This window comes from Eriocheir sinensis, unplaced genomic scaffold (assembly GCF_024679095.1).
Source record: "Eriocheir sinensis breed Jianghai 21 unplaced genomic scaffold, ASM2467909v1 Scaffold3, whole genome shotgun sequence".
In the NCBI taxonomy this organism is placed as follows: Eukaryota; Metazoa; Arthropoda; class Malacostraca; order Decapoda; family Varunidae; genus Eriocheir; species Eriocheir sinensis.
The window spans coordinates 2,044,457-2,116,545 of NW_026111609.1; positions in this window are offsets into that span (position 1 = coordinate 2,044,457).

The window sequence follows — 72,089 nt, forward strand, 5'->3', positions numbered from 1 at the left end:
ATAAAGATCGAGATACTTTTTTTGGAGAGTTCGAAAGTTCAGCTCAACACTTCGAGCTCCCTAGAGAAGACTGGACATGGCTGCTTAAACCTAAACTCACTCCAAAAGCCTTAACTATCTTGAACAGTCTCGAAAACAACACTGATTATTACCTCGTTAAAAAAGGAATTTTGGCAGCCTATTCCATAACAACCGAGGGCTACCGACAAGGCTTCCGCAAGATGTATAAATCTCCTCACCAGACCTATTTGGAGTTTGCATCTGAAAACATCGGGCTCTTCGCCGTTGGCTTAAATCAGCCGCTATAACAACTTTCGACGAGCTTGTTAATATTGTAGCACTGGAAGAGTTCAAAAGGAAGTTGATTATTCCATAATGCTCCACATCACCAACAATGAAGAAACTGACTTAATCAAAGCCGCCCAGTAAGCGGACGTTGTTGCTCTGATTAATCACCCTACTGCCACGGGAGAGAGAAAAGCCAAGGCTGCATCAACTGTAAAGTAAGGCGAAGGTGGTTCAGGGTCGGTTAAGCCCGTAGGTTGTGGTTCCCAGACAGCTCTTTTTTGCTCATTTTGCAAACAACCGGGCCACCTCATGAATAACTGTCCTAATCCCAAATGCAAAGCAGCTAAAGCCCATTTTCAAAACCAGTGGCTTCTCTTCAAGTTCCCCTCACATCCACTCCACCTAACGATCCCTTTAAGCCTTTTAGATCAACAGGGACTGTTCACCTTGACCCCAATAATGTTTATAAGGTCAAAATCGTAAGAGACACTGCCTCCACCCAATCACTCATACTGAAGTCAGTATTCCCGGATATAGAGTAGTGTTATACAGGTGACAAGGTGTACATCAAAGACTTTCTTCAACCCTTTTTCATTCCATTAGCCGAGTACACCTTGACAGTCCCCTCGTAAAAGAAGAAGTAATAGTGGGAGTAAGTGACGACTCATCCTTGCCACTTCCAAATTCTGAATTCCTGCTAGTCAGTGACTTAGCCGGAGGTTCATTCCTTCCACCTTTGATCAGCGAAACGTTGTTAACTCCAAACCCCACCGAGCACCTTGAGAAACAGCAACCTTATATATTTACTGCTTGTGTGACCACTCGTGCACAATCTAGAAGTTCTGATCAATTACCACCTTCACCCCCTAATGGCAGTCATTCCTCTGTTGAAGGCAATCAGCTATTCACAAATAAAGTACTTACAGAGGCTCAGCGGGAAGACTCCACCTTGGCAAAGTTTTACGATAGAGTCACTCCCAAAGACCAAATCACTCACTATCCCTCCTTCTACGAGCAGGATCAGATTCTTATGAGTGTTTCGACCCGCCAAAGTCTCGGATGAAGCTACTTGGACCAACCTAGCCTAACCTAACCTAACCTAGCCTACTGTTCTACGACAACCTGTTCTTGAGATCGCTCATGGAAGTTTTGCCGGCCACCTGGGGATCAAGAAAACAAGTGAGAAGATCCTGACAGACTTTTATTGGCCAGGACTTAGGGAGGATGTCAAAAATCATGTTAACTCGTGTCATACTTGCCAGGTTGCAGGCAAACCTAACCAAACTATTCCCCCCTATCCCCTTCATCCCATCGCTGTTCCCTCGGAACCCTTTCAAAAATAGTCATTGACATTGTTGGTCCCCTGCCGAAAACAAAAAAGGGTAATCAATATATATTAACAATTCTTGATCCCACAACTAGGTATCCTGAGGCCTTTCCCATCAAAAACATCACTTCTAAAACTATTGTCTCAAAGCTAAGTCAATTGTTTACCACGTTCGGGTTTCCTCAGGAGATCCAGAGTGACCGAGGCACTAATTTCACCAGCGATCTATTTAAAGCAGTCTTGAATGAGCTGGGCATCACACAAACGCTGTCCACTGCTTACCACCCGCAGTCACAGGGAGCTCTAGAGAGGTGCAATCAAACACTAAAAAATCTCCTACGTAAATTTTGTCACAAACAAGACCTCGGATGGGATGACGCCCTTCCTTATATGCTATTTGCCATCCGAGAAACACCTAATGTGTCTTTAGGAGTCTCCCATTTCGAGCTGTTGTTCGGAAGGAAAGTGAGGGTCACTAAGGAATGTTAAAGACAAGCTACTAGGCTCAACCTTTCATCGGCTTGTCTCTGTCACTAACTATCTAGATCACTTAAAAGCAATCCTATCTAAAGTTCAATCATTTGCCCGAAACAACATGAAATTAAATTTTGACAAGAAGGCTACAATCAGAACATTTAATGAGGGTGATCTAGTTCTTGCCTTCATTCCATCCCCTAAATCACCCTTGCAAATTAACTATCATGGTCCTTAAAACATCCTGCACAAAGTAGGAGACAACAATTATGTCAACAGCACCCCCGTCGCAAGTCAACTCAGTTAATTCATGTAAACCTCTTAAAACTATATCAAAGTAAGCATCCAGCCCCTGCATCCCAGCCAAGCACTGGTGCCGATTCACTCGCTTCAACTGAGTCATCTGAACCTGGCTCCAAACCAAATCATGCCCCTGACTACCGATCTGTTTGTTCATCTAGTATTCCGCGTGTATGTCATGAGAACACTGTTATCCCTTTGTGTATGTCAAATACCACCACAACACACCCTACAGACACACAACAAAACTCTCACATCCTTCAACACCTGGATGAACACTTTGCTCATATCTCCCCCTCACAAGCTCAGGACATTGCATCACTCATGAACCAATTCAACGCCATCTTTGGCGACAACCCAAAACTTTCCAATGTTTTCTCTCATGATGTGCAGCTATTTCCCGAAACGACACCTATTCGCCATGCTCTATACAGGCTCAACCCTCAGAGGTGAGAACAAACGAAGGAGGTGGACTATCTACTCGAACAGGGTTTGGCCGTCCCCAGAAATTATCCATGGGCGTCTCCCTGTCTTCTCGTTGCCAAGGAGGGAGGTCAGCTCCGCTTCTGCACAGACTACCACAGAGTGAACGTCGTAACCGTGCCAGACGCCTACCCTCTTCCCCGGGACCTTATCGATGAAGTGGGTAATGCTAACGACTCGCAACACCATCTACAGCAGATCAAAGAAGTGTTCCACAAGCTACAAGAGGCGAACTTCACGGTCAAGCTGGCAAAATCAACGTTTGGAGAAGCAACCGTATCCTATCTGGGCCTACAAGTAGACAGCGGCTGCGTGCATCCCAAAACCTTCAACGTAGCTGCCGTCCTTCAATACCCGGTTCCCGATACCCGAAAGGAGCTGCGTCGCTTCCTCGGCATGGCAGGGTTTTACCGCCGCTTCTGTCCCAACTTCGCAGAAGCCGCTGCCCCTCTGACCAAGCTCACAAGCGGAACCGTAGGGTACAAGTGGACCCCAGACTGCCAGCAAGCCTTCATCCAACTAAAGAATATGCTAGCTCAAGGACCGGTCTTGCAGGCTGCTGACTTATCCAAGCCCTTCGTCATGCATACCGACGCCATTGACATCGCCTCAGGTGCCGTCCTCCATGAAAAAGACGGCATCCTACACCCCATAGCCTACCATTCCACAAAGTTTAAAAATCATCAAAAGAACTACAGCACCGTGGAAAGAGAACTTCTGACCATCATAAACTCCATCCAGAAGTTTGAGTACTATTTCCAAGCCGGTAGCAAGCCTCTAAATGTATTCACAAAACCATAACCCCCTGACCTTCCTTCATCGCAACAAGTTCTCTAATCAACGCCTCCTCCGGTGGTCTCTTGTGCTACAGCCCTACGCCATCGAAATTCACCACATCAAGGGGCGTGCCAACTGCATCGCCGACGTCCTTTCTCGTCCACCTAATACCTGATGAAGAGGGTCCCACCATCCTTACGCCTCACTACTGCACTTCTTCCAATCGTTACGTCGTTCCTAAGCAGGGGGGTGTTATGGTACCCTCGTCCAACCGAGCCTAGAAGCGCGCCATCAAACAACATCACATCACCAATAACTAACTCACGCACGACTCCTCGAAGCTCCAGCCGCACCAGCTTCACCCATCATTTAATTCAATGTCACGAAGGCTCACACTTCACGGACCGTTTCGCCCGCCGAGGTTATAAATATGCCTCCACTAGCTCACCCTATCAGTCCCACCTGAGATAGCTCACTCTTCCGAAGACGCAAGGGCTCTTCACTTGTCCGAGCAACCAGGATTCACCAAGGGGTCTGACACACACACACACACACACACACACACACACACACACACACACACATCAATCCACATACCCATTCTCACGTTTAAATATATATATATATATATATATATATATATATATATATATATATATATATATATATATATATATATATATATATATATATATATATATATATATATATATATATATATATATATATATATATGGGTTCCTCATTGCAGTTCTAACTCTTAACTAAACACCTCAGTGAACCAATATTTCGTTCCTCAATTGTAATTCTCATATTTGGTTCCTCAATTGTAATTCTCATACTTGGTTCCTCATGTGTAATTCTAACTCTTAACTAAGCATTTCAGTGAACCAAACCACTTACTCTTGTCATTGTAGCATTGCCTATTTTGTCATATGTTCTCTTCTGATGTCAAGTAACTATTTGTCTTATTATATTAAGTATTAATAATAAGTAAAAATCACCATTTACTTTCACTTAACCTTATAATTATGTTATGTCACAGTTAGCTATCTTTTCAACACAAAACAACCCCTAGACGTCAGGTAACTGTATTCATAACAAAGATCGAATATAGGGATGATCTCCTTAACGCCCCGGCCCTCCCAGAGGGTTCTCACACCTTCTGGAGAGGGCTGTTTAGTCGCCGAGTCCAGAGGACCGCCGCCGTCCGGATCCCGTTAGACGGGTCAGCCCATCGGTGATGGACACCGTCTCGCAGGAGGACATCGCGGCGGCAATGAAGGCCACCCCCAAAGCGTCGGCCCCGGGTCCCAACAGTCGCACCATTAGCGACCTGACTGGGCTCGGGACGGCCAAGCTTGCCTGGGTGGTTAACGGGTGCCTCTGGCTTGGGGCTCTTCCCCCTAACTGGGTCAAGGGCAGGACCATTCTGCTGCCCAATTTGCCAAAACCATCGGCACCAGGGGATCTTCGCCCTATTACTATCACTCCACTGATAACAAGGCTAACTAACCGGATCCTAGCAAGGCGGCTGGACCAGGACGCCCCGCTGTCCGCGCAACAAAAGGGGTTCAAGAGGGGGGAAGGCTGTGATGCCAACATCGCTATGTTGAAGGCGGTGGTTAAGGCAGCTCAGAAGAAACCCTCTAACGTCTTTGTTTCGTGGGTAGACTTTAAGAAGGCGTTTGACTCGGTGAGCCACCCCTCCCTGCAGGCTGCCGACAGGAGATGGGGTCTAACATCCAGACTCATCGAGTACATAAGTCAGATGTACGAGTCGGCAGCTACCGAACTTGACGCAGGCGACCCCATCAACATCAAAAAGAGCGTCCTGCAGGGGGATCCCCTCTCCCCCTATATATTCAACATATGCCTAGACTGGGCCCTGGCTACTCCCCCCAAAGACATCGGGGCTAAGGTGGGTTATTGCAATATCAACTATCTCGCCTTTGCCGACGATGTGACGCTCCTAGCCTCGACTCGCCATGGACTCCAGGCCGCCCTTAACAGCCTAACAGAGGCTGCGGTGGTCTCGGGGCTCGAGGTGGGAATTGGCAAGTGCACCTCTCTCGGCATAGTAGCCGACAAAAATAGGAAAACATGGGCCAAAGATGCAACCCCCTTTAAGATCTCGGGGAGGCCTGTTCAAGCTCTGGCACCTGGGAAATTTTACAAGTACCTGGGAGTCAAGATGGTCGCCAGTGGAGGGGCTACGGCGTTTCCTGCGCACGAAGACCTTGTGTGCAAGCTTGCCAGGCTTAAGAAACCACCGGCAAAGCCCCAGGAAAAACTGTGGGACTTAACTAAGATCATTGTTCCCCAGCTGGCGAACATGGCTGCTACGGCCGGTCAACTAGGCTGGCTTGGCCGTCAGGCGGGTCGTCCGGACCTACCTACAACTGCCGATGGATACCCCCGTGGGGTACTTCCATACGGCGGAAGTGGACGGGGGACTGGGCATACTTTGTCTGGCCACACGGGTCTGTCGGCTCAAGGAGGACCTTCTCCAGCGATTGAGGGATTCCGAGGACCCGGAGGTTAAGCACGCCGTGGGAGACGGTGGGCAGGCGCCTCCTCAGGGCAGTACACCACGCTCGAGGAAGGTAGCTGTACGAGGCAGTTGATGGGTCCGGGCTAAGAGGTGCCTCGAAACACCTGCCTAAAGCGGCTGGATTCTAGACGGTACCCATCTCCTTAGAGGGGCGACTTCAGCCGAGCGGTAAAGCTTCGGAGCAATCTGCTCTGCATGCGAGGGGAGGCGGTGGATGACATCAACTGCGACCTCTGCCGCAGATATCCGGAGAGCCTGGGCCACATAATGCAGCGTTGTCCTGCGGTCCAGGTTACTCGTGCACGTCGACACGATCATATATGATACTTTGTAGCGGGTAGGCTTGAGGATGCGGGTTTCAACGTTCTCAAAGAACCGGCCATTCCAACCACGGCCGGAACCCGCATCCCCGACATCGTAGCCGCCCGCGAGGACTGGGGCTCGTTAGTGCTAGATGTTCAAGTGGTCGCTGACGCGGCTGCTGGGGATTTGAAAACTGCACACCACAGAAAAAACGCCTATTACGATGTCCCTGACATCAGGCGGTGGGCCATGGCCAAAACAGGATTCCCTCCAGCCTTCTCCTCCATCACCGCAAGCAGAAGGGGAATCCTAGCCAGCCCAACAGTTGTTACCTGGCAGGCGCTCAGGCTTCGAAAGTCGGAATTAAAAGTCCTAGCTGCCCGGGTGATCGGGGGCGAGCTGAACATCTATCGGGACATCAGTCGAACAAGTAGGGGGGTGGCCCACCACCCCGGCTAACTCAGGGTTTAGCAGTCCCCTTAAAGATTAATAAAGTTAAAATATCACCACCAGCGTTTCGGCGTTGCTAATAGATAGGAAATATATAAATGTTGGGAGCTGTGTCTTCCACACGCAGCGCCTTAGTCGAGATTATACTTCGTTGTTTCTCTCCAACTCCATTATGTACTATATTATATATTTAAATTAAATAAAAGAAAGTAAAGTAAAGTAAATATTAAAATATTAAATTAAAACTAAATTTATAACTACTATAATTACAAACTGCAAAGTGTAAAAAAAAAAAAAGCCTACGATTACTAAGAACCCCTCCACATGGGCCCGCTGGGCGTGATATGGCGGGGGGGCCCCGCCCCTCCCGTCCTCGTCTTGGCTGCAACTCCGTGTCACGGCAAAGTTTCTCCACCGCGATGGCCCGCATATGCTCGGCGCCAGCGTGGACCATCGGTTTTCTAACAAGAATTTCCTAGTGTCCGCTTGCTAATCGACGCATGCTGGAACCCGATGGAGATGGGCACCCCGACGACCACGGGTCAACCTGCCCTATCTGTGGGCGCGCGTTCGCCTCCCTCATCGATCGCCGCGTCCACCAACGACAAGCTCACCCTACCGAGTGCCATGCTGCGGAGGCTGAGAGGCCTGCTACACGCCCAACGGCAAGGTGGGATCAGGAGGAGATGGCCCTGATGGCTACCTCTGAAGCGTCCCACCCGAACATACGTCTGATAAATCAAGCCATCCAGAGAGAGGTGCTGCCCCACCGCACCCTGGTCGCCATCAAGGGGAAGAGGAGGCATGATGTCTACAGGGCAAAGGTATAAGCTGCAGTGGGGCGGCTCGAGACAGCACGTGTGCCTCCTCTTCAGCACCCCCTGGATGAGGGCTGGGTCCTGGAGGCCGGCCCTCGCTCAGCCCCAGCCCAGGACAGACTCCACCACCACCTGCGGAGGACCCTGGGGAACTGGGCTGGGGGGGGGCCAGGCTGCTCCCTCCCCGGACGCGAGCACAACACCTGCTCCGCCCGAAAGCAGCAACGCCACGACTGAGCAGGAGGTCACGTATATCTTTACATGTAATCATATGTGCTAATTATACAATTTTCTTCTTAGTGAGATACCGCAGGGACGAGGCTGTCGAAAGGGCTCAGGTGAAAAGAAAGAAAGAGGTAGAGAATGTTACCCTCGCTACAATTGAAGCCATTCATCGGTTTGATCATTTGAAGGACATTATTGAAAATGCCAAAGACTGTATAGACAACTCCGATGCAAGGCCTACGACCCTGAAGGACTTCACCAACCTGAGGGATGTCCTGATAACTCAACTGATGATAAAGTCCCTCCGGAGACCTATGGAATTTTCGGAATTCACCCTCTCCGAATACCTCGAGATGGAGGAGATTAGGTAACCCATGACTAATGCTGTGGAGTGTTATGTAGTCAGAATTGCAAGGCACAAAACGGACCAACAAGGTAATTATTGTTTAATTTTATGTCATATACTACCGAACGATCTTAAGCCCCCAAAACACTGCCGAATTTTGCAACACGAACTTGTCGCCGAATCAGTTCGTGAACAATTCCGGCGACCGGTTCGCCGACATGACCAAGATTCTCAGAGTTCGTGACCATTCGGCGACATGCTGGCGAATGCTCAAGACATGTCGGGGACAATTCGGAGAGATGTCGCCGGCAATTCGGCGTCCACGTCGGTTTTTTTGTCGCGGAATAATTGATGACATGTCTCCGAATTGTCTTCGTATGTCCCCGGAGTGTCGGCGACATGTCGGGGACAATTCTCCGACAGTGCCAAGATTTCTGACAGCTGATCATATGATGTCCATGTGACATATAAAAGCACGGGAACTGGGTGCAACACACTTCTTCACCTGCAGCTGAAGAGCCCACCTCGTCTCTCGCAGCTTGTTCCAGGAAAATGGCGAGAGGGTGATCAAATCGGCTCACTCGACCCTCTGCGGAACCCAAGAGCTATGGTAGGCCCCAAAAATGTTCGCGCCTACCTCATGGACTACTACAGCACCCTTTGAGCAGTGGCCTGGCAGGGCAGAATTATGGATGAGTAAATACCGTGTGTGATAATATGTGTGATAATATGTGTGGTAATATGTATGATAGTATGTGTAATAAAATGTATAACTGTGACTTGGTTTTGTTTTGCCCTCCTACATATATTTTAGAATGAATGAATATTTACTTAATATTAATAAACATACCAGTAACTGAAAGAAGAAATACATTTAAATAACTAAAAAATAAAATAAATAAATAAAGTAATAAATAGTAAATATATAAAGAAATAAATGAAACTGTTAGTTTCATGCCTATTTTATACATTCATGATTCTTCTTGTTTTTCATATTTTCTTGTTTACTATTTATTATTATATTATTTTATTCCACACACAGAGAGAGAGAGAGAGAGAGAGAGAGAGAGAGAGAGAGAGAGAGAGAGAGAGAGAGAGAGAGAGAGAGAGAGAGAGAGAGACACCCGTGTACATCTCCCACCGCGACCCGATTGCCGTGTCGTGATTAATTCGCCGAATATTCGGGGATATGTACCCGAATAGTCTAGGCCATTCGGCGACATGTCGGAGACATGTCCCCGATTAGTCAGTGACATGTCGGCGACAAATTCGCCAACAAAATTAAAATTTCAACGGTCAAAATTCGGCGACAACTCGCCGAACACCGCGACTTGGACGCCGAATTGTCTTCGGCGTTCATTTTGCATTCGTGTACATTCGGCGAACGGCCGCGAATTTTTCATGCAACATGAAACTTTCGTGGCGGTCGTGACCAACTGTCAAAAGTCGCGCGGTGGACACAGACATGTCCCCGAACGGCCAAGAACAGGCAAAAAAGATGCCGAACTTGTCCACGACACAGGATGACTTGCATATTCGCGCACATTCGTGAATCAAAATTCGGCAGTGTATTTGGGGCTTTAGAAAACAGAAGAAAAATAATCTTCCATTGTATATGTGACCTATTATTTTTATTTCAGGTCCCCACCTCCTCTACCTTGATGCATCGGAGAGGAAGGCATTAGATGCCTACATGCTGTATTACCGGCCGCTGGTAGTGTTCTGTATGAACCCTACCTGCTTCATATTTCCAAACATACATCAGCAGACTGGGGACACATGCTGTTCACAGCTCAGCTTTTCAAACAACAGCAGGATTGTGAAAAAGACGGGGTTAGCCGCAATAACAAAATTAATAACATTTCGGATCCTTCAGCGCTTTGGAATAAATTTACTGACCCCGCATTTCGGCAGAAGCTTGACACGCAATGCGGGCATGCCTTGCCTACCGTCACTCGTTATTACGAGTTCTCGGAAAAAGTGGAGCCAGGGAAGGCAGTGGTCTACACGCTGAAGAAAATGAGGAGCCATTGCGGCAACGAAGTTGACCACACCGCCCAAGACAGCGCTCCCGGTGTGGAGGATGAAAGCGCGTACGTATGTCATACGTGGTATGCGCTTTTAAAAGGGGGGCGGCTACGGGGTATTTTTGGCCGAATATTTTTGAAATCTGAGAAATTCTTTTTCTTCGCTCACTGTGGCCGAGATAGCCTAAATTATCAAGTGGTAAGGTTTGTTTTGGTCAAATTAAATCCCTTACGGCCGGGAAGCCATGTTTAAATACCCCGCGCGGTTGCATCAGAGGCCTGAGTCACGCGGTTACACACGTGGTGTCATTCAATGCTTATATACGCGTAAATTTTCAATAAAAAATGATTTCTTCTTTATGAATCTGCATCACTTGGCATCTCAGAGAGGGTGGATGGAGTGAGTCATGCTGCCCGAGGGCCGAGAGGACTGTAGATCACGCGTCAGTGCGTCCTTGCTTTGCTTAGAGGGAGGTCGCACGTTTGCTGCTCTGGTTTACCACTACATTCTTCCACATCCAGTCCAAAAAGAAAAGAAAACAGCAGAAGAAGGATGAAGAATACCAGCCTGGAGAATATTGATAAAATCTGGCGACAATGAGAAAGGTGGCGCCTTTTGACACCCTCACATACCAGTGAATAATACTTTCTCAACACTGAGAAAGGGGGACCAGATGCCTTATCAATATCTCCAGTCAATCAGCAAGGTTTGCACAATCATGTGTGAAAATTTCATCTCAATCGGACAATTATGAATGGCATTACAGGGGTAAATGCAAAAAAAAAAAAAATTTTGGAGCCGATTTCTCATAAGTTGTTTTTACACTTCAAAAAAAATAAAAAATCAGTAAATCATCTGACTGACAATTGTTAGGTATCAATAAAAACTTCAATCAAAGGCCGATTTTTTTATTGGAATAGATTTTTCAATATGGCCATAGAAAACGGGATACAGAGCGGAGAAAATCAAGTGTGAAATTTTTATTTTTTATTTTTCTCTCAAAGATAAAAGCAGAAATCAAAAATCTGTTCCCGACAAAATGTAGATATATAATCGAAGTTTCATTGGTAATTTTTTCAAAGTGATTTACTTAAAAATAAAGCCTGTGAAACAAATTGACAAAAAAAACGCGTTTTACGTCAGTGCCCCTATCATTCACCCAATCTCCATGAAATTCACTATACACCTCATTAACACCAACAAACAACATAATAAAATTTAAAGGCTATTGGACCTACCAAACGCGCTGTAGGGGGGGGTGTTAGTCGCCCCCCAATGAAAGAATAAATAGCCAAACGTGTATGGAATCAAATTTTAATTAATGTTCTCAACTATAGTCTCCTATAACCCTGATGAACCGGGGACTGAGAGTTTCCTGCGTCCAGCTACCCCTCTACAGCAATCGACCGAGCCCTCCTGATATCGGATGGCGAAAATGTGGAGTGAGTAAAAAAAACACTAGTAGTGTGAGTGGCATATAGCAGTGTGAAATTGCTCAACACTAACGAATTTTCACTTTCAGGAGTGCCTCCTCGCTGGGAACCGATCCTGCAACGGGAGGGGCAAGCACAGCTATGGAGTAAGTAGACACAACACTAGTGTGTGTGATGAGTATAGATGTATGCAGTTTATCAGAACTAACAAAAACTTCTCAATTTCAGAAGTGTTTTCACTAACCCGTCAATTGGCAGGGAATTCCCAGATGGAGCGAGTGTACTGTCATCGCTCGGAGACACTACTGCTACTTCGCCACCACCCAGCACTATATCCAATGAGGAATTAGCGCAAGTTAATTTCCCGAAATCATCAAAGGTTTTCACAGATAATAAAGCTGCCATAACGGCATGTCACGTGAATCGGCAGTATGGTCCAGTCCTGATCAAGTGAAGGAAGTCAAAGAGTACTTAGACAAGCACCTTTCCCAGTACAAACACTTTTTATTTTCACAGATTAAGTACAAATTCAAGTACTTGAATAGGCTCAGAAAAGAATTAGCAATATAGACAATATAGGCAGCAATTCATCACGTTCGGATTTTATTTATTTATTTATTTATTTATTTTTTTTGCTGAAAAATGCACTTTTCTTTGACGGGGCGGGGATTCCTGTCACCCGTTTGTTTATTATGTAATATATATTAAGGATAATTTTGATATGTTCATGCAAACCACTGATTGTTAATTGTATCAGTTCTGGTCACCTTACTAAAGAATGGATATCAAATATTAGAATCGGTGCAGAGGAGGATGACTAAGATGATTCAGGGGTTGAGAAACTTGCCATACGAAGAAAGACTCAAACAGTTAAACTTGCATTCTCTAGAAAGGCGAAGGGTGCGTGGAGACATGATCGAGGTTTATAAATGGATGAAGGGCTATAATAAGGGAGACATTCATAAGTTTTTTTTGGTAAGAGAACCGGGTAGGACACGAAGTAATGGGTTTAAACTGGATAAATTCAGATTCAACAGGGACATAGGCAAAAATTGGTTTACTAACAGGGTGGTGGATGAGTGGAATAGGCTTAGCAGTCATGTGGTGAGTGCCAATACAATCGTCACATTCAAAAATAGACTAGATAAATTCATGGACAGCGATATTAGGTGGGGTTACATACACGGGAGCTTAGGGTCAAAGGAGCTGCCTCATACAGGCCTACCGGCCTCTTGTAGACTCCTGCGTTCTTATGTTCTTATATATTATGTCCAATGAATATAAGATAGGATGTTTGTTTCATTAACACCATTACCCATTCTCTCATTCAGTCATCCATTCATATCATTCCATTTCACAGCAGCCAAACAAGGCTGGAGGTTCCGCCACGCACCCTGATGGCGGAATCATCCAACACGAGCCTAAGCTGGCGACGCAGAAGCATATCAAGAGTGATGATCAGACGTCCATCTCATGACTGTGTAAGCGTATTTTCAATTAATTGGCACCCTTGCACACACAGGGGTAAAGAACTATGAATGTAAGGAATGTGGGTAACAATTTACCCAGAGGAGTACTCTTGCTGCAAACACCCTTACACACATTGGGGTAAGAAACTATCAATGTAAGGAGTGTCGGAAGCAATTCATCCGGAAGGGTGACCTTGGTAGACATACCATTACACACACTGGGGTAAAAAATTATGAACGTTAGGAAAAATTACGTCCACGTTCGATCTCTTAACACTGCACAAACACGCGCGCCTTCGGGGAACAATCAACAGTCACAAGGATAACTACTAATAAGCAGTTGGGTTTAATTTGACCATCCCTACGCTGGGCGTTAGGGTACCTTTAACTCGTTAAACCATTATCTCTACAACAGCCAAACAAGGCTGAAGGTTCCGTCACGCCATCTGATGGCGGAATCTACCGGCAAAAGCCTTGTATATTCCGTATAGTTTTCACTTTAGGCTCGTTGGAGGCCTAATATGGCACTGCAGAAGCATCGAAAGAGTGACGAACAGAGGCCCATCCCAGTCTCAGTCAGTATGGCCGTCATGGTCACTCGCAGCGACAGTCGAACGACCCGAAAATGCTGCGAGGGCTTAACAGCGTTAGGGTACGTCTAACTCGTCAAACCATTCTCTCCACAACAGCCAAACAAGGCTGGAGATTCCGTCAAGCCACCTGATGGCGGAATCCACCGGCAAGAGCCTTGTGTATTCCCTAGAGCTGTGATTTTTGGCTCGTCGGAGGCCTAATATGGCGCTGCAGAAGGATAAAACGAGTGACGAGCAGAGGCCCAACTCAGTCTCAGTCAGTATGTCTGTCATGGTCACTCGCAGCGACAATCAGACAACACGAAAATGTTGCGTGGACTTACGCCCTTATGGCCAGAGATAGGTAGCATTTTTGGGTCTCAGGACCGTCTAGGTAGCATAATTTCTCACTTTGAGCCGGGCAGGACTTGTTATTTCGTCGCCCCGCCCTGCGCGGACTGGCCAATTTTACCCCGGTGGGGAGTTTGGGGGGATCATTTGAGATAGGTATCATCGGCTCTCACTTTGGATAGCAAAATTACAAAATGTCACCCCGTTCACCTACTTAGTTGTCGGACTACTTCTCTCACCGACACCAGTGCTACCTATCCCATAGGAACCCATGTTAAAATAAATGGCTCACTAAGTGAGAAAATGAGACTATGAACACTATGAAAGTTAAATTTACCCTACTGTTGGCAGTTGTGTCGTTGATACAGCATTCCTGCTCAGTACGAGAGGAACGGCAGGTCCGGACATATGGTTCCGCTCTTGGTCGATCGGCCAGTGGAACGAAGCTACGTCCGTTAGATTATGCCTGAAAACCTCTAAGGCAGAATCCCGGATGGATGACCAACGATACCGCGTACGGCCTGCATCGGGATGGTCACCATTGAATTTTCGAGATTCGCTCCCCGCAGAAGATGGACCCGTGCAGAGGGAACTCTGGAGTGCCTCGACAAACAGGTGCAGGGTCTCCCCTCCCTAGTACAGAACACCCAGATGCTGATGTGACGTACCGAATCGTTCGCAGACGACTTACGTACCGGTCAGGGTGTTGTTGGCGGCAGAGCAGCATCCTCACTGCGATCCGTTAAGACTTCTCCCTAACAAGGGTGGAGGTTTCGTCACGCAACCTGATGGCGAAATCCTCCGCACACAAGCCTTGAATTTGCTTGCTTCTCCACGGAGATGGATCCTCCGACCAACGAGGAGCCGCCTGCCTCCTCCTCGTATGGTGGTGGGTGATCCAGCGTCATTTATTAAGTCGTGTGCTAGCCAAGACAAGGCTGTCAACATCAACATCGACCTGAGAATGAGGATTTCCAGGTGGAAGTGAAAGATGCCGAGTCTTGGCCCGCGGGAGGGTGGGCTCGAACTAGGATACAGTTCAACGGAGTGTTGAGATCAGTGCGCGCAACACAAGAGACTAATCCCATCCAAGTTTGCTGACCCAGGTCTGAGGGGTTGGCAAACGATTAGTCGCTCTGGTAGGTGCAGCACACTCCGGCACCAAACAGCGGGGAAGCTCGAGCGGGTTGTGGAGCAAGTCCGCTTCCCTACTATACTTTCTACTTTTGTCTTGGTGACCGTCCCGCACGGGGTCTCGATCCCCGCGCTGGCCGCGCGAGCGAACCAAAAGCGGAAAGACCGTTTGGGTAGGCGGTGGCTGAACTGGTAGCATACTGGTCCTGAAGACCACCCATCAACCCGGACTATAGAGGAAGCCGTCCAAGCGAATCAAGAACGAGTTCCGGGGGGCAGCATGAGCCAATGCAAGATGGCGCCACTATAAACACTTGCCTGCGCCAGAACGGGCTGGGCTGAAGAACGGGCTGGGCCGACCATCAGGCCCCACCTGGAAGAAGCCTTGGCCCGACCATCAGGCCCCACCGGGAATATGCCTACCGGCGCAATAGGAAGCAACGTAAAAAAAAAAAAAAAAAAAAAAACGCTCGGCCAAGCCGCCGACCAGCCGTACCCCTCAATCTCGCAATTCCGCGCCAGTTGGCCGCTCCGAGCGGTCACCATCGGCTTGGTCGCACTTCAAGACAGCGTTTAGAAGCTCACGGCAACGTACCATCCCTCTCGCTCTAGCGATTCTAGGAGCTGAGTTATTAGCGGTTATTGGGTTGGGATGGGGGTACAAAGTCTTGCATGTTTGCTATTTATGGAGTATGTTGGCTGTTTTCGTTGTGTGAGTATGTTTGTGGGTCAATGTCAATGTGAGTGTTTGTGATCTTGTACGTAAGTGTATTACAGTCTGTGTGCTTGTCTGCGAATGTGCAGAGGTTCCATGTTTAACTGTCGTTTGATCCGTGTTGTGATTCCAGACGTTCTAGTGTAATTGTTTGTAATGAACCTAGCCGCCTTGGTGTTTATCTGTTCAAACTTATCAATGTTTCTGTGTGTGAGGATCCCACACAGTGGAGCACGGACTGTGCGGAGCACCCAAAATTCCTCCTTTTCTTCCGAAGCTATTCCTACACATTACAGTTGAACCACATTTAACTATACACTTGCGTAGTGTAGGTACGGTACCCGCAAAAAGTATGCGGTTAAGGCACGGGTTGTGGCACAAGAGTGATCTTCCGTGATAAGAGCTTGCCCAAGCAGGTAGCAGGCTTAGATCTCATTATAGTATTACTGGGCAACTAGTCAATGTCTAGCAGCCCTCATAGTCCTGTTTCCCACCAGTGCCGCATGTGGCTCCGTAACGAACGGATGGTGATTGTAGCTTGCCAGGAAAAGAAAGCTCTGCCTTTTCGTGGTCAGACTGGAGTGAGTAACATAGGGAGCACGGACTGTGCTGAGCATCCAAAATTGCTCTTTTCTCCCGAAGGTATTCTGAGGATATCTCATGACTGTAGTATATATATATATATATATATATATATATATATATATATATATATATATATATATATATATATATATATATATATATATATATATATATATATATATATTGTTCATACCTCCTAAACAACACCAAAAAAAAAAACGTGTCACCAAAAATAAGACGTGCATACTTATCTGATAAACAAATAAACATGAAATTGCAGAAAAAAAAAAAAAACATAATACATTTACTCCATACCCACTGACATAATAATGTAACTCTAAACCACATGAGATGATAATCTTGTTGCAACAGCATCACCAGTACTTATCACTCGAATCCGTCACCTGATACAGAAGCTTGGCATTACATCCAACTTACAAACAGTTTGCTGTCGTCACTGCACACATGTTTCCCACAACGTCAGTTTATTAGCGCAGTGGGGTGACCAGACACCCCAAAGGAAACAAATGTGTCTTTATTTCAAAGGACCTGGCACGGGACTATGAACATTTCAGTGGTCCCTCCTCTTAAGTATTCAGGAAGGTACTAGAAAGGAGAGGGATCTAAGTGTTGCCAATTCAAGACGGTGATCAAAAACGTTTTTGGGTTTTTTTCCAACACCCCAGGATACTAATGTAGGGTTAAGGAAAGCCTACCATCGCTATTGGGCAGTACGTAAAAAAAGAGATAAAGTAAAAATGTACGTCAGTTACACCGACTTTTTAGGAAAAACAACTGTCAGCCATTTCGGGAGGCACGAGCGATCAGCTGAGCCCCTGCCCCCTGATGATGGCTGACACGTGCCTGCCGTCTTCATATCTCAATCTAAGTAAATATGCCCAAAATCTGGACAGTGAGGCTAGACTTCGTTATATAACTATCCGTTAGGATGGCAAATGATGATGGACACACCGTATATACATTTATTATCAAACTTCAAGATACATTTGATGATATGAATATATGAATATATGATGAATATATGACTAATTTTACCCGGGGCATCCCCGGGCGGTGTTTAGTTAGAGCATCAGAACGTAAGGGGTTAGCAAAAAGCCCACTAACCTATACTTGGCAGCCCCGGTCTACTTTCTATGAGTATATATATATATATATATATATATATATATATATATATATATATATATATATATATATATATATATATATATATATATATATATATATATATATATATATATATATATATATATATATATATATATATATATATATATATATATATATATATATATATATATATATATATATATATATATATATATATACCTCGCTAACCGGTGAATTTTGTCACACCATCTAGCAGTCCAGATTGAGAAAAATCCCGCAAAGGCCCGCCATTTTTGGGGGAACATATTTCCGCAAGAGAGCTTTTCACCGCCATGTTACTGTGTTGGTGTTTGTGTTAGTGGCCCATCTATTACTGTGTGTGTGTGTGTGTGTGTGTGTGTGTGTGTGTGTGTGTATTACTGTGGGTGTGGGTGTTAGTGGCCCATCTATTACTGTTACTGATAGATGGTACACTGTTAACTGATATATATATATATATATATATATATATATATATATATATATATATATATATATATATATATATATATATATATATATATATATATATATATATACCCTCGCTAACCGGTGAATTTTGTCACACCATCTAGCAATCCAGATTGAGAAAAGAATCCCATATTAGACTGGGTCTCCGTTGAACGGGGATTCTCCTTTGCCCACCATGAACCAGATGTATGGTTTTCGAAGGAGAGGTCAGGGTCAAGAACACCCAGGAAATGTGGGAGCTGTGCGCTGAAGTCTATTACATCCACTAACCAGTATACCATGGCCTCGACCCTTGTAGGTTTGGTAGTTATGGGAGAGAGTCCACGTTGCGTGTTGCATAGTAGGTTCACGGAGTGAGTGGGTCTGGCAGAGGGGACACGTTTCTTTGTTGAATAGAAGCTTTATGGGGCAGCAGTTAGAATCAAGGATCAGAGAGAGAAAGGATATTGCGCTCCGACGTCATTGTTATGACGTCACAGGGAACGATGACGTCACGCCCACCTCTCGTGGGCAATGGTGCCCAAAGCCATGGCGAAAGCATGGGAAAGCCCCTGCTATTACGTTATTTCAATGCAGCAGAATATGAAACTAGTAAAGAATGACCGTTTTGTAATAGGCTGGAACATTAATGCACCAAATCTAGAAAATTAACCAAGAGAACTGCAAAAAATCTGAAGTTGAGCTGTCATGGATGCTGTATTTCGTCCATACTATACTATGTGTGTTTCATATTTCCTTCTTGTATCCCTACCAAAATATCGGTGACTGAAACAACAAGGAATGCCGTACCATTCTCTTATAGTGATGCAAAAAACTGGCCTAGCCTACTAACACATAATGTGACATATGTCTCGATCACTAAATTTACAGGAATTTGAATGTTTTCAGCAGAACTCAACAGTAGTACATATAGATTTATAAAACTATTACTACTTTTTCTAGATACACACCCCACAACATCAGATAAAAAAAAATAATTAAAGATTACTCTGCACATTATTCTGCTAAGGAAGCTGATTCATTATGATACCCCTTTAGTTGGTGTGTCAAATTTAGTAGTATAATTATAAAGATGGTGCAACGTACAGAGAATATTAACTGTTAAACAGTTCATGTCACTATGAAAGTATCTTGGTGCTCAAGACGGTTACGGTAAGGGTTAACCGTCATTCTTTCAGTCACTGTATAGGGATGAGCAAGTGCTGTGGTGCGTTGCGTTTGCCTGGGGAAGAATGGGTCTTCTCTCAATTTCTTTGTTGATGTATATATGTGCATATGTTGGGAAACATTTGTGCGATTTAATTGTAGCTTATGGTTTTCCGGACCTGATCACCTCAGCAGTGGGGAGAGTAATATTACGGTATGTTATCCTAAACTACTAATATTCAACCACCAACCAATATTATGTTAAGTGACGAATGCCGTATTTCAGCCGTCAAAGGCAATTTTGGCTCCTCCGTAGTATCGCAATTCCTCCTGTTTTGTCAGAGGACCAATGTAATAAACTTTATAATTAAATATATTATAACTTATGCCTAGCGTTCATAAGTAGACTTCATATATTGTATTGCTCTTGTACGTGTGTGTGTGTGTGTGTGTGTGTGTGTGTGTGTGTGTGTGTGTGTAATAGAGAGAGAGGATTTGAACGCGGGCGATTTATAAGACAATAATTACGGAGTCTAGCCTAGCCTACTCTTGGTTGTTGGGCGAGGGGGAATTACCGTAATTACTTCAAGCTAACAGAAATATATGTCCTGACTTTTTTGTAGTACTATGATAAAGAAGTAACAAGAATAGGAATAACTATGGCGCCATGTAATTTATTACTCCTCCCTGTTTCTCTGCGTGAGGAAAGGCTTAAGAACATAAGAACATAAGAACGCAGGAGTCTGCAAGAGGCCGGTAGGCCTGTACGAGGCAGCTCCTTTGACCCTAAGCTCCCGTGTATCTAACCCCACCTAATATCGCTGTCCATGAATTTATCTAGTCTATTTTTGAATGTGACAATTGTATTGGCACTCACCACATGACTGCTAAGCCTATTCCACTCATCCACCACCCTATTTTTGCCTATGTCCCTGTTGAATCTGAATTTATCCAATTTAAACCCGTTACTTCGTGTCCTACCCGGTTCTCTTACCAACAAAACCTTATGAATGTCTCCCTTATTAAAGCCCTTCATCCATTTATAAACCTCGATCATGTCTCCACGCACCCTTCGCCTTTCTAGAGAATGCAAGTTTAACTGTTTGAGTCTTTCCTCGTATGGCAAGTTTCTCAACCCCTGAATCATCTTAGTCATCCTCCTCTGCACCGATTCTAACATTTTGATATCCATTCTATAGTAGGGTGACCAGAACTGAACCGCATAGTCAAGATGAGGTCTAACTAATGCTAAATATAGTTTGAGGAAGACTTCGGGGCTTCTGTTGCTTACGCTCCTTGAAATAAATCCCAGTACCCTATTAGCTCGATTTCTAGCTTGAATGCATTGTGCCCTTGGACGGAGATCAGAGCTCACTAAGACCCCTAAATCCTCTCGCACCCAGACCTACTTATGAGAGTGTCATTTAAGCAATAGTTATGTGAGGGGTTGTTCCTACCTACACTCAGAATACTGCACTTCCCTACATTGAACTCCATCTGCCATTTATCCGCCCAGTCATATAATCTATTGAGTTCACCTTGGAGAATACTAGCGTCCTGATCCGACTCAATTACTCTACCGATCTTGGTATCATCTGCAAATTTACTAACATCACTACTAATTCCTGTGTCTAAGTCATTGATATAAATAATAAACAAAAGTGGACCTAATACCGAACCTTGTGGGACCCCACTCGTAACACATCCCCAGTCAGATCTTTTACCATTGATTTGCACTCTTGCTTCCTATTTCTAAGCCACGCCTTGACCCAGTTCAAAACTTTACCCTCTACTCCGTGAGCCTGTAATTTAAGCAGCAGTCGTTGGTGAGGAACTTTGTCAAACGCTTTACTAAAATCAAGATAGATTACATCATAATTTTCATCTCTGTCAACCGCCTCAAATACTTTTATTGTAGAAGGACAAGAGATTGGTGAGGCATGACCTACCTTTTGAACCCATGCTGCGAGTCGTGAATTGCTATGTTTCTCTAAATGCTCCTGAATGTTCCTGGCTATTATGGACTCCAGCATCTTCCCTATAACCGATGTTAAGCTAATTGGGCGATAGTTTGAAGCAACTGACCTGTCCCCCTTTTTAAAATCGGCGTCACATTAGCTACTTTCCATAGGCTCGGCACATAGTTAGTATTTACCGACATCTTAAAGATGTCGGTTAGTGGGTCACTGATTATATCACCTAGCTCCTTTAATACCCTCGGAAATATCCCGTCAGGACCTGGCGACTTGTTCTTCTTAAGCTTATCTATCTCATCCTGAACTACTTGCCTGGTAATGATTATATCCCTCAATTTATCGCCATCCCCGCCCTCGTACACCTGAACTCTTTCCGGTATAGTCGTTCGATCCTCCTGTGTGAATACTGAAAGGAAGTAGTCGTTCAACAATGTGCTCATATTTTCGTAAATTTCTACTAGATAACATGTGTTTGATTTCAGCGGTCCAATTTTCTCCCGTGTTTTTGTTATATACATCTGAAAGAAGCCCTTAGGATTACTTTTCGCCTCATTTGCTACTTTGATCTCATAGTTCTTTTTTGCTATCCTGGTGTTTTTCTTAACTAATCTAGATAGTTCGACGTACCGACCCCTAAGATGTGTTTCCCCATTCTTTATTTTCTGATAAATTCCCTTCTTTAACCCAATCTCGTGTTTTAGTCCACGAGTCATCCACTTAGGATCATTGTTTTCTTTTCTAAGTGTTCTCTGTGGTATATGATGTTCTTTCCCCTCTAATATTACTCTAACTAAATTATTGTAAGACATTTCTACCTGGTTCTCCTGGCTCTCCAATCCGCAGTTCTGGCCCTCATGAATCCCTAAATTATCCCAGTTTACCCCTTCAAGATATCTTCGAAGCCCCTCGTAGTTTGCTCTTCTAAAATCTGGCACTAACACTGGGTTTGGATCACGGGTTACCGCCCAGTCTAACCTAAAACGAACCGTTCTGTGATCACTATTTCCTAACTCTCCGCCCACCTCCAACTCACGTAGCAAGTTCCCATTATTGGTTAGGACTAAGTCTAATATGTTATCTCCTCTGGTAGGTTCAGTAACTACCTGCTTAAGGAAATTATCTTGTATAACTTCAAGAAAGTCCTCGGCTTCCAGGTCACCCACTAGATCTTCCCAGTCTATATTCCTATAATTAAAGTCCCCCATTACGCAGACATTTCTACTCATACTCGCCCTGCCAATCTCTTGTAGTAATATACTCGTGTCCTGCCTGTTAAGGTTGGGTGGCCTGTATATAACTCCTAGAGTTAGTTTTTCTTTCCCTTTGTAAACGTCCACCCAAACTGATTCTGAATCCATGTTAGTTTTGACTGAGTTGTTAACTAAACATTTAAGTGAGTCTTTAACATATAGCGCAACTCCACCTCCCTTTCTGCCCCTTCTGTCTTTGTGAAACATCTGATAACCCGTTATTTCAAATTCTGACCTAAAATTTATATTAGCAAAGTCTATCCATGTCTCAGTGATCGCTATTATGTCAAAATTTTCTGAACAAGCTTCACCCCTTAGTAAGTCTATCTTGTTTCTGAGGCTCCTGCTGTTAGTATAGAAGATTCTTAGCCCGTCCTCTGTTACTCCTCTAGAATTACTTCTAAGCTGCCTGGTTATATTATGAGCTAGATGTCCCCTCCCATTACTCCTCCCATTGCTCCCATTACTCCTCCCCCCCTCGCCTATACTAAAAAATCCCTCAGGGTACCAAGTGCTCGCTCAAGGGAGTCTGAGAGAGCCTCAACACCCTTGAACGTCAAGTGTATCCCGTCACGGGCGTAGAGGGCGTCGTTGCCAAAGCTCCGTTTGCACTGCAACGTTGACTTGTATGTTTCTTGTTATCTCGACTGTCGTCGTGAGAGGGTTCTGGGTGGCTGACTGAATGATGGAGTCGCCTTCTTGCCGGGTGGTGTGACGAGGGCCTCAACACCTTTTTGTATTTTCTAAACTTTCAGTCTCTCCATACCTCCTTTTCCATCGTTGGACTGTTCTTTTACTGATCTTCATCATCCCGGCTATTTTCTTTGTTAACATATCAGCATTGGCCAAATCATCGACAGTTGTCTCCTTCCTGCAAGGAAGCGCCGCGGTGCCGTGTGCAAAATGGCGTCGTGTGCATTCAACCGCCAGTCACGGTCAAGCGAGCGTTTGTGAAGGCATGTTATTATATCATTATTTAGGATTATGAAAATAACACATAAATGAGTGATTTCATTTCAGTTACAATGTTCTCATGATTTGAGTATAACCATGGAAAATATTTATTATTTAAGGGAAGGTACAACATCATCCCTGTACGGTAGTGAGTGGGTATGGGACGGAGAGAGAGAGAGAGAGAGAGAGAGAGAGAGAGAGAGAGAGAGAGAGAGAGAGAGAGAGAGAGAGAGAACATCCACAGATTCATCCATCCATCCATCCAGCCAGTTAGAGAGACAGACAGACAGAATATTCATGTTCCGTTGCTTCATGCCATCAGAGAGAGAGATGTATGGTAGCGAGTGTCTGCGGGGCCACGTTCGGGTGTCTACTAGTAGGGTTTGCGCGGTAGTCAGTAATACGGGAGATGGTTACAAGGGGCTATGGTAGTTATGGAAGGGACTTGATATGGTAGAGGTGTCATGTTGGCTATTGAACAGAAGGTGTATGAGGGTCGTAAGTAGTGTGGGAGGGTTCAAAAGTGGCTGTGCTGACCAGAGTAGGTGTATGGCAGCGAGGACTTCTGTAGTAATGGTGGAAGGAAGGAAAGAAGGAAGGAGGAGAAGAAGACGAAAAGGAAGAAAAGTAGGAGAGAGAGGAAGAAGGTGGACGCTGCTCCCGCAGTCTTCCAGAGGCCCATAGACTCCGCGGGAAGCTTCCAGCACAACACTATGTTATCAAAGTAGCGTGCTCAGTGATAATGGTGATCTGTGGTGTATATGGGTGTTACAGTGGCTCAACTGCGGAAAGTGGTCAAGGTGTTAAGTTCATTATGTTTCCTAGAGACAAACACACCTTGAAGAAGTGGATTTTGGCCTGCAAACGAAAATATTAATATAGTGAGGGTGAAGTCTGCGCGGGTGAGGTCCAAACATTTTCTAAGAAAGTGATAACATCAAAGAAAAGCCAACAAAGCTCCATAGTAAAAGTTTGGTAAAGGTAAATTCATTTCGTAAAAAAATTGCGTAAATATTATACAATATAAAGATATGTATAAAAAAAAAAAGCATTATATACAGGATTAGTTACCCCTGCAAATTAAGCTATAGAACACTAATGTTCATAAAAGTTTAGAAAACGTAAGCATCGATGGTTAACAGACCAATCAATATTTCTGCAGCTTGTTTACCATGTTTCTCACATTATTTATATTATTGTATAGTATTAGCTGCCTAATTTAATGACTTATCCTAAGCAATGAAAAAGGCACAAAATATGACCGTGAATAAGAATAAATAAGGGTTTTCTAGTACATTTTATACCGAGAGAGTGAACCAGATGACATACCGCAGTCATGACGTCATCGATGACGTTTCAATGGGCTATCCTTATAGTATATCATCATAACGGAACCCCCACCCCCCCACATTGGACGGCAGCGTGACGTCATTGCATGCATAATAAAGCTGTGTAATGAAACACACGAGAAAAAAAAAATCCTGCTCCCGTCGGGAATCGAACCAGCGATCATCGAGGATGGTATGCTCCGCATTAACCACTCGGCCATGGAGACGCCCTTCTTATGAGGGGAGCTAGGGAAGAGTTGGTCATCAGGCCGGCCGGTCAGCTGCAATACAAAGTAAAGCCAGCGCAAAATAAATAATTATAAGAAATACTAAGCTTTGCAAATTCCTGTTCTTTAAGGTATGTCCATAAGATACACCTCTACGTAGAGCAAGAGAGTTTCGATAAACAAGTTTTGGATCACTTACTTAATTAACCGACGCGTCCTTGGCATCTTAAGTATAAACGTGAATGGGCTCAGTCCGAATTCTTACTTGACCGACGCGTCCTTCCCAGCAAACCAGCACCGTTAACAGAAGGGCGGCCACCGTCGGCAAAATTTGTGACGTAAATTCGACGGAGGGCCTCCGTACTCCCAGCAAATATAACAGTCGGCAGAAGGGCGGCCACCGTCAGCAAAATTTCTGACGTCAAATCGATGGATGGCCTCCGTACTCCAAAGACTTTAATTATCATCTCCTGCAGTGACATGCTGTAAATGCGTATGTAAAAGACGTTGTTTATGAATGTGACCCAATGGTATGTATGTGATGGATAATGAATCGATCGGTCTTTCCAGAAACTGCAAACGACCATGGGCATATAATGTATACACTTATGTGCACACACACACACACACACACACACACACACACACACACACACACGCGCGCGTGCGCGCATAACACAATTAACATTCACCAGTGACGTGAATCCTTCTTCGATTTTTTTTTTTTTTTTTGTAATTCAATCATTGTGTTATCATCATTAATATATGTAAATTAAAATGAAATTATGTACTACGTGGAGTTCTATACCCATAATGTGATGCGAAAAAAAGGCGGGCAATCATGATGTGCTCGCTGGAACGCCGGCGGGCGTTGTCACGGGCGATATTGACCCTCGGGCAAAATTGAGCCCGGGCATCCACATGCCTCTGTTATCTTAAGCTCGTGTATGTGGGCTTCTTTTCGACTGATATGGCGTCTAGAGCTAGCATGATCATCATTCTTTATTATGATGACAAAGACCATGTCAAAATTTGCCTCATTAAATAAGAAATTACATAAAGTTCGGTAGCTTTTCCTCGTCGCCAAGCCATCCTCCAGCAGCGCTCCGACACCCATGATCGCATGATCGCACATTCATTTTTCTCAGAAAATAGGATACCAATCACATTTACATCAACATATTTCCACAGGTAAATACTTAGGGCATGTTCACACCAAGTTGCGACGCCTGAGATTTATTAATAATGACAGGGGAAGGAAAAATATAGGCCCCTGTCATCGACAAAACTGAGCCTCGGGCATAATTGAGCCTGGGGATCTATATGCTCAGATTTCTTCGCTATTATATGTTGTAAGATCGTTCTGTTGACATATATGAGTAGATTAACGCTTTCTGTATCTACATTTTGAAGGAAAACGCAAAGTTCGCCCTAGTAAATCAGAACTTACATAAAGTTCGGCAGCTTTTCCTCGTCGCCAAACCATCTTCCAGCAGCGCTCCGACACCCATGACCGTACATTAATTTTTCACAAAAAATAGGATACCAATCACATTTGAATCGACATATTTCCACAGGTGAATACTTAGGGCATGTTCACACCAAGTTGCGACACCTGAGATTCATTAATAATGACAGGGGAAGGAAAAATGTAGGGCCTTCCTTGTCTCTAATTTACCGACGTCCATGAAACCGTACACGGCCTGAGATGGTGCCAAGGACCAGGGCGTCTGGCGCAGGTGCATCAACCTCAACTACTACTGCTACAAGCCTGCATCTTGCCATTTCAACGTAATGGAGCAAAATAACCTCGATCAAAGGTAAGTCTTTGAATCTTATTTTTACCTTTTTACCCTCTTTCAGGTCAGGTTACGTTAAGGGCGAGGTTAAGTTATGTTAAGGATTAGGTTATGATAGGATACTTACTATGGGGGTCAAATAACCCTGGCTAGGAGGTTATGATGTTGGTTTTGGGAAATTTACATAGATTTGTTGGAAATTCTTGCCAAATCTCGCCTATTGAGGCCTCCCCCACCTAAACTTTGCTTTTCTGACAATTCCTCAGGGTTGTTGGGGCTAGGAAAGGATGACAATACAAAGAATTGGAGGAGGAGTTGTATAGATATACCATTTTGAACCCAAAATATATGCGTAAAAATTCCAAGCAATGCTGATATCGATTTTTTAAAAGATGGCGTTGGCTACTGACCAAGACAGCATTAGATATTGATCAGGATGGGGTTAAGGTACTGACCAAGGTGGCATTAGGTTTGTTCGAGTAACTAGGTTAGATTTAGGCTGGATTAGCTTTGGTTAGGTTTAATTATACGAACATGCGAACAAATTTTTTTTGTTTTTTGGGGTGAATATATACTGTACTATAAGTTCACCTGTCTCAGATTTTCAGATGAAACTATACTTTTTCATTTTCATCGCAAATGAACCTTTTTTTAAACCCTTCCCCCACATAACTGAAGGATTTCCGACAAAAATAAGCAGATTCATACAAAAAGCACCAAATTCTACCAGAAAAATGTATTTTCATCTTCAAGCATGTGGTAAAGTTACAGTTTTGGGCAATATTCCCTAACCTAATCCAACTTAACACATTGACTGGTACTCATTGGCACTGGATCAGTACCTAATGCCACTTTGGCCATTACTATCATCACTTTGCTCAGTATTTATCGCCATCGGGTCAGCACATTTAGATTTGAATCTCCTCTTCTACCCCCCCCCCCCCCCTTCTTCCTCTGCAGACCATCATGGTGCAGGTTGATGTGGGTGGACTCTGGAGGAAATGATAAATTATATAAAAACTAATATCGCAGGAATGAACATTCTGACAGTAAGATATACACCATTGTGTTGTATGTGACCCAAGTTCTTCATTAAGAACAACAATGTTTTTAGCAATGAGATAGGTGAACTTATCAATTTTTTGTGTTTTGGTTGCTTTGTTAATTAATTTTGTCACAAATGTGTAACTTCTGAGGAGGAATGAGGTGATAAAAACTGAATTACAACAGAAACAATGAGGGGATTCATTTAAAACACATCTAAATCTACCAGAAGAATGTATTTTCATCTACCATTAGGAGACAGGTACTAATCCTAATACTGTATTTATAAACAATTTATTCAAATATAATATTTTCTTTCTGGAAAAAAATAAAGTGAGTGTGTCAATTTTTCAATTTTCAAGTTGACAGTTTTATATTATTCCTCATAAGGAAAACCATCATGAAATACACAGAAAAAAAAAGTGTCTGTGCCTAAATATAATTTAAACGAAACCTATCCCAACCTGGTCAAACCCTAATGCCACTTGGTCAGTACTAATGCTTCTAATCAGAACCTAACGCCACCTGGTCAGTATGACTTTTGCACCACCCTATTTTTCGACCTATCTCTTTGTCAGAGGGATATAAATGCTATCCATTGGGTAGCTTTATCATGGGGACTGCATTTTAACACCAATAAGAGTGTAGTACTAAGATGTCAGACTTGTCTCTGGAACCCGTACATAGACTCTTGGGTATTCTGGTTATAACAGTCTAAAATTCCACTCTCACCTCAAAAATCAGTCAGTAAAGCAGCAGGACTGGCTAACAATTTGTTGAGCTCTACTCTTTGCACAAATAATGAGTTCATAGTATCCCTTTCTAAAATCCTTTGTTAGAGTTAGGGTCCCCTTATCAGATGGATCTAACCAATTGACAGTCTCTCGGAGCTAAACTATTCTGATTGCACAAGAATTCTGAAGTCTTCACACTGTATATAGTAGGCTACTTAGATCAGATTTCATTCACTGTTGGAGGATATTCCATGGAGAATCGACAATTGTCCCACTTGGCCTTTTCCTCCCTGCTACCAGTACCATGAATGTCACCAGAGGTCAAACATTGAACTTTCATAAACCCCAAACTAATGTTGCATATAGATGCTATTTTTTTTAGCATAAAATTCATTGATCATTAGAATTCCTTAGTTACCTGACGAGGTTGTGGGTGCTGATTCCATTTAAGATTTTTTTTTTTTTCCTGATTATCAGGGGATTTTTTTTTATTATTATTTTTTTTTTTTAATGTGGCTTGCAGCGCCAATAGGCTTATCCGTAGGGGCCTGATGGTCGGCCATAGCCCGTCATGGCGCAGGCAATTGTTTTATAATGGTGCCATTATTATTGGCTCATGCTTCCCTCCGGAGCTCATTCTTGAGTCCACTTGCGCTGTAGAGCTTCTTCTAGAGTCCGGGTCGATAGGTGGTCTTCACGACATCATGTGGGTAGTCTTAGGCCACTTGGCAATATATAACTATACATAGACTAAACCCCACAACATTATCCATACTAGAGCAGGTTGTTCTTGGATGATACATATGGCACACTATCCAGCTCCTTTAAACAGTAATTACACCATCTTAGTACTAATCTATTGTTAGTGCTGGCGTCCCAGCAAATTCTAGATGCCTCATTTATATACTACCAAATTTCCTTTATGAACTATTTGACTGGTGAGTTAAGATTAGCCAACCAGGTGAGTAAACCCAACACCCCCTGGTCAGAAATTGACAAAGTTAAAATACATTGGATATTATAGTGCCCAGAAACGTGAGAGCCCACATCTCCACTATGATAGTCAATTAAATTGCTTTTCATAAGGGAACTATTGGTTTTGCACTACCACCCAAACTAGGTTAGACAGGGGCTGCCTTATGTAAGCCAGAAGAATTTTGGTAGACCTATAATGTTTTTAGACTCCCAACATATTGTTATCTGATGGCTGCAACAATATTCTTATTAAGATTGTATGTTCATTTTCAGTGAGCAAGAGTTTGTGCGTTTGCACACTGTGAAGCAGTGGCTGCAAGGGGAAGAGCCAAACATGTCGCCACACAAGAAGAAGAACCTGAAGAGATTAAAAGAAAAATGCTCTCTTGATGAAGGTAAATTTGATAAGTTACCTATGAATAGCTAAATATTTTTTTTTCCACAGGAACCTCATAAGAGTGTGTGTGTGTGTGTGTGATGTATGTGTGCGTGTATGTATATATATATATATATATACACATATATATATATATATATATATATATATATATATATATATATATATATATATATATATATATATATATATATATATCCTGAACTATTAACTAGTTCACAATCCTGGCATGAGATTAATTGATAGGGAGCGACCCTGAAGAGATAACACTTCGACGAAGATAACGAGCCAGTGGAGAATGACCAGAGAATGCAATACCCACATCTGCAAACAGGATCTGGCATTAAGTACTCGTTTGAGTTTGAGCTGGTCAAGTTATGAGTCGAGTGAAGTATTGAATTGATTCGGAACGTCAGTGGTTCCTAAAGAAAATGAGTCTCGTAGGCTATGGGGAGAAAGTGTCTCACAGGAAAGATTCGAACAGAGCAAAACGTAATTAAGAGTATGAGGAACTGATAAAGTCTCCACGCTAGGCCTTTGCGTGGTTAGTTATTAAAGGCACAGTCAATCCCTACACTCAATCACGTTGCACATGAAACAGCACCAACAAACACAGTGACACAGTGATTACAAAAGTAATAGGAGTGATACTAGGGGTGAACGAACATACATGAAACAATAAATGATTAGCGAAGATGAAGTGGTGGAAAATAATAATGAATTAGTTATAATAATCCACTACATATCATCCCGGACAGGCCCCCAATAATGTTACGAGCGACACAGTAGTTTTGTCTAGGGTGATAATTTAAGAAACTGGTTACCCGAACATTAAATGAGGTGATGAAAATACGAAGATAGTCCTTAACATAAATTTAATGTATAAGTAAGAAACAACAATATTAACAACACCTGTAGCAAGTGAGAGTAATTACGTTACTTGCTCTTAAGACCTTATGGTCGTTTAAATCAAGTAAATGGTGTGAAGGTCATTAAGCACAAAATAGTTCAATACGAGTATGGAAAATAACAAGATAATATACCAAAACGAAGATTAAACCAAAGACAAAATGACACACAGATAACAATGAGAAAAAGAAAACACAAGAAACCCACACAATGACACACAATAATAATAGATAATAATAACCACCACCAATGAATAAATGGATGATAATCACTGATGAATGGATGAATGAAAAGATAAGATGGACACAGAAATGATGAGATATGAGAAAAATAGTATTGTTCACCTCCTATAGTTCACTGGTCACTTTGTAAGTGGTTACTGACTCACTGACTCGGCTGATGAATTGAGAGTTGTTGTTGCTGCTAGCCGAACCCTCAGGAGATGAGTACACTTTGGCCTTTGAGATGAGACTAACTCTCACACTTTGTGGAGGTTTCGACAATGCCTCTGAAATAGTCCAAGGCTATTTGATAAGCCTAAAGCCTTAGCCGAAGCTAGCTCAGGAACAACAGGTACAATAATTGATAATTCAGTAGTTAGCAACAGAGATAGTCTGGTTGCAGTAATAATATATATATAGATATATATATCTATATATATATATATATATATATATATATATATATATATAGCTATATGCCTATATATATGCCTATATATATATATATATATATATATATATATATATATATGTATATATATATATATATATATATATATATATATATATATATATATATATATATATATATATATATATATATATATATATATATATATATATATATATATATATATATATATATATATATATATATATATATATATATATATATTCTTATAACTGAAATATGTAGCTACTTAAGATAACATTTCTTTGCCAGACTTATCAGTGAAGCTATATATTATCTCCCGATATTTTTAAAAGATATGTTGTTTGTCTATTATAACTAAAGGCAATGTGCGACATTATTAAGGCTAAGTTAATCATATTATTGCATAATTTTTATACATATATTTTTTTCAGTCCTACCAGGGTGAAAATTGTCATCGAATAATGTAAGTAGGTGACACAATATCAATGTTTCAGAATGCTGCAAAAATATGCATGTGGGTTCTTTTACTTTGCTTTGGTGTTGGTGCTTTTGATTGTTACAGAATGCTGGTATATGCATAGATACGTTTGCTTTATTTTTAACAGGGTTGTGTTTTGCTTATGATTGCTACATAATGCTGATATGTATTGTATATATACTTTTGCTTATTTTTAACAGGGTTGTGTTTTGCTTATGATTGCTACAAAGTGCTGATATGTATATATACTTTTGCTTTATATTTAACAGGGTTATAAATGATATTATGTTGGCTGTCTAGTCACTGTAATTACAAATAGAATTTTCTATCATGCATGTATTCTACATACGTATGAGAAACTGATGACTGTAGCTGAATGAGACTGAAATCACCAAAATAACAAGAGTAAGATTAGTATTGTGATTTGGGTTGTCATGAAAGTCATTGGCACAGTGCAGGTCATCTTTTCCTGTGCCAAAATTATTAAGCTTGACCAGGGGCGTTTCTGTGGCTCAAAAACATTCGCGGGCAAGAGAAAAACATCATGGGCTGAATTTAAATGAGGGAGGAAAAAATGTGTTGGGGGGGGGGACCTGTTTTCATTCACCACCATGCACCTAAGATAAACACATACAGGTACACTACCAGATTGCACAGTAAACTACAAACTGCTCAAAGTACTGGTATATGGCCTCAAAATGTAGTCTTTAGTATGAACTACATCAATAACATAAGCACCGTTCAAACAGTGGATATTATTTATCTATTATTTTTTGGAGGGACGGGGGCACGAGGCCTGGGGGTGAAAAAAGGTTTGGGGCTACTGTCAAAACATTCGGGGCTCAAGCCCCGGAAGTCCAAGGCTAACGACGCCATTGAGCTTGACCTTATTTTCCCTTTGTTGGTGGTGGGTGAAAAATTGGATATTGATTTCTAGGTCACATGTTTGATGTATTGTGTTTTGTCACTGCAGTGCTTCTTGCTGACATGCATGCCTGTGTGAGTCATTGTAAAAATGGGGCCTATACCCTCTGCCTTATAAAACACAGTACCATTAAGGGGAAAAAACTCAAGATTCAACCAAAAATTCATACAACATAAATACTGAAAAAAATGAAGTTTATTGTCTGTGTTCCTATTGCCAAATGCCAGATATTTTATAAGTATATGCATAGACTTCACAATCTCTTGACGGGAAACGGGGCGCGGGGCCGATTCGCAGGGGGCCGATTTTCAAAAATTTAAAATTTAAATATTTTCAAAACCAAAGCAGCTAGCGACCTGAAACTAAAACAGGCACCTCCCTTAGGCATATATGAGTCTCCATGAGCAGCGGTATCAAAAAATTCAAAGTCGTTCCCTAATAAAATCCCGATTAATTGTTTTTTATATAAGTATAACAAAACTTAAAAAGGCTATAAAATCCTCAGATTTTACGCTAGATGCACAAACATCACCAAATGCAGAGATAATCACTTATATTTTCAGAATCAATAGCAATATTTAGCATATCTTATAAGTTTTTGCCCGAAATAGCTACTTATTATTTTTTTATTTAGTGTAATTTTTTACGTAAGTTTTTAACATCTAATAAATCACTTAATTTTCACATTAGAAACATAAAACTAGAGGAAATCAAGCAGAAACACCATAAATATACTCAAAAAAAGCAAAATAAACATTATTCTATATACAATCACAACTTATTTTGGTTGAATTCCGATGTCACTATTGCCGCAGCACGTCTTGCCGGCTATCTGGCCCTCGTCCCTGAACAATCACTTTAGCCTTTTGGCCTATGACTTGTGGGCCCCGGTCAGTTTCCTGGACTTGTACACGTCCCTGTTCCTCGCCGTCTCCTTCCTGCCCTCCTCGATACTGCTCCTCTTCCTGCCGGTCGGCTGCTTCAAGGCCTTGTTCTTCCTCGCTTCTGAGGTCACGTCCTTGGAGAAATTAGCACCGAAACAGTTGAAGAGGGACCTGCTGATGTGCGGCAAGATGGTGTTGGCCAGGTTGTGCCCCTCCTGGCACCTGTACCCCTGCAAGGTCGGGTCTGAGGCCGCCAGGAACTCCAGGAGGTGCCTGAACCCGTCCCTGTGGCGCATGGCAAGGGAGAGGAACCTCAACCTGCGCTCCTTCTTGTCCTCCCTGCACATCAGGGAGTCCCACAGCGACATCCCGAAGGACGCCATGTGGGCCATTGGGAGAGATGGCCGCTTCAGGACCGCCCGGCCCGTCTCCAGCTCTCCCCTGTCGACCAGCTCGACCAGGGCGTCGAACATCACAGAGGGCGGTCGCCCCTCTCGAGCTCCACGGTAATCTTCATCTCCTCCTGCTGGGCAAGCTCCTGCTTGCAGCACTCGGCCACAGAGGAGTTGGCCTGGACCTTCCTGGCCAGGTAGCCGGCGTAGTTGCCGACCGCGGCGAGGAGCAACTCGTCCGTCGGCGGGTCCGGCTGGTCGTCGGCCAGCTCCCTGGCAAGCTGGGCCAAGATCACCTCGTCGTCCTCCTTCTCCTCTGTCTTGGCCCGGTCCAGGTCGGCCTGCACGTCCCCGGGAAGAACCCGACGACCTACAGCAAATGCAGGCGCGCGGCCAACCTGTTGCACACAATGAAGTTCTGCACGCTCGTCCAGTTGGCGCCGCACATGGTGCCGCGCTTGCAGAAAGAGTGCTCAGTCGGGTCAGAGTTGGCCTTCCCATGCACACATACTCGACCCCGTAGGACGTAGTGAACAGCCCCCTCACTACCACACTGCACTGAACACACCACTGCACTGCACACAACACTGAGTCACTGCACTGATGGCGTAGTACGGCTCCTCCACAGTTTACTCCACGGGGTCGCGGCGTCCTCATATCTTGTGTCTCCTCCGTCACTTCCACTCGATCCACTGCCTTCTGTGTCTTCTTGTATCGTCCTCTGGATCCTTGCAGTTGTGGGGAAGGGTACAGAGACGATGAATAACTGTAGGTCCTTTACTTGGAGAGTAAACAGAGGCAGGACAGCGATAATCCTTTACAGAGGGGAAGTGCCCAGCTGACTGCGTGCCTAAGGCGAGTTAGGCGACGCGGGAACTGAGCTGAGTTGCCATGTAGGCACTAACTAAACGTACATTTCTTGTTTCCTAATACGTAAAACTGTGGACTTCACTATCCTACAGTTATCATTCATTTTACGTAAAGATTTCAACCTAAAGTTACGCAAATTTGCCATTTTTTACACAACGTTTTCAAAGTGCACGCATGGTGCTATTTTATATAAGTTACTTTGAATCCTCGACCAAATCACTCTAGAGACACTCCTGCCTGCTTGTATGCACTAAAACTTGAAGATTTCGTCCTGTTTCCACTTAAATTCGGAGTAAGAACGCAGAGTGTGTTTGAGTTGTCGCAGTGAAAGTCGCCATAACAATCGGCCCCTTACGCGAAGCCAGCGCGCCAAGACTGAAGAGATTTCCCGTCAACTAGTTGTGAAGTCTATGGTATATGGCAGAAACAAAAACATGTGTCTGGATATAAAGTAACATATCTGTGTGTATGTGTGTGTGTGCGCACGCGCTGGGCTAAAAGGAAAACGAAGCTCAATGGACAATGCGATTGCTATAAATTCTCATGCATGATTTTACAGATAAACTATATCTCATCAAAGGGGCCGAGGGGAGGCGGCGGAAGGTTCTCCCACATCTGGAGGACATATTGGGCATCCTTGCCCAGTATCATGATAATGCAGGCCACTGTGGTTAACATACTACAGAGGAAAACATTGCCTCTTATTATTACTGGCCAAGGATGAGGGATTATGTCAAAGACTATGTAAGTGATTAGACAAGACATTGTGTGTTCAATTTCACCATGGCAGTGATGCATACACATGTAAAATGTCCTATTGTAAAGAAGAGAAATATTGTCTCTGTGAAGTTAACAAGTTGCCTGTATCAGATTGTAGGGTGTGACTACTGCCAAAAATTTACCAACCTAAAGACTCAGGCCCCTGCCCTGGTACCAATCAAAGTCAATCAGCCACTGGAGTTGATAGGAGTTGATTTAGTTGGTAAGAGACCTTGAACTTATTGTTTGGGGGGAATGCTTTTTCCCATGTAATGAATTTATTTGGAAGGTAATTTCATTTAACATGTGTTTTTATATTTCAAAAATTATTCATTTAATGCTATTCCTGCACAGGTCCTTTAAATATGACACAAAGGGGCCACAGACACATATGTGTTTTTGTGGACCGCTATACCAAATATGTGGATTATTTTCCCCTTGAGGATAAAACGGCTGCTGGGGTCCACAGTTGCATTAAGGAGTTCATCTCACGGTAATCATTTAACACCTGGGCCCGTATCCTCGACAACTATTAATACTAAACTTGGTATTAACTTTCGACTTTGGTATTAACTTCACTCTCAAAGTGTATCCTCAACAACTATTAGCCTAATAACTACTCTTAACTTTGGTATTAACTTGAGAGTGCTGGCGAAGACTTCTAAACACTTAATAGTAAAGTTAATAGTGAATCCCAGACCCAGACCCAGACCCATATCAACATGGCCACCGGACTTCCTCGTCCAGCCCGCCTCCGCAATTTTGAGTTTGATAGGGCGCTTTGGAACTGTATAACGATGGTGAACTTGTCAAGACATACATATTAGACCGTGCAGGAATGGAGTATGTGACTGATTTGGTGAGAAGAGAGCTACAAGATCCAGTTCAAAAGGAGCATTCCCTCACCCCGGGGTTGAAAGTGATTTTGAATTAAAGGTACTTGGCTACAGGAAAAATGCTGCAGTGTTCAAGTGATGAGTTAGGGGGTAAGCCAGAGTAGTGTAAGCAGGGTGATTGTGGAAACTCTGGCCGCCCTCAGTGACCCGTAGGTAGTCGGGAGGTTGATCCAGTCTCCCCTTGATAGGGTAGAGATCCGTGTAAAGCAAGCAGAATTCTACCAACTTGCCGGTGTTGTGGGAGTGATAGACTGTACCCATGTGAAAATAATGGCACCAAAGGAAAACGATGTAGTTTATGTCAACAGAAAAAAAAAAACATAGCTTGAACATACAATTAGTGTTTGATGCCTTTGTTATTGATTAAAATGTGAAATATTCGAGTTAAGGAAAACAAAACATGGGAAAAAAAAAACTTTTATTTGTAGCAGAGAGGTACACACGTGCAAATGAAAAAGATGACATTAAAATTGCATTAAAATGTCATTTAGAATATGATTTATAATTATTGCTGCTGGTTATTCATATTGAGATAATGGTGGTAAGAAAGCTTGTTAGAGACGTCTGCCAGTGTGAGGGAGGAGGAACGAAAGGTCGAGGTGACCACATCGCGAACATCATGACTTATGAGTGAAGTAAAACGAGGTTACTTGGTTTCTGTTTACAAAGTTCCAAGTGGAAAAACAACTTTATTGTGAATTCAGTGTATACATTTCTGGAGTATTGTGTTTACTGAGTGAATTGGTGACCGATCTGTTGCTATTTGTTTCTTGCTTGAAGATATTCATCATTGGATTCAAAGCTATGGTATTAATGTGCAATAGTCATCATAACAAAATACGTAGTAATTAATTATATATGTCAACCTATTTATTTTCATGAGATCATGGTATGACCACTGAAAAATATAGCTTTTTATCTTGGCTACATTACAAATTCAGTATATAATTACTCTATTAGTGGAATCTAGTTTCCAGCATCTTTTATTATTATGCCAATATTCTAAGCACTCAGCTTGCAAACATGCTTAGGTTTATGTTGTCAGCTTGGGTCGGACTTATGTGAACACTTTACCAAGTGACCTAAGATTACTCAATGCTCGCAAAGCTATGGTATTAACGTTCAATGGTCATCATACCAAAATACGTAGTAATTAATTTTATATGTCAACCTAATTATTTTCATGAGATCATGGTATGACCGCTGAAAACATAGCTTTTTTTTTCTTGGCTCCATTACAAATTCAGTATATAATTATTCATATATTCAATAAAGTAGTGGAATCCAGTTTTCAGCATCTTTTATTATTATGCCAATATTCTAAACACTCAGCTTGCAAACACGCTTAGGTTTATGTTGTCAGCTTGGGTCGGACTTAGGTGAACACTTTACCAAGTGACCTAAGATTACTCAATGCTACCATATAGGTATACTACATCTTTGATTGTGAGTTCATCAGAGAGCACTGGAGAGCAGCATGAGTCTAATTAGGTGCTAATGAATATCCTGCCTGCATCACAGACTACATAAAATGCAAATATGATCGGTGCCTAAAGGTGTTATATGCTAATGCTCATCTCCGTGACATTCGTATGGAGTATGGAGTATGCATCTCATGTGTGGGGGGGCTCCACTCACACAGCTCTTCTGGACAGAGTGGAGGCTAAGGCTCTTCGTCTCATCAGCTCTCCTCCTCATACTGATAGTCTTCTACCTCTTAAATTCCGCCGCAATGTTGCCTCTCTTTCTATCTTCTATCGATATTTCCACGCTGACTGCTCTTCTGAACTTGCTAACTGCATGCTTTCCCCCCTCCCGCGGCCCCGCTGCACTCGACTTTCTACTCATGCTCATCCCTATACTGTCCAAACCCCTTATGCAAGAGTTAACCAGCATCTTCACTCTTTCATCCCTCACGCTGGTAAACTCTGGAACAATCTTCCTTCATCTGTATTTCCTCCTGCCTACGACTTAAACTCTTTAAAGAGGAGGGTATCAGGACACCTCTCCTCCCAAAACTGACCTATCTTTCGGCCACCTCTTTGGATTCTTTTTAGGAGCAGTGAGTAGCGGGCTTTTTTTTTCATTAATGTTTGCTTTTTGTGTGCCCTTGAACTGTCTCCTTTGCTGTAAAAAAAAAAAAAAAATTGGGTCTTGAGCCTGTGGTGGGAGGGAGCCCATTACCCCGGGACACAGGGCCAGTTTGACACCCGGGTTACCACAGTTTCCCCAGGTAGTCATTTATCGACCAGCCCGAGAGGGAGGATGATCAGCTGGGTGAGCTGCACGCCGACTGCCCGGGCCGGGATTCGAACCTGGGCCCGCGTAGAAGCCAGGCATGCTGACCACTAGACCTCGGAGGTGTATTGGAGCCCAATCTCAAGTGAACCCACTCACAATGGCACACAATTTTTTTTCTGGTAAATTTTGTGCTTTGAATGAATTTGCTAACCATTTCTGTCGAAAAACAGCACATATTATTTTTCACCCCTCCCACCCTAACCTCCTCAGTAATAAAAAAAAAGTGAAAATCATAGCCTTGAGGCAGTAATATTCAGCCCCAGCATAAAAAAATTATACTGCTGCCCTATGAAAGGCATCTCTTAACTCCAATGAAGTAGGTGGTGACTGTGGTGGAGCAGCTTCATTGCCATCCCTTGCAGTGGCAGGTGTCATTAAGCCAACAGATGATGAAGCAGTGGCTGATGTCATAGGGCCAGCAGATGATGAAGCAGTGGCAGGTGTCATTGGGCCAGCAGATGATGAGCAGTGGCTGGTGTCATAGGGCCAGCAGATATTGAAGCAGTGGCTGTTGCCTGAGCAGCTAATGGTATCTTTTCCACAAGTAATGAACAATGTGCTGGGATGGTCTCTAGCAATACTAATAAAGTGTGTATCTACAAAGAATATGAATTTAAGGGTGATTAATAAATTGTTTTAATGATATTATAAAGTTTTTGCCAAAACAAACAGGCCAGTCAATATTTCACTGCTGCTTGACTGTTGCTGTCCTATCCCTAGCACATCATGTCAATGCTGAGTGGCTCTGGTATCCTTCAAATACATGAGACGAGCAGCCTATGATGTCATACACCAGTTTATCTACCACAGTTAATGCCATAGTTATATAGGCAGGCGCCTGCGTATCTGTGGTGCCACACGTGGGGCACTCAGGTGTTGGGGAATTGTCATTGTTATGAAGGGGCAGGGTAAACCAGTGTATGCTGTGAGGCCTTGGTGTGGAAGTTCCCTGTCTGAACTGTGCAACTAATCCCCCATACAGTGAGGGCCTTTTTTACTCCCTAAGGGGCTGTGCAGCTGAGAGAGTGGTGTACATGAGTGTGAGTGTGTGAGTAAGTGTGTGCCTGTCTTGGCTAAAACCCTTCACTTGGGGAAGACAACCAAGGTATTTAGATAGATTGATAGTCATTGACAGATGAACATTAAAAAAAATTCTATATCAAATATGCAGTTCACTGCTATGAACTTATTAACTATAAGCTGAAATAAAGGCATTGTGGCCAGTATAGCTGCATTCTGTGAGCACATAAAAAAACTAACTCATATAAGCTTTACATTTAAAGCCATAACAACTAAAAAATTACCAGTCTGCCTGCTCATTCTTGCACTTGGCAATGTAAGGCTTTGATTTTGTTGTACGTTGTACCAACGCCTCTCACAGTCATCTTGCGTAGGGTCCACTCCCAGGAAGGCACTGTCAGGGTATAAATGTGAAGCAAGTTTCTTAATCGTTTCACTATGGCATGCTTTTTATTTCCCATACCTTCTCCAATAACATTTAATACATGCTGTGATGGAAAGCTAAATCAGTACCAGTTTTTTTTATTTACATGCATCAAAAGACATTAACTTTTTAGTTGTTATGAACATGGCCATATATACTACTTTTCTTTACCTACTTTTCTCAAATACTTTTCTCTAAGTAGGATGATATTACACAATACAGCTATACAAAAAAAATCAGAGCATTAATCTTAATTCCATTCTTTTGAGTACTTTTAACCTAACATTATATCACCAGAAACTGTTTGACCAATGCTATCAAAATAATATTTTAATCTTACTTTACCATTCTCATCAAATCTACCTATTCCGATATAGTCTTAACATAAAATACTTGTAAAAGTGTTGAGAGTCTGGCATGCCCAACCCAACCCCCCCCCAAAAAAAAAATTTCTCAATAAGGAATAAATAAAATAACAGGTAAATATGACTTGACTCTCTTATATGTACTAACCCCCTTTCCACCCTAACAAACTTGGGGACCTACCATGTTAGGTTAGGACGTGTTAGGTTGGACAGGTTTAGCAGGAGTTGGTTTAGTTATGTTAGATTGTTGAGGGAGTGGGGATTGCAGCAGAAAATTAATGGTCATGATGATGCTATTCACATGGAGCAGTAGGAAAAAGTATGTCCTGTTTGGAAACTCTGTGGTTGTGTTTGTATACAAAAATACCCATTTCACGAGGTTACGTTAGTTTGCAAGTTACTTGAATCATGGATATGTGAATATGTAACAAAAAAAATAAAAGCGTTAACCTTAATTTCATTATCTTGAGTACATTCCAATCTAACATTATATCACCATAATCTGTTTGACCAATGCTATAAATATACTATTTTAATCTTACTTTACCATTCTCACAAAACCTACCTATTCCCATATAGTCTTGACATAAAGTACTTGTAAAAGTGTCCATAGTCTGGCATGCCTAGCATCCCCCCAAATAAAAATAAATAATAAACAAATAAAAATAAATAAAGAATAAAAAAAGGGCAAATATGCCTTAACTATCTATACCAACCCCATATTCACCCCCAACAAACTTTGCATGTTAAGTTAGGGATGTGTTCGGTAGGACGGGGCAGGTTTGGCACTTGGGGATCTACCATGTTAGGTTAGGATGTGTTAGGTAGGACAGGTTTAGCAGGAGTTGGTTTAGTTATGTTAGATTGTTGAGGGAGTGGGGGTTGCAGCAGAAATGGTCATGATGATGCTATTCATGTGAAGCAGTAGGAAAAAGTATGTTCTGTTTGGAAACTCTGTGGTTGTGTTTGTATACAAAAATACCCATTTGACAAGGTTAGGTTAGTTTGCAAGTTACTTGAATCATGAATATGTGAATATGTAACAAAAAAATATAAGCATTAACCTTAATTTCATTATCTTGTGTACATTCCAATCTAACATTATATCACCATAATCTGTATGACCAATGCTATAAATATACTATTTTAATCTTACTTTACCATTTTCACAAAACCTACCTATTCCCATATAGTCTTGACATAAAGTACTTTAAAAGTGTCCATAGTCTGGCATGCCTAGCATCCCCCCACAAAAAAATTATAAACAAATAAAAATAAATAAAGAATAAAAACAGGGCAAATATGCCTTAACTATCTATACCAACCCCCTCTTCCCCCCCAACAAACTTGGCATGTTAAGTTAGGATGTGCTCTGTAGGACGGGGCAGGTTTGGCATCGTTAGGTTTAGTTATGTTAGGATGTTGAGTGAGAGGGGGTTGTGGCAGAAATGGTCATAATGAAACTATTCAGATACAGAATGAAAAGGTATGTTCTGTTTGGAAGGTCAGTGGTTGTGTTATTATGCAAAAAATACCCAATTGATTAGGTTAGGTTAGTTTGTAAGCTGATTGAACCATGAATATGTGATTACCAACCTTGTTACAGCTTCTGCCACTTCAGTCCACGCTCTCCTTATCCTCAGGGGTAGTACTCTTCCCATAACACCCTCTGATTATACGTCTTTTTTCATGAATTTGATGTAAGAAGACCGTTTCATCTGGCGACCAATTAAACTTACTCCTTTTCTGCGCTGGTTCTCCGGCCCGTAGATGTGCTCATTGGGGCAGATGACATGGTTATGGTGCGGTAATTTCAGCAGAGCAAGTCGTGACGCAGGAGGGGAGATGAGGGTATTGACGAGTGACGGAGTAAAAACAGCCTTTGAGGCTGCTTCTATCTGCCACAAAACTCAGTATTTTCTTGTGTTTGCCATTTATTATGTTTCTGTTGTACATTTATACATCTTTCCTTTATTATTCTTTTGAAATATATACTTAATTCATGTCGGATGTTTACGTTTTGCACTGAGGCGTCCTTAGCAACGAGCCCGCCATAAAGAAGAAGAAGAAGAAGATAATAGTAGCCAGGATTTGCTAATACCTACACTCAAAGTTGACGAGGATAGCTTTTACTCTTAATACTATGAAACTATTAACTTTGATAGTAACTTTAAGAGTAAAAGTTAATAGCTCTCGAGGATACGGGCCCTGATATTGTTGTCTTCATTCCATTACATATATGACATAACCTCCTTCTTGCGCATGCTATTCAATCAAGTAATGCTTGCATGGATGTACAATTACTAACCAGCATGCATGTGGAACATTAATATGGTTTATGACGAATGGAAAACTCCAACTGTCATGCAAAAATGGGTCAATATGGTATTTCTTCCTTATTTTAGGTTTGGGCCACCTCAAAGACTCCTCACTGATCAGGGGAAGGTGTTCAATGTCAAGGTACAGTTTCTCCCCTTTCTCTGAAGCTGAACACTTTCCTCAAACATTTGCTAACAACTCTACTCTGGATGGTTTTATGCATGTTCCTTCCTCCTTACTTCCCTCTGCGTATTTCATCCTTCAGATTGAAATTTTTCACAATGATGTTCTTCATACCATATATGGGCTTAACCCTCAGAAGGCTTATGGTCCTGATGGAATCCCTCCTATCGTTCTAAAAAACTGTGCTTAGGTGCATGCACCTTGCCTGGTGAAACTTTTCCATCTCTTTCTTTCAATTTCTACCTCTCCTTCTTGCTGTTAGTATGCCTGCATTCAACTGGTTCCAAAGAAGAGTGACCACTCCAGTCCCTCAAACTACCATCCTATTGCTTGCGAGGTCAGCCATATAAAGGATGGAGAGATAGTATGAAGGAGGTCTTAAAGGGAAGAAGACTGACACTGGAGCATAGTAGAATGATTGTGCATGACATTAGCAAATGGAAAGCAGTTGTGAGGGAGACACTACACAACAGTGGTCTCACACAATCAGGTGTGGTAGGAGGAGGTACTTGCTAATGAAGGGACCTTGTTCTGGAAAGAAACTGTCCAAGCTGTGGGACTGGTCCCCATAAAGTGAGGGGAGGAGTCCTGTCTCTTCTCTGTCAGTGGTGTGAATGGGTGTGAATGTGAAGTTGTGTCTTCCCTTGGCTACCCCCATTTTGGGGGAGAGAGCCTTGGTAGATTGACAGATAGATGTATATAGATAGATAGATAGATATAGATCCATACATACATACATACATATTGTATTTATATATTTATTATCTCTGTTTGTTTTCAGCATATCGATGAACTCTGCCAAACTTACAGCATAAAACACTCTGTCACAAGTTCATATCACCCTCAAACAAATGGCCTGACTGAGAGGACAAACCAAACATTGAAATCAAGAATCAAGAAGATGGCTAATGATGCTCAAGATAACTGGGATGAGTTTTTGTCTGATATTGCCTTCACAATGCGCATATCAAAGCAAGCCTCCACAAAATCTTCACCATTATATCTCATGTCTGGGAGGCACCCCAACTGTGTGCAAAACGTGAGTGAGCCCACACTGTTCTACGTGAACTTAGAAAAACACACACACACACACACACACACACACACACACACACACACTCTCTCTCTCTCTCTCTCTCTCTCTCTCTCTCTCTCTCTCTCTCTCTCTCTCTCTCTCTCTCTCTCTCTCTCTCAAATAGTTTCAATAAAATTTTAAATATTTTAAATATGGGTAAGGTTAGCTGTATTCTTTGCAGGTATTATGAAGGCTGCAAAAACACACACACACACAAACTACATACTGATATATCACTTTTTCCTTATATATGACCCATATACTGTTCCTATATCATCATCGTTATTAATTTGTCCAATTACTCTACACAGATGCATGTGGGTCTCCCTCTACCTGATATACAAGAAGTGTCTGTCACTGAGAGGGAGGAATTCGTAAAACACCGCATGGCAGAAATGACCGTCATACATGAGAAGGTGAATAGGAACTGTTAAGTGTTAGATATTAAAATATGTTATATGATTAGAATATTAAAATTAGTTTATCGATATTAGATATTAGAGATTTTTTTTTTTTTTTTATTTTATACAAACAAAGTTGAAAATGTAAACCTAACATAACTCTCAATACATAGGTGCTGAAGAATGTGACAGTGGCCCAAAACAAGCAAAAGCAAACATATAAGAAGATGCAATAAAAAGGTATCAGAATCTCTGACTTCCATGCAAGGGATGTAGTCCTCAAGCGGAACATGCGAAATGTTGGACGTAGAGGTGGAAAACAAGATAAACTCTGGACAGGACCATATAGGTAAAGAAATAACACATTTTTAATAGAACATAATAATGTAAGGGGTCTGCAACAGACCGGTTGGCCTATACAAGACAGCTCCTGTACACTCCACCCCACCTTACCTCACCATCTATGGCCTTATTTAACCTCTTCTTGAATGTATCTACGATATTGGCAGCCACAACATGGCCCCCAATCCTGTTCCATTCGTCCACCACTCTATTGGTGAACCAATTCTTGCCTATGTCTTTGTTAAATCTGAATTTGTCTAACTTGAAACCATTGCTAGGCGTCCTACCTGGCTCTTTTAGTATCAAAATCTTATTGACATCCCCTTTATTAAATCCCTTCATCCATTTATAGACTTCGATCAAGTCTCCTCGCAACCTTCGCCTTTCTAGCGAGTGTAGATTTAAATGCTTCAGCCTGTCTTCATAAGGCAAGTTTCTCACCCCCTGAATCATCTTTGTCATCCTCCTCTGTACATATTCTAACATCTTGATATCCATTCTATACTAGGGGGACCAGAACTGAACTGCATAATCGAGATGAGGTCTAACTAGTGCTAAGTAAAGTTTGAGGATGACTTCAGCGCTCCTATTGCTTACGCTCCTTGAGATGAAACCAAGTACTCTGTTTGCCCGAATTTTAGCCTGAATGCATTGAGCCCTAGGACGGAGGTCAGCGCTCACTAGGACCCCTAAGTCTCTCTCACGACCAGACCTACTTAGAGGAGTGCCATTTAAGGAGTAATTGTGTGAGGGGTTATTCCTACCTACACTCAGAATGCTACACTTCCCGACATTGAATTCCATCTGCCACTTCCCTGCCCAATCATATAGTCTGTCAAGCTCATCCTGGAGAATGCTAGCGTCCCTGTCTGATAGGATTACTCTGCCGATCTTGGTATCATCTGCAAACTTGCTGACATCACTACTAATTCCTGTGTCCAAGTCATTGATGTAAATAATAAAAAGCAGAGGACCCAGCACCGACCCTTGTGGGACGCCACTCGTAACACTGCCCCATTCAGATTTTTTACCATTGATTTGCACTCTCTGCTTCCTACCACTAAGCCACGCCCTGATCCAGTTCAAAACCTTCCCATCTATGCCGTGAGCCTGTAATTTTAGTAATAGCCGGTGATGGGGAACTTTGTCGAACGCTTTACTGAAATCAAGATACAATATGTCATAGTTTTCATGTCGGTCAACCGCCTCGATTACTTTAGTGTAGAAGGACAACAGGTTAGTAAGGCAAGACCTACCCTTTGTGAATCCATGCTGTGAATCATGAATTAAACTATGCTTTTCTAGATGATCCCGAATGCTCCCGGCTATAATTGACTCCAACATCTTTCCTACAACTGATGTTAAGCTAATTGGGCGATAATTTGAAGTGGCTGACTTGTCTCCGTTTTTGAAAATCGGCGTCACATTAGCTACTTTCCATTGATTGGGCACATACCCAGAATTTACCGACATCTTAAAGATATCAGTAAGCGGGGCACTGATGACCTCCTTGCACTCTTTCAGCACCCTTAGGAATACTTCGTCCAGGCCCGGCGATTTGTTTTTCTTCAACCTACTAATCTCATCCTGAACTACTTGCCTAGTGATGATCACATCCCTCAACTTGTCGTTCCCTTCGCCCTCATATACCTGAACTCTCTCCGGAATGGTTGTTAGATTTTCCTGCGTGAAAACTGAGAGGAAATAGTCATTCATCATTTGGCTCATATCTTCTCCATTCACAACGAGCTCACCTGTGTTAGTTTTCAACGGTCCAATTATGTCCCTTGTTTTTGTTCTGTACAATTTGAAGAAGCCCTTGGGATCGCTCTGGGCCTCGTTGGTGACCCTAATCTCATAATTTCTTTTTGCTAGGCAGGTGTTCTTCTTCACCGACCTGGTTAGCTCGACATACCTATCCCTGAGGTGGGTTTCTCCGTTCTTTATTTTCCTATAAATACCTCTCTTCAAGCCTATCTCATGCTTGAGTCTGCGGTCATCCATTTGGAGTCGTTATTTTCCTTCCTACATGCTTGATAGGAATATGTTGTCTCTGACCCTCTGCAATTACTCTAACTAAATTATTGTAGGTCATTTTTACATAATTCCCCTGTCTTTCCGGTTCCAGCCCTGAGATCTGGCCCTCATCCAGCCCTAGGGTTCCTCAATTTACCTCCTCAAGGTGTCTTCTAAGCCCCTCATAATCAGCTCTTCTAAAGTCAGGCACCATCACAGGGTTGAGTTCATGGGTCACCGCCCAGTCCAATTTAAACCTAATTTCCTTGTGATTACTGCCACCTAATTCTCCCCCACACTCTAGCTCGCTGATCATATTCTCGTTGTTTGTTAAGACCAAGTCTAGAGTGTTGTTACCCCTGGTGGGCTCAGTCACTGCCTGCTTGAGAAAATTATCATGTATTACTTTCAGAAAATCCTCAAATTCTAGATCACCCACCCTGCCTCCCCAGTCTATATTCCTATAGTTGAAATCCCCTGCTCGCCCTACCTACCTCCTGCAGTAATATATCACTGTCCTGCCTGCTAAGGTTGGGTGGCCTGTAAAGAACACCTAGAATTAGTTTGTCTTTCCCTTTGTGGACGTCCACCCAAACTTATTCTGTGTCGCCATTTGTTTGAACAGAGTTGTTAGCGGAATATTTAAGTGTGTCTTGAACATAAAGTGCCACCCCCCTTCCCCTTCTTCCCTTTCTATCTTTGTGAAACATCTGATAACCATCTATTTCATACTCCGACATAAAGTTTTTGTTTGCAGTATCCACCCATGTTTCTGTGATAGCTATAATGTCGAATTTCTCGACACATGCTTTCCCCCTCAGTAGATCTATCTTGTTCCTGAGACTCCTACTGTTGGTGTAATAAGCCGTTAGCCCATCCTTTCTTACATCCTTTCGATTACTCTTGCGCCCCCTAGTCCCAGTCTGTGATACATAGCTACTGATGACAGGTCTTAAGAAACATATCAAGAAGACCTTATACACACACACACACACACACACACACACACACACACACACACACAAAAAAAAAAAAAAAAAAAAAAAAAAAAATCATTTTGCAGTAAATGTATATATTTTTTTCTTCTTTTCAGAATAACTGCTATTGATGACTACCAGCGTGTTACCTTGGAAGATGTGTATAAACCTGGCATTTCTCTGAAAAGTCGAGTTCCTTATGAACAGCTTAGGCCCCTTACAGAAAGTCGCGGTCTTCGCTCTAATTTTCATTCTGTGGAACATCATCTCTCCTCCTCTAAACCTCACCTTCTCTTCCTTACCGAAACACAGGTTTCTGAGGCTCCTGACAGCAATCTCTACTCTGTTCCCTCCTACTATCTCTATCCTAAATTTCAATCCAAAGCTGGATGTTGCGCCTACGTGCGCAACGACATCACTTGCTCTCGTGCCCACGACCTTGACTCTTCTGAATTTTCCACCATCTGGTTAAGACTTCACTGTCATTCTATTACTAAATACATCTGTGCTGTTTATCTATCACCTAACTCTACCAACTATGTAAAATTCTTTGACTATTTGAATTCTAAAGTGGAGCACATCTTGACCCACTCCCCTTCGCTGAAATCTCCATCCTAGGAGATTTCAATGTTCACCACCAGCTTTGGCTTTCATCCTCTTTCACTGACCATCCTGGTGAACAAGCCTACAACTTTGCTATCCTCAACGACCTAGAGCAGTTGGTCCAGCACCCTACACGTATTCCTGACCGTCTTGGAGATCGGCCCAACATTCTAGACCTCTTCCTTACCTCAAACCCTTCTGCTTATTCTGTCAAACTGTTCTCTCCGTTGGGCTCCTCCGATCATAATCTTATTTCTGCATCCTGTCCTATCGCTCCTGTACATCCTCTGGACCCACCGAAGAGGCGATGCTTCTGGCATTTTGCTTCAGCTCGGTGGGACGACCTGAGGATGTACTTTTCCGATTTCCCGTGGAATGATTATTGCTTCCAGGATAGAGACCCCTCGGTGTGTGCTCAGCGCATCACAGAGGTGATTGTCTCTGGAATGGAGGCATACATTCCTCGTTCTTTCTCTACTCCTCACGCTCAAAAGCCTTGGTTTAATCACGCTTGTTCTCGTGCTGTCAATGATAGAGAGGTAGCTCACAAAAGATACCAGAGCCTTCAAACTAATGCTAATTATGAACTTTACATTTCTGCCCGAAATCGTGCCAAATCTATTCTCCGACTAACCAAAAATTCTTTCATTAATAGAAATTGTCAAAACCTTGCTTTCTCTAACTCTTCCCGTGACTTCTGGCATCTAGCCAAAAACATCTCCTCCAACTTCACTTCTTCATCTTTCCCTCCACTCCTCAGTCCTGACGGCAACACTGCCGTCTCATCCATCTCTAAGGCTGAACTCTTCTCTCAAACTTTTTCTAAAAACTCCACTCTGGACGATTCTGGGCATATTCCTCCTACTCATCCCCCCTCTGACTCCTTTATGCCTGTTATAAAGATTCTTCAAAATGATGTTTTCTATGCCCTCTCTGGCCTCAATCCTCAGAAGGCTTATGGACCTGATGGAGTGCCTCCTATTGTCCTTAAAAACTGTGCCTCTGTACCTTTATCTCCAGTTTCCTTTCTGACCGTTCTATTTCTGCCGTGGTAGACGGTCACTGTTCTTCCCCTAAATCTATTAACAGTGGTGTCCCACAGGGTTCTGTCCTATCTCCCACTCTTTTTATGTTGTTCATTGATGATCTTCTTTCCAAAACGAACTGTCCTATCCATTCCTACGCCGATGATTCCACTCTGCATTATTCAACTTCTTTTAATAGAAGACCCACCCTTCAGGAACTTAACGACTCAAGGCTGGAGGCTGCAGAACGCTTAGCCTCAGACCTTACTATTATTTCCGATTGGGGCAAGAAGAACCTGGTGTCCTTCAACGCCTCAAAAACACAGTTTCTCCACCTATCCATTCGACACAATCTTCAAAACAACTATCCCCTATTCTTTGACAACACCCAGCTATCACCTTCCTCAACACTAAACATCCTCGGTCTATCCTTAACTCAAAATCTCAACTGGAAACTTCATATCTCATCTCTTACTAAATCAGCTTCCTCGAGGCTGGGCGTTCTGTACCGTCTCCGCCAGTTCTTCTCCCCTGCACAGTTGCTGTCCATATACAGGGGCCTTGTCCGCCCTCGTATGGAGTATGCATCTCATGTGTGGGGGGGCTCCACTCACACAGCTCTTCCGGACAGAGTGGAGGCAAAGGCTCTTCGTCTCATCAGCTCTCCTCCTCATACTGATAGTCTTCTACCTCTTAAATTCCGCCGCAATGTTGCCTCTCTTTCTATCTTCTATCGATATTTCCACGCTGACTGCTCTTCTGAACTTGCTAACTGCATGCCTCCCCCCCTCCCGCGGCCCCGCTGCACTCGACTTTCTACTCATGCTCATCCCTATACTGTCCAAACCCCTTATGCAAGAGTTAACCAGCATCTTCACTCTTTCATCCCTAACGCTGGTAAACTCTGGAACAATCTTCCTTCATCTGTATTTCCTCCTGCCTATGACTTGAACTCTTTCAAAAGGAGGGTATCAGGACACCTCCTCCCGAAACTGACTTATCTTTCGGCCACCTCTTTGGATTCTTTTAGGAGCAGCGAGTAGCGGGCTTTTTATATTAATGTTTACTTTTTGTGCCCTTGAGCTGTCTCCTTTCCTGTAAAAAAAAAAAAAAATAAAAAGAGGCCACTTTCATCTTTGTGTGTGCAGTCCGTCCAGTCTGTGACACCAACAGATGGAACAGACGTAGTAGCCACAGCTGAATCCTCTACCTCAGAGGTACTTGTCTCTATTGAAGCAAGTGAAGATGCCCTGACACCCAGAAAAAAAAGTCGCAGAATTAATACAACACGGTCGCCAAGGCACCGTAACCCAAACATGTTGAGGGAGCAGATTCTCAGACCCTCTTTGCAATTGTTTGATGAGCACATATATCATGCTCAGGCATTGTTGGCTGATGACTTCCCTAACATTGGTGGCCTGCAATCTACATGTATATATGCAGTAGAGTCATGCACCAATGCAATGAACAGGTCAGAATCTTTCATTCCAATTTTAAATGTTGGAGGGTGTCACTGGGTGACAGTCAGTAATATAAGATGTCCAATCGATACATTGAATGTATACGATTCCATGGATTTCAAATTGAATAGGCCTGATAGGGAAAAGTTCCTTGATCAACTTTCAGCCATGATAAAGACTCCAAATTCTTCTTTTACAGTAGTAAGACCACAAATACAGAATCAAGTTGGAGGAAGTGACTGTGGGCTATTTGCTGAAGCCATTGCGACCAGCCTCTGCTTTGGAGATGACCCACAGGGTCACTTCTACTACCAGGACAAGATGAGAGACCATCTAGCTTCTTGCTATCTTACTGGAAAGATGGGACGGTTTCCTAGCTCTATAGTGGAGAGAGAGGGGACACTCTACAGCAAGGAATCCATTAAAGTCTATTGTCACTGCAGGAAGCCGCATAAAGAAGGAACCTTTATGGTTCAGTGCAATAGCTGCCAGGAATGGTATCACCGCAGGTGTGAAAAGGTCCCCAAAATAGTCTCTCCTGAGACCATTTTTTTTTGTTGCAGCTGTGGTGAACAATCTTGAGCAGACAGCAGCTTAATAAGGCTAGGAACCCTGCAGTGACACTTAAGAAGAAGAAGATATGATGGTTCTTCATGCTTTCCTGTGTCATCTGTTTTTTTTTTTTTCTGCAGATGTTAATTCAGCTGAGGAACTGCTCAGATAATGCCTGAGAGGTGGTGTCTTGTACAGTGACTTTCTTGTATGTCCTATCAGTTCAAGGATTGACTTTTTTTTCAGAGAAGTATTACCAGGTTTACCCATGGCTTCAAAGGTGCATCACTGGTCAGGTTTATCAGTTATTGTATGTAACATTTCCAGTGTATGGAAATGTGTCCTCATCTTTATTCCCTGTTATTCCACTGTGTCCAGTGTTTCAATGTTTTTTGGATGTGTGGAGAGTTAAGTTTTTTTTTCTCTTATTCTTGTCTTTTCATGGATTTTGCAGTTTGAGACACTGAACATTTCCCTTCACTAAGTCTGTATGCTTTTTACACACACACACATACTCTACAATGTTGATAAAATGGTGAATTTTGTGGGTTGCTGCATTGATATTCGCTTACAAAGGCAATATCATTCATAAATGTTTTTTATTATTATTTTTTTTTATTTAGGGCATGATTATCATTGTATGGATTTTGTTTGTTCGCTTGTTCCTCACTATTGCTAATTTTGAGGGTGATATGAATTAGTTTTGCAGACTTTTATGACTGTTCCTACATGATTCTGGTCTGATTTTTGTTTCACCTACGACAATTATTCATCTGTAACATCCACAGGAATTGTATTGAATACTGTATACATATATAATGACAGGATTGAATCGAGTTCGTATTGTTCCGTTTTCAAAACAAAATATTCATATTTTTCTTTGAAATTATGTATATTATGGCACATACTACTTTCTCTGGTGATGCATGCCATTAATCTCTTGTTCTAATTGGGAAACTGTATTTTTGCACAACTTTATCTCCTTTTTTCTTTTTAAATTTCTTCCATGTCACCATGGTTGTTCAATATTTATATGGAAGGTGTTATTAGAGAAATGAAGGGCAATCTTGGGGAAGTTGGAGTAAGAATGTTTGCTGAGGGAAGGAAGTGAGTACTGAATTCGATAATGTTTGCTGATGACACAGTGCTCATTGCAGAAAATGAAAGTGACCTACAAAATTTGGTCAGTGTTTTTGATAGTGTATATAAAAGGAGAAAGCTGAAAGTAAATGTCACCAAAGTAAAGTGATGGTTTGTGAGCAAAGTAGAAGTGAGGTTGTAGATTTTTTATGCCCATATAGAGTGGGAATTGAATGTGAAAAATAATGCAAAATAATTTTGAATGGTGAAGAAATGGAGGTGGTCAATGAGTTTAAGTAGCTTGGATCAGTTATGTGTAAGCAAGGTGGTATGGAGGGAGAGATAAGAGAAAGGGCATTGCAAGGAAGAAGGGTTGAAGGGTCTTTGGGATGAGTCATGAATGGCAGAAGTGTGAGCATGGATATGCATGGCATATGCAAGTGAAACGTGGGCCTGGAATGAAAGTCAGAGGTCTAGAGTGCAGGCAGTGGAAATGAGTTATTTGAGGAGTGCTTGTGGTGTGAGTAGAATGGATGGAATGAGTAATGAAAGTGTGTACGGGCATTTTGGAATGTGTCAGGGGGGTGAAGGGAGGAAGTTGGGAGTGGTGGAAGAAGTGAAGCGACAAACTTTAAAGTGGTTTGGCCACATGGAGCGAATGGAGAAGAGTAAGATGACCAGAAGGGTGTATGTGAGTGAGATAGAGGGAGGGAATGCTAGAGGACGACCTCTAGTGAAATAGAGAGATAGGGTGCAAAAGTATGTTAGGGAGAGGGGGGAAAGATCCTTGAGAAGCTTTGAGAAGGCAAGGATGGAGTGTCTGGATAGATAAAGTTGGAAGCTCTTCTGCCGTGGCCATCCCCTGGTGGGAGCTCCTAGGAGCAGGCGTCCACGTGCCCATATAGCCGGAGTTGCCGTTGACGGACTGTGCACAAAGTCATTCCAGTGATATCCCATGATCCTGCGTAGACACCCATTACCCAAGGCATCAATCCGCCTCTCCCATTCGCTATTCAATGTCCATATCTGACAGCCATAGAGTAGGACAGGGAGCACTAGCGACTTGAAGATCCGGATCTTTGTCCTTCTGTACAGATATCGACAACGCCATATAATCTGGCTGAGTGAGTCCATAACGCCGTGGGCCTCGCCAATCCGTCGTAAGACTTCCTACCGAGATACACCGTCATTATAAACTACACTACCAAGGTATGTGAAGTTTTCCAGTATTCATATAAAAGTTCCTGTTATTTGTTATTCTTGCTACTAGATATTTAATTTTTCTTTTGTTTATTTTCATATCATTTGTTGATTCCAATTCTCAAACATCTTGATTATAGAGATACATTTTAGTCTTATCACTTGTATATTTTTGCAATAAAATCAATGAATTTCAGGTGTATTTTACTTTTCATCATTATTCTTATTAGCGCTTCTATGTTAAGACTCAAAAGCCGTTTGGAATTCAATTCTTACAACTATTAATGTTTTTTTGGTCTCAAAACTCGTATGAACACAAGAGTTTCATTTCAATGAATCATTTGCTGCTTTCCTATTTTCAGTGCAGGCTTTCTCTCTGGACCCTGGTCCTATGCTTGCTATTTTCTTTGGAAGATGATTTCATATTTCATTTCTTTCTGTTCCCAGTTATAGCTTATATGTTGTATCTGTTAGTGCTATTGGTCTCAAAAGTCCCTTATGCATGGTTGGCCTTGCTTCTATTTATTAATTGTTATTTGATACACTCCAAGTGTCTTGGAATACAGGAAAAATACCATTATTCCTTTATTCCTGTATTAAAAACATTACTTAATGCATTCAATATATCTGTCTTAATTCCATAGAGGTGTAGGCTCAGACTAGACATCACACCCTCACACCCTCTGGCTGTTTGTAAGGTATATACAAAAGAGTAAATGCAAGTCTACACATTTGTTTCCATAATACTGTTTGGTGATGCAGATATGGATATAATTTGGTGATGCAAGTATACATTTCATATCTAGAATACGGTGGTAGCTGTAAATTTGCACATTATGTCTATCTCACATTGTGCAGCATGTAGATGGAAGACTAGAAAAGTTTCATTGTCTTTGCAACATCAGAAATGGATTTCAAATACTTTTTTTTTTCATCTACTGCATAAAATAACATCCTCTTCCTCATACACTACATCTCATATTTTAAGGTTGCATCTTCTTGAATTAGTTGTTCACAGCACCACCCACAATATCGAGTCCTGAAACAATATGTTGTTGATTGTCTCTACCCTCCTCATTAATTAGAGAGAGAGAGAGAGAATCATCTTTTCCAAGATAAACTTACCAACTTATGTAGGGCAGCCTGTTTTAGCTCTTTGATAAGTAATATTTGGTAAATTTCTTGGTTTCTCTATCATGATTTTCTCATGTATTGACTCGATCAGGTTGGTCATATTTCCTAGGCACAGCTTATGTAAGTACTGTATCATGATTTAATGTTTTGAAAAGCATTGGTGAGTATTTATTAACAGATTTGTGATTTATCTATGTTAGGTTAGTTGCCCTATCAAGTGTTGCCTAACATAACATCGCTCCTTAAAACCTTGTCACATAAATATGAAGAACGATACCTACGTATGATATTGTGTAGAGCCATTATATATCAATTCTGGTAGCATGTTAACACCTATCCTCACCTTAATTAACATCAGGACTGTAAAAACACTCATATTTATGACTACGTAATGTATACTGTATTCTGCAAAAAATAAAAAAACAAAAAATCAATATCAGATCGGAGGTACAATTACGGCATGAAATATTGCAATGATCATCTCAGCTGTCTTTGACATTTAAATTTTCTGTTATCGCCAGAAGCCTTGGTCCTTGGCACCATCTCAGGCCGTGTACGGTTTCATGGACGTCGGTAAATTAGAGAGAAGGAAGGCCCTACATCTTTCCTTCCTCTGTCATTATTAATGAATCTCAGGTGTCGCAACTTGGTGTGAACATGCCCTAAGTATTCACCTGTGGAAATATGTCGATGCAAATGTGATTGGTATCCTATTTTTTGTGAAAAATGAATGTGCGGTCATGGGTGTTGGAGCGCTGCTGGAGGATGGCTTGGCGACGAGGAAAAGCTGCCGAACTTTATGTAAGTTCTGATTTACTAGGGATAATTTTGCGTTTTCCTTCTATATGTAGATACAGAAAGCGTTAATATACCCATACATGTCAACAGAACGATCTTACAACATATAATAGCGAAGAAATCTGAGCATATAGATGCCCAGGCTCAATTCTGCCCGAGGCTTAATTTTGTCGATGACAGGGGCCTATATTTTTCCTTCCCCTGTCATTATTAATGAATCTCAGGCGTCGCAACTTGGTGTGAACATGCCCTAAGTATTTACCTGTGGAAATATGTTGATGTAAATGTGATTGGTATCCTATTTTCTGAGAAAAATGAATGTGCGATCATAGGTGTCGGAGCGCTGCTGGAGGATGGCTTGGCGACGAGGAAAAGCTACCGAACTTTATGTAATTTCTTATTTAATGAGGCAAATTTTGACATGGTCTTTGTCATCATAATAAAGAATGATGATCATGCTAGCTCTAGACGCCATATCAGTCGAAAAGAAGCCCACATACACGAGCTTGAGCTAAGATAACAGAGATATGTGGATGCCCGGCCTCTATTTTGCCCGAGGGTCAATTTTGCCAGTGACAGCGGCACACGACACAAGTCAGTGTGCACTGTGGAGACGGCGGCGGGTGTGAGTCGTGTGGTACGTGAACGTCTGGGCCCGTATCCTCGACAACTATTAATACTAAACTTGGTATTAACTTTCGACTTTGGTATTAACTTCACTCTCAAAGTGTATCCTCAACAACTATTAGCCTAATACCTACTATTAACTTTGGTATTAACTTGAGAGTGCTGGCGAGGACTTCTAAACACTTAATCGTAAAGTTAATAGTGAATCCCAGACCCAGACCCATATCAACATGGCCACCGGACTCTCTCGTCCAGCCCGCCTCCGCAATTTAGAGTTTGATAGGGCGCTTTGGAACTGTATAACGATGGTGAACTTGTCAAGACATACATATTAGACCGTGCAGGAATGGAATATGTGACTGATTTGGTGAAAAGAGAGCTACAAGATCCAGTTCAATGGGAGCATTCCCTCACCCCGGGGTTGAAAGTGATTTTGAATTAAAGGTACTTGGCTACAGGAAAAATGCTGCAGTGTTCAAGTGATGAGTTAGGGGGTAAGTCAGAGTAGTGTAAGCAGGGTGATTGTGGAAACTCTGGCCGCCCTCAGTGACCCGTAGGTAGTCGGGAGGTTTATCCAGTCTCCCCTTGATAGGGTGGAGATCCGTGTAAAGCAAGCAGAATTCTACCAACTTGCCGGTGTTGTGGGAGTGATAGACTGTACCCATGTGAAAATAATGGCACCAAAGGAAAAGGATGTAGTTTATGTCAAAAAAAAAAAAAAAAAACATAGCTTGAACATGCAATTAGTGTTTGATGCCTTTGTTATTGATTAAAATGTGAAATATTCGAGTTAAGGAAAAAAAAAACATGGGAAAAAAAACATTTATTTGTAGCAGAAAGGTACACACATGCAAATGAAAAAGATGACATTAAAATTGCATTAAAATGTCATTTAGAATATGATTTATAATTATTGCTGCCGGTTATTCATATTGAGATAATGGTGGTAAGAAAGCTTGTTAGGGACGTCTGCCAGTGTGAGGGAGGAGGAACGAAAGGTCGAGGTGACCACATCGCGAACATCATGACTTATGAGTGAAGTAAAACGAGGTTACTTGGTTTCTGTTTACAAAGTTCAAAGTGGAAAAACAACTTTATTGTGAATTCAGTGTATACTTTTTCTGGAGTATTGTGTTTACTGACTGAATTGGTGGCCAATCTGTTGCTATTCGTGTCTTGCTTGAAGATATTCATCATTGGATACAAAGCTATGGTATTAATGTGCAATAGTCATCATAACAAAATACATAGTAATTAATTATATATGTCAACCTATTTATTTTCATGAGATCATGGTATGACCACTGAAAAACATAGCTTTTTTATCTTGGCTCCATTACAAATTCAGTATATAATTACTCTATTAGTGGAATCTAGTTTTCAGCATCTTTTATTATTATGCCAATAGTCTAAGCACTCAGCTTGCAAACATGCTTAGGTTTATGTTGTCAGCTTGGGTCGGACTTATGTTAACACTTTACCAAGTGACCTAAGATTACTGAATGCTCGCAAAGCTATGGTATTAACGTGCAATGGTCATCATACCAAAATACGTAGTAATTAATTATATAGGTGAACCTAATTATTTTCATGAGATCATGGTATGACCGCTGAAAAAATAGCTTTTTTTTTTATCTTAGCTCCATTACAAATTCAGTATATAATTATTCATATATTCAATAAAGTAGTGGAATCCAGTTTTCAGCACCTTTTATTATTATGCCAATATTCTAAACACTCAGCTTGCAAACGCGCTTAGGTTTAAGTTGTCAGCTTGGGTCGGACTTAGGTGAACACTTTACCAAGTGACCTAAGACTACTCAATGCTACCATATAGGTATACTACGTCTTTGATTGTGAGTTCATCAGAGAGCACTGGAGAGCAGCATGAGTCTAATTAGGTGCTAATGAATATCCTGCCTGCATCACAGACTACATAAAATGCAAATATGATCAGTGCCTAAAGGTTTTATAAGGTAATGATGGTATATATCTATATCTATATCTATATCTATATATCTATATATCTATATCTATATCTATATCTATATCTATATATATATATATATGTATATATATAACTTTCTGCCCTAATGTCCCTCCCACTTTTGAAGTCCAAATGACGCCCCTGATTGTAACAACGTATCATGTAACACCCATGACTGGATGCCGGTGCAAATCTACTCATTTAACACCGAGAAATTAATCTAGGCTCTAGGGAACTCGGAATAATCCAAGTTAGAGTGCTGGCTGTGGGGATTGAACCAGTGACCTTCTACATACAAAGCCATGTCTGTCAGTCGAGCCAATAAAGGTAAAGGTAAAGTTGGGGCATACGCTGTAGCAGCGCGTGGCCTCGGTGCTCATCTCCGTAACATTGGGCCTTGAGCCTGTGGTGGGAGGGAGCCCATTACCCCGGGACACAGGGCCAGTGTGACATCCGGGTTACCACAGTTTCCCCAGGTAGTCATTTATCGACCAGCCCGAGAGGGAGGATGATCAGCTGGGTGAGCTGCACGCCGACTGCCCAGGCCGGGATTCGAACCCGGGCCCGCGTAGAAGCCAGGCATGCTGACCACTAGACCACGGAGGTGTATTGGAGCCCAATCTCAAGTGAACCCACTCACAATGGCACACACTTTTTTTTCCCGTAAATTTTGTGCTTTGAATGAATTTGCTAACCATTTCCGTCGAAAAACATCTGAGATTATTTTTCACCCCTTACACCCTAACCTCCTCAGTAAAAAAAAAAAAAATAAATAAATAAAGTGACAAAATCATAGCCTTGAGGCAGTAATATTCAGCCCCAGCATCAAAAAATTATACTGCTGCCCTATGAAAGGCGTCTCTTAACTCCGATGAAGTAGGTGGTGACTGTGATGGAGCAGCTTCATTGTCATCCCTTGCGATAGCAGGTGTCATTGGGCCCGCAGATGATGAAGCAATGGCTGGTGTCATTGGGCCAACAGATGATGAAGCAGTGGCTGGTGTCATAGGGCCAGCAGATATTGAAGCAGTGGCTGTTGCCTGAGCAGCTAATGGTATCTTTTCCACAATTAATGAACAATGTGCTGGGATGGTCTCTAGCAATACTGATAAAGTGTGTATCTACAAAGAATATGAATTTAAGGGTGATTAATAAATTGTTTTAATAAGAATATAAAAGTTTTTACCAAAAACATACAGGCCAGTCAATATTTCACTGCTGCTTGACTGTTGATGCTGTCCTATCCCTAGCACATCATGTCAATGCTGAATGGCCCTGGTACCCCTTCAAATACATGAGACGAGCAGCGTATGATGTCATACACCAGTTTATCTACCACAGTTAATGTCATAGTTATATAGGCAGGCGCCTGCGTATTTGTGGTGCCACACGTGTGGGGCACTCAGGTGCTGGGGGAAATGTCATTGTTATGAAGGGGCAGGGGTAAACCAGTGTATGCTGTGAGGCCTTGGTGTGGAAGTTCCCTGTCTGAACTGTGCAGCTAATCCCCCATACAGTTAGGGCCTTTTTTACTCCTTCAGGGTCTGTACAGCTGAGAGAGTGGTGTACATGAGTGTGAGTGTGTGAGTAAGTGTGTGCCTGTCTTGGCTAAAACCCTTCACTGGGGGAAGACAACCAAGGTATTTAGATAGATTGATAGTCATTGACAGATGAACATTAAACAAATTTCTATATCAAATATGCAGTTAACAGCTATGAACTTTAAGCTGAAATAAAGGCATTGTGGCCAGTATAGCTGCATTCTGTGAGCACATAAAAAAACTAACTAATATAAGTTTTACATTTAAAGACATAACAACTAAAAAAAATTACCAGTCTGCCGCTGCTCATTCTTGCACTTGGCAATGCAAGGCTTTGATTTTTGTTGTACGTTGTACCAACGCCTCTCACAGTCATTCTGCGTACGGGGTCCACTCCCAGGGAAGGCACTGTCAGCGTATAAATGTGAAGCAAGTTTCTCAATCGTTTCACTATGGCATGCAATTTATTTCCCATACCTTCTCCAATAACATTTAATACATGCTGTGATGGAAAGCTAAATCAGTACCAATATTTTATTTACATGCATCATAAGACATTAACTTTTTAGTTGTTATGAACATGGCCATAAATAATACTTTTCATTACCTACTTTTCTAAAATGCTTTTCTCTAAGTAGGAGGATATTACACAATACAGCTATACAAAAAAAATCAAAGCATTAATCTTAATTCCAATCCTTTGAGTACTTCTAACCTAACATTATATCACCAGAAACTGTTTGACCAATGCTATCAAAATAATATTTTAATCTTACTTTACCATTCTCATCAAATCTACCTATTCCGATATAGTCTTAACATAAAATATTTGTAAAAGTGTTGAGAGCCTGGCATGCCCAACCCACCCACCCCTCGAAAAAAAATTAAATAAGGAATAAATAAAATAACAGGTAAATATGACTTGACTCTCTTATACTAACCCCTTTTCCACCCTAATAAACTTGGGGACCTACCATGTTAGGTTAGGACGTTTTTGGTAGGACATGTTTAGCAGGAGTTGGTTTAGTTATGTTAGATTGTTGAGGGAGTGGGGGTTGCAGCAGAAATGGTCATGATGATGCTATTCACATGGAGCAGTAGGAAAAAGTATGTCCTGTTTGGAAACTCTGTGGTTGTGTTTGTATACAAAAATACCCATTTGACGGGGTTAGGTTAGTATGCAAGTTACTTGAATCATGGATATGTGAATATGTAACAAAAAAAATAAAAGCGTTAACCTTAATTTCATTATCTTGAGTACATTCCAATCTAACATTATATCACCATAATTTGTTTGGCCAATGATATAAATATACTATTTTAATCTTACTTTACCGTTCTCACGAAACCTACCTATTCCCATATAGTCTTGACATAAAGTACTTGTAAAAGTGTCCATAGTCTGGCATGCCTAGCAACCCCCCCCCCCCCCAATAAAAATAAATAATAAACAAATAAAAATAAATAAAGAATAAAAAAAGGGCAAATATCCATAACTATCTAACCAACCCCCTCCCCCCAACAAACTTGTCATGTTAAGTTAGGATGTGTTCGGTAAGACGGGGCAGGTTTGACACTTGGGGACCTACCATGTTAGGTTAGGATGTGTCAGGTAGGACAGGTTTAGCAGGAGTTGGTTTAGTTATGTTAGATTGTTGAGGGAGTGGGGGTTGCAGCAGAAATGGTCATGATGATGCTATTCACGTGAAGCAGTAGGAAAAAGTATGTTCTGTTTGAAAACTCTGTGGTTGTGTTTGTATACAAAAATACCCATTTGACGAGGTTAGGTTAGTTTGCAAGTTACTTGAATCATGAACATGTGAATATGTAACAAAAAAATAAACCCATTAACCTTAATTTCATTATCTTGAGTACATTTCAATCTAATATTATATCATCATAATCTGTTTGACCAATGCTATAAATATACTATTTTAATCTTACTTTACCATTCTCACAAAACCTACCCATTCCCATATAGTCTTGACATAAAGTACTTGTAAAAGAGTCCATAGTCTGGCATGCCTAGCACCCCCCCCCCCTCCCCCTGTAAAAAAAAATAAACAAATAAAATAAATATAGAATGAAAACAGGGTTAATATGCCTTAACTATCTATAACCCCCTCTTCCCCCGACAAACTTGGCATGCTAAGTTAGGATGTGTTCAGTAGGACAGGGCAGGTTTGGCATGGTTAGGTTTAGTTATGTTAGGTTGTTGAGGAGAGGGGTTGTGGCAGAAATGGTCATAATGAAACTATTCAGATACATAATGAAAAGGTATGTTCTGTTTGGAAAGTCAGTGGTTGTGTTATTATGCAAAAAATACCCAATTGATTAGGTTAGGTTAGTTTGTAAGCTGATTGAACCATCAATATGTGATTATCAACCTTGTTACAGCTTCTGTCACTTCAGTCCACGCTCTCTTCTTATCCTCAGGGTTTATACTCTTCCCATAACACCCTCTGATTATACGTATTTTTTCTTGAATTTGATGCAAGAAGACCGTTTCATCTGGCGACCAATTAAACTTACTCCTTTTCTGCGCTGGTTCTCCGGCCCATAGATGTGTTCATTGGGGCAGATGACATGGTTATGGTGCGGTAATTTCAGCAGATCAATTCGTGACGCAGGAGGGGAGATACGGGCATTGACGAGTGACGGATTAAAAGCAGCCTTTGAGGCTGCTTCTGTCTGCCACAAAACTCAGTATTTTCTTGTGTTTGCCATTTATTATGTTTCTGTTGTACATTTATACATATATTCTTTATTTTTCTTTTGAAATATATACTTAATTCATGTCGGATGTTTACGTTTTGCACGGAGGCGTCCTTAGCAACGAGCCCCCCATAAAGAAGAAGAAGAAGAAGATAATACAGGCCAGGGATTTGCTAATACTTACACTCAAAGTTGACGAGGATAGCTTTTACTCTCAATAATTTGAAACTATTAACTTTGATAGTAACTTAAAGAGTAAAAGTTAATAACTCTCGGGGATACGGGCCCTGGTCTTCCCTGCTATATTTTGAAATGCTTTTCTGTGCAATGTAAGTTTGCTGAAGTTCTTACGTATTTTATGCTGTACTGTGATAGTTAGTTGTAATAAATGCATACGATTAGCTATAACTGATGAAATGATTCAGTCAGAACCCGATAGCCTAGCTACGTACTTTATTTTGTTTTCTCGTGATTTTTTTTTCTTTTTTGTTTACTTAAATTATCTCATTCTTTTCCTAATACTGTAATATTATATGTGCCAGTGGCAGATTCGTTATCATAATATTTATTAATATGCATAGCCTACTGCATAGTGTAAGTGCATAGTGCTTTTGTTTTTATTAATTTCCAGAACGTGTCCGTGGGCATAGGAGTACGCATAGCCTACTGCATAGTGTAAATGCATAATGCTGTTTTATGAGTAGGCATAGCCTACTGCATAATGTAAATGCATAATGCTTTTTTTATGAGTGGGCATAGCGTACTGCATAGTGTAAATGCATAATGCTTTTGTTATTGTTAATTTCCAGAACGTGTCCTTGGGCATATGACAAGGCATAGTCTACTGCATAGTGTAAATGCATAATGTTTTTTTATTAGTAGGCATAGCCTACTGTATAGAGTAAGTACATATGCTTTTTTTCATTGATTTCCAGAACGTGTCAGAGACAAGGCTGGAGTACGTACAAACGAACAGGTTGCGTGCCCTTCCCCGTTGTTGTCTGGGTAGGGACTGGCTCCACCAAACCCTTCTCCTCAACTCAAACCCTCCCTGCGATCCGGCACGAGAGGAATGACAGATGATAAAATTTACGAAGAAAAAAAATATTCTTATGCAAATGTTATGTACATACAAACACTGCATGATACAGCGTGTGTTGGCGCGCGAGCCGGGCTATGACGCAATAGCGCGGGCCATTTAAATATGGCTTCCAGGGGGCAGGGGCTTTAATTTTATGAAAAGAAACCTCACCACATGGCAATTTTTGGCTATCCCGCCCATGCTGAGCAAAAAAAAACACGTATTTGTCCGATTTTATATATATACGTAAAAAAAAAAAACCCATAGTCGCCCCCCTTCTCCGCGGAGATCGATCCTCCAACCAACGAGGAGCCGCCTGCCTCCTCCTCGTATGGTGGTGGTTGATCCAGCGTCATTTATTAAGTCGTGTGCTAGCTACTACGACAAGCTGGATATGTTCCCTACAAGTGGTGGGATAATTTTTCCCAAGACTTTGGGAATTGTAGCACAAGTCGAGACGCTGGCCCTTCGTACGACATACAATTTGCTGTGGGGTAAGCTTTGCCTCTTGGCTGCCAGATCGAATTGACTAAAGTTCCCTGATTTGCCTACAATTTAGCACAGCATTTCCTTGTAGTATTTTTTTTTTGTTACTTCTTATATATATATATATATATATATATATATATATATATATATATATATATATATATATATATATATATATATATATATATATATATATATATATCCTATTTCTGATTTACCCGCCTTTTCGTCAGAATTACACAATTTACAGTGGAAACATATTGGCCCTTTACCGCTTCTTGTCAGCCAACTTTTAAACAACGGGTCATTTTCCCATTTTTTATGTGTATTTCTGCGCATACGGCTGTCGTTTCCGCTTTGCTGGAGGACTAGACATGACTACTGTGTATTAGTAACAAAAACGAAAACTTAACTGAGTGACAGTGTGAGACAGACCGAGGAGAATACTGGTACTGGTAAGAAGCGGCCAGGGTGAATACGCGTCTCGGTCTCGTAGATTCAGCTAGCTAGAAGGGACAAGGGGGGAAGGGGAGGGATGGTATACGGGTCTCGTACAAGTCATGACACCGTTCGAGGATGAGGAAGGAAGAGTGAACGGTAGGGGAAGGATATAGTGATCGAGAGAGGCCTCACAATTTGGTTGCAATGCAATTGACCTGTCCTGTATCATACAAGTCAGACAAACAGGAAAGATTTGTAATTTGGAAGAAACAATAACTTATTTCTGATGATGGATTTAAGATTATTCGGCATATTATTCGAAGAATATTTTTCCCACATATTCGAATACGAAGGCGAATACTTTGATGTCAGATGACAAGTATTCAAATACGAATACGAATACACCAAAATACTGTATTATAATGTATTCGAATACGAATACCCCATCCCTGCTCGCCCTTAATGGTTCGTTTTGTCTCGTGAACGCTGGCCGAGGCAGTCACCGACTGCTTGAGTGACGGGTAAACGGCTGGAGTAACGCACGCAGTCCTCGAGAGCGCTGGCCGAGGCCAGCGGGTAATCGGCGGGGGTAGGTCGCTCGCCCTTAATGGTTCGCTTTGCCTCTTGAGCGCTGGCCGAGACAGTCATCGACTGCTCGAGTGACGGGTAAACGGCTGGAGTAACGGACAAGTCAAGGAGACACTGGCCCTTCATACGACATACAATTTGTTGTGTGGCGGGTAAACTTTGCCTCCCGAGAGCTGGACAAGGCCTTCAGTCATGATTCGTGAGGCAGGTAAACGGCGGGTGTAGCGCGCCAGCACCTGATGGATCGCTTTGCCTCGTGATCGCTGGCCGAGGCAAGCGGGTAATCGGCGGGGGTAGCTCACCCGCACAATTTATCGTTTCCTTGGCACTTTGTAAGACGTGAAGAACATATTTCTTGTGTGTCAAAACAGAAGAAGTCGTCAAAGGCAAAACCGTGACATTACAGTTGAACCACATTAACTATACACTTGCGTAGTGTAGGAATGTTGCTCACTTTCTGTCCGGGAGAAAAGGAGCAATTTTAGGTGCTCAGCTCAATCCGTGCTCCATATCTCGCTCATTCCATGCCCAGAAAGTCCGATTTTTTGGTGACACTGGAATGAGCAACATAGGGAGCACGGATTGAGCTGAGCATAACAATGCTCATTTTCTCCCGAAGTTATTCGTAGGAATATCTCATGGCTGCGGTAGCGTATTGTAGTTAGAACCGAAAGCACATTAATGGTAGACTTGCGTAGCGTAGACATGTATGAAATTGAAGGAATTCCTAGGGACATCTCATGACTGAGTGCTCGTATTTTCAATCAGTCAGCACCGTACACATTACAGTTGAACCACTATACACCTGCGTAGTGTAGGTATGTTGCTCACGTTCAGTCCGGGAGAAAAGGAGCATTTTGGGGTGCTCAGCTCAATTAGAACATAAGAACATAAGAACGCAGGAGTCTACAAGAGGCCGGTAGGCCTGTACAAGGCAGCTCCTTTGACCCTAAGGTCCCGTGTATCTAACCCCACCTAATATCGCTGTCCATGAGTTTATCTATTCTATTTTTGAATGTGACAATTGTATTGGCACTCGCCACATGACTGCTAAGCCTATTCCACTCATCCACCACCCTGTTAGTAAACCATTTTTTGCCTATGTCCCTGTTGAATTTGAATTTATCCAGTTTAAACCCATTACTTCGTGTCCTGCCCGGTTCTCCTACCAACAAAACCTTATGAATGTATCCCTTATTAAAGCCCTTCATCCATTTATAAACCTCGATCATGTCTGCACGCACCCTTCGCCTTTCTAGAGAATGCAAGTTTAACTGTTTGAGTCTTTCCTCGTATGTCAAGTTTCTCAACCCCTGAATCATCTTAGTCATCCTCCTCTGCACCGATTCTTTCGTGCTCCCTATCTCGCTCATTCCAGTCCCACCACGAAACTCGGACTTTCTAGGACTGGAATGAGCGAGATATCTAACACGACTGAGTTGAGCACCTCAAAATGCTCCTTTTCTCCCGGACTGAAACTGAGCAACATACCTACACTAGGCAAGTGTATATTTAATGTGGTTCAACTGTAATGTGTACGGTGCAAATTAATTGTAAATTCGAGCACGCAGTCATGAGATGTCCCAAGGAATATTTTCAATTTTAGACATTCCTACGCTACGCAAGTGTATAGTTAATGTGGTTCAACTGTAATGTCAGAGGGTGCTAATTACTTGAAAATACGCTACCCCAGTCATGAGATGTCCCAAGGAATTCCTTCAACTTTAGACATACCTACGCTTCGCAAGTCTACAATGAATTTGTTTTCGGTGCTAATTAAAATACGGTACCGCAGTCATGAGATATCCCTAGAAAAAGCTTCGGGAGAAAAGGAGCATTTTGAGGTGCTCAACTGGAGTAACGGACAAGTCAAAGAGACACTGGCCCTCCATATGATATACAATTTGCTGTGTGGCGGGTAAACTTTGCGTCTTGAGCGCTGGACAGGGCCCTCAGTCATGAATCGTGTGGCGGGTAAACGGCGGGGTCAACACGCCAGCACCTGATGGCTCGCTTTGCCTCGTGATCGCTGGCCGAGGCAAACGGGTAATCGGCGGGGGTAGCTCGCCCGCCCGCCCGCCCACTGGCGGGTAAACAGCGGGGGTAGGTAGCTCTCCCTTAATAATGGTTCGCTTTGCCTCCTGAGCGCTGGCCGAGGCAGTCACTGACTCCTCGAGTGACGGGTAAACGGTGGGAGTAACGGACAAGTCAAGGAGACACTGGCCCTTCATACGACATACAATTTGCTGTGTGGCGGGAAAACTTTGCGTCTTGAGCGCTGGACAGGGCCCTCAGTCATGAATCGTGTGGCGCGTAAACGGCGGGGGTAACGCACCAGCACCTGATGGCTCGCTTTGCCTCGTAAGCGCTGTCCTTAAGATGACAAGGACGCATCGGTCAAGTAAGAATTCGGACTGAGCCCGTTCACGTTACTTAAGATGACAGGCAGCATCGGTCACGTATGAATTCGGACTGAACCCGTTCACGTTTCTTTAGATGATAAGGACGCATCGGTCACGTATGAATTCGGACTGAGCCCGTTCACGTTACTTAAGATGACAAGGACGCATCGGTCACGTATGAATTTGGACTGAGCCCGTTCACGTTACTTAAGATGAAAAGTCACATCGGTCAGGTATGAATTTGGACTGAGCCCGTTCACGTTACTTAAGATGACAAGGACACATTGGTCACGTATGAATTTGGACTGAGCCCGTTCACGTTACTTAAGATGACAAAGACGCATCGGTCACGTATGCATATGGACTGAGCCCGTTCACGTTACTTAAGATGACAAGGACGCGTCGGTCATGTATAAATTCGGACTGAGCCCGTTCACATTACATAAGATGACGAGGACGCGTCGGTCAAGTAGGAATTCGGACTGAGCCCGTTTACGTTACTTAAGATGACAATTCCCGGCAAAAACAAGTACGACGGCCCTCCAGCGGGCCGACGTGTGTTGTTGCGGCGGCCCTACGGTGCAAAACTCCGTCGGCCCGATGTCCTTTTTGCTCATCGTTTTAACGGAGGCCCGACGTACCATGCCGGTCATATGTCTCCCATATGCCGATCTTTGCCTCCCATATGCCGATCATAAATAATATGCTAGCCCCAGCCCCCACTCACCCACATCGCCCATTACTTTTACCACAAGCCACACTGCCATAAAGACATTAGAAATAAATGTATTGCAACGACTGGAATTATAACTATTATTATAAATATAGTATACTAAAGTTACTTAACTATACCAGTAAAAAATAGATTTGCATGATAAATTATACCATGTGAAAAAAATATATATATTTTTTTTTGCATGTCACATGTAAATCAAACTAAGTAAGAATCTTGAAGAGTATAATAGCTAGTCACCTAATATAATGAAACTTCATTGTCCACTTTAAATTTATGAATGATTAAATTACAACAGTAAAATATAATGGTCTTAACAAAAAATATAGACACCTGTAATAGTTTGAGGTAGTTGTCATTACAACTTCAACTAAAATTGTTCCCATACATATATTCATCGTGCAATATACATATATGTCAAACCATTTAAATCTATATCAAATATGATGATATATCAGCTATATAGATCCGTTATAGTTTACCATATCCTTATTATTCTGGCTCAGTTATCTTTCCTATTGTTAATGTTAACTTTCCCACAAATGATGCATGAACTATACAACAACCGTTATGTAATTGCTGCTCATTCGTAATTATTCCACTACCTGAACTTGTTTTGTCCTCCGGCCCATAATTTGAACACAGAAATCCTAGTCATTGACAGTAGGCTACATGTAGGTAGGCTACGTTAAGTAAAAAAAAAAAAAAAAAAAATCTAAATTCTTAATTAGTCCGTATAAAATTGTCACGTTGTTATCGCTGTTAGCTGCTACCATCCTGTAAATTACTGGCATAAGTATGTTGTGAAGTCCTGTAGTTAATACAAAATAAATAAAAAATACAAAAATCATTATGTACATACATTATGCAGTAGGCAATGCGTACTCCTATGCCCACGGACACGTTCTGGAAATTAATAAAAAAAAAGCATATGCACTTACACTATATAGTAGGCTATTCCTACTCATAAAAAAGCATTATGCATTTACACTATGCAGTAGACTATGCCTAGTCATATGCCCACGGACAGGTTCTGGAAATTAACAATAACAAAAGCATTATGCATTTACACTATGCAGTAGGCTATGCCTACTCATAAAAAAGCATTATGCATTTACACTATCCAGTAGGCTATGCCTACTCATAAAAAAGCATTATGCATTTACACTATGCAGTAGGCTATGCCTACTCATAAAAAAACTTTGTGCATTTACACCATGCAGTAGGCTATGTCTACTCATATGCCCACGGACACGTTCTGGAAATTAATAAAAAAGCTATATGCACTTACACTAGGTAGTAGGCTATGCGCTCTCATATGACTACGGACACATTCTGGAAACTAATAAAAAAGCATTATGCACTTACACTATACAATAGTACTATATTAATAAATATTATGACAACGAATCTGCCACTGCCACATATAATATTACAGTATTAGGAAAAGAATGAGATAATTTAAGTAAACAAAAAAGAAAAAAAAAAGATCACGAGAAAACAAAATAAAGTACGTAGCTAGGCTATCGGGTTCTGAATGAGTCATTTCATCAGTTACAGCTAATCGTATGCACTTATTACAACTAACTACCACAGTACCTCATAAAATACGTAAGAACTTCAGCAAACATACATTGCACAGAAAAGCATTTCAAAATATAGCACGGAAGACCAGACGTTCACGTACCACACGACTCACACCCACCGCCGGCTCCACAGTGCACACTGACTTGTGTCGTGTGCCGCCCGCCGGCGTTCCAGCGAACACATCATGATTGCCCGACTTTTTTTTCGCATTACATTATGGGTATAGAACTCCACGTAGTATATAATTTCATTTTAATTTATATATATTAATAATGATAACACAATGATTGAATTACAAAAAAAAAAAAAAAAAAATCGAAGGATTAACGTCACTTTTGAATGTTAATTGTGTTATGCGCGCGCGCGCGCGTGTGTGTGTGTGTGTGTGTGTGTGTGTGTGTGTGTGTGTGTGTGTGCACATAAGTGTATATACTATATGCCCATGGTCGTTTGCAGTTTCTGGAAAGACTGATCGATTCATTATCCATCACATACATACCATTGAGTCACATTCATAAACAACGTCTTTTACATACGCATTCACAGCATGTCACTGCAGGAGATGATACTTAAAGTCGTTGGAGTACGGAGGCCATCCGTCGATTTGACGTCAGAAATTTTGCTGACGGTGACCGCCCTTCTGCCGACGGTTATATTTTCTGGGAGTACGGAGGCCCTCCGTCGAACTGACGTCACAAATTTTGCCGACGGTGGCCGCACTTCTGCTAACGGTGCTGGTTTGCTGGGAAGGACGCGTCGGTCAAGTAAGCATTCGGACTGAGCCCGTTCACGTTTATACTTAAGATGCCAAGGACGCATCGGTCAATTAAGTAAGTGATCCAAAACTTGTTTATCGAAACTCTCTTGCTCTAAGTAGAGGTGTATCTTATGTACATACCTTAATGGACAGGAATTTGCAAAGCTTAGTATTTCTTATAATTATTTACTCTGCGCTGGCTTTACTTTGTATTGCTGCTGACCGGCCGGCCTGATGAGCAAGTCTTCCCTAGCTCGCCTCATAAGAAGGGCGTCTCCATGTCCGAGTGATTAAGGCGGGGCATACCCGCCTCTTTGATCGCTGGTTCGATTCCCGACGGTAGCAGGATTTTTTTTTCTCGTGTGTTTCATTACACAGTTTTATTATGCATGCTATGACGTCACGCTGCCTTCCAATGCGTGTGTGTGTGTGTGTGGGGGGGGGGGGGGGTCCGATAGGATGATATAATATAAGGATAGCTCACTGAAACGTCATCGATGACGTCATGACTGCGGTATGTCATCTGGTTCACTCTCACCCTGCCTGGTCAAACTCTTTCGCCTCTGCCTGTCAACATATACCTTTCCTTCTTGCTGGAAGTATGCCTTCATACAGCCTGTGCCTAAGAAGGGTGACCGCTCCAATCCCTCAAACTACCGTCCTATAGCTTTACTTTCTTGTCTATCTAAAGCTTTTGAATCAATCCTTAACCGGAAAATTCAAAAGCACCTTTCCACTTCTGACCTTCTATCTGATCGCCAGTATGGGTTCCGCAAGGGGCGTTCTACTGGTGATCTCCTAGCCTTCTTAACTGACTCTTGGTCATCCTCTCTTAGCCGTTTCGGTGAAACTTTTGCTATTGCGCTGGACATATCATAAGCTTTTGATAGGGTCTGGCACAAATCTTTGCTTTCTAAACTACCCTCCTACGGTTTCTATCCTTCTCTCTGTACCTTTATCTCCAGTTTCCTTTCTGACCGTTCTATTTCTGCC